The 72,089-nt window shown below is 44.4% G+C and overlaps 4 long non-coding RNA genes across 11 annotated transcripts in view; 1 reads left to right on the top strand and 3 right to left on the bottom strand.

Annotated features, from left to right (window-relative positions):
- LOC120101812 (uncharacterized) overlaps positions 1 to 18,257 on the bottom strand; it is a 27,159-nt gene extending 8,902 nt beyond the window's left edge. The window contains exons 1-2 of the long non-coding RNA XR_005502799.2: positions 17,944 to 18,257; positions 7,000 to 7,165 (exon numbers count right to left, since the gene is read on the bottom strand). This is a non-coding gene — a long non-coding RNA (uncharacterized LOC120101812). The remainder of the gene's footprint in view (positions 1 to 6,999; positions 7,166 to 17,943) is intronic.
- A 3,204-nt stretch (positions 18,258 to 21,461) lies between these two features.
- LOC108350533 (uncharacterized) lies at positions 21,462 to 58,883 on the top strand. Of its 7 annotated transcripts, none has more exons than XR_010065532.1 (6): positions 21,462 to 22,265; positions 23,866 to 23,962; positions 25,041 to 25,329; positions 25,562 to 25,695; positions 34,566 to 34,623; positions 57,056 to 58,883. It is a non-coding gene; the product is annotated as an uncharacterized LOC108350533 (long non-coding RNA). The 7 variants fall into 7 exon arrangements; XR_010065528.1 differs by lacking the exon at positions 25,041 to 25,329 and having other exon boundaries at positions 21,465 to 22,265; positions 57,056 to 57,185; positions 57,823 to 58,883; XR_010065531.1 differs by lacking the exon at positions 25,041 to 25,329 and having other exon boundaries at positions 22,154 to 22,265; positions 23,866 to 24,231; positions 57,056 to 57,185; positions 57,823 to 58,883.
- LOC120101811 (uncharacterized) lies at positions 22,474 to 24,155 on the bottom strand. 2 transcript variants are annotated; one of them, XR_005502798.2, is made up of 3 exons: positions 23,860 to 24,155; positions 23,558 to 23,678; positions 22,474 to 22,627 (listed from the first exon to the last, which is right to left on the bottom strand). It is a non-coding gene; the product is annotated as an uncharacterized LOC120101811 (long non-coding RNA). The 2 variants fall into 2 exon arrangements; XR_005502797.2 differs by having other exon boundaries at positions 22,491 to 22,627; positions 23,864 to 24,149.
- LOC134486497 (uncharacterized) lies at positions 48,407 to 52,608 on the bottom strand. Its single transcript, XR_010065533.1, has 2 exons — positions 50,485 to 52,608; positions 48,407 to 48,717 (listed from the first exon to the last, which is right to left on the bottom strand). It is a non-coding gene; the product is annotated as an uncharacterized LOC134486497 (long non-coding RNA).
- Positions 58,884 to 72,089: the final 13,206 nt, after the last annotated feature.

Raw genomic sequence — 72,089 nt, 5'->3', positions numbered from 1 at the left:
TACGAGGCAGAACGCAGAGAGAAATGAACATAGAGATATTCTTTTGATAGCCCGGATCCCATAAGACGTGAGAAACCATTCACATTTCCCCACCAGCAATGCTGGTCACACAACTGGGTCTGCAGGACGCATTCATCAGTAGCTTGTCAGCACATTGCTTGACGCTTAATGTCACCACTAAAGAATCTGGTTTGGGAAGAAAGGCAATCCCAAATTCTAAAGCATATTTTACGAATTATTTTCAGATATCATCAAAAACACAAAGGCACCCCTGTAGGTTTTTTTCCTGGCACTATTTTATTTTTAATAGACTCCCAGAATTATAAAACCACACCAGATTTGTGAGTTTCCATGTTAGAAGTGCACAGAGCATCTCTCAATGGAACGTTGTTAGCCAACGGAATGGATTTATGAGGAAGCAGGGCAAGTCGTTGGAAGGTCACGCCTATCAATTTAAATTCTTCTGCAAAAGCAGCACATTTCTGTCCACACGTGGTGACACTGGGGCAATTGGGAAAATTTATGTATGTTGTTTCTGAGGGTGTACGTCCCATATGGGCACTGAGTCATATACACCTTCCTTATGTACCTTAGATGACGAGTTGACCATATATGGAAGTTTTGCTCTGCTGCTGCAGACTGAAGGACGCTGATGCTTGGAACTACTTAGGAATACACCTGGACTTTGGCGTGCACATGGGCGGAATCTCAAGTACACTGAGCAAGGGAAGATGCTTCACTCTCACACTGCGTTGGCGCCTTGAGAGAAATGAACTTTGCAACGACTGAAGAGGCTACTCGAAGTGGCAGAGGGTCCTGTGTGCATATAATGGAGGAGACTCGCTAACCTTAACTTCTCCTAGCACTCTACCTTTTGTTTCTGCAGCAAGTCAGATGGATGGACTAGTAAGCAGGTCCAAGGCAACTGACTGAACAGCTTTGGTTTGTGACTCTTTTGTGCACCCACACCTCGTGCTAGGAGCTGAGATTGCTTTGGTCAATAGCCCTGAGGAACCAGCAGCTGATGGCAGCACATCCTTCTGTTTGTTTCTTGCATCTCTGTCACCATAGATTTAAGCCCCGACTCAACCATTCCCCTGTGAAGTGTAGAGACATAAAGAAGGCTGACCCAGACCTGAATATTCCTTAGTATGATAGACTGAGGCACGGGGGGGGGGGGCGGGGGACAAAACACAGACAATAGTAACAATGTCTCAGTTGCCTTTAAGGCGCATTCATGGCGGTGTGTATTGTATAGTTCTAAAAAGCCAATAAATGTGGTTGCGGGTGCATGTGGTCGGTAGGGTGGTGTGGGTGGCCATTCCACCAGTAACTAATTTATACATTTTTAGCTCATAATTGTTTTTATTGATGCTTCCACTTGGGGTCAAGAGAGGAATGTTCTGCTCTGTGGAGGTTGAGGGGACATTCTCCCTTTGAATGGTAAAGCGCCTTTTCATACTTAGCAGACATGGGTCTGAATAGGAGCATCCAGCATCTTCAGGCCTCTGTCCTGAACCGAAAAGAGCAACAACTCTCCAGGAACACTCCAGGCCTTCAGCGCCATTTTTGTACTGCCGTGTCATCCAGCCTATCAGCCTGTCAGCTTCTGAGTTCTCAGCTTCTACACTGAGAAGACGGCTATTGTCTGACTACTCAGCCCCTGTTATATAAGGCAACACAACAAATGCCCCATCACGCAATATATTCATTCCTTCTGAGAACCCCACCTGATAGAGATGGTAAATTTCATACGTGTTTTACAACAGCGTTGATCTCCTTCTTGGATCTGGATGAGTGAAAACCGGGACTGCCTGGTGGTGCAGCCAGATGGTTTCACCCTCATTGCTTTTAAAACTATTGGCAGAAGGTCGCAGGCCGTTGTCCTGTCCATGCTCCAAATTAATTTTGGCACGTACTTGAGGTGCTGCACGCTGACCTCTTGAAGGTTCTCCTGCTCTTCCGGTCCTGCCAGCCAAATAAAGAGTGACGTAACAGGATGGATATTTTATGACTGAGATGCCATAGCCGTGGAACATGAATAGGTACTTGACTTTTACTGTATTGAGCTCTGTAATGCCAGCCCGTGTCACCTTGTTTCAGGTGACAGGTTCAAAGCGGATGTAGTGGATGGCGCTGACTGTCTGGCAGGGAAGGAGAGGATATATTAAAGTCGGAGGCATTTGCAGCAAGGAGGGACGCCAGGGATTGAGTGAAAGCATCGGCAGATAATTAAGAAAAGGCTGTGCCTACCGACTCCTGAAAGGGGATGTGCCTGAGGTCCCAGCCTTAGTTTGTATGACACACTACAGCTTCCATCTAGAGGGAGCCTCCACCTCAGTCAGCAGAAGGGAAGCCATTGCCGGAAGCCAACATTATGTCATCAGGAGGTGTGTCTAGGATTCCTCTTCGTCAATATTTTCTGATTTGGTGCTATGGAAATGCAGAGGCACCCAGGAAGGTCTGCAGATGCATTACGGAACAGTGTTTTACATCTTAATATTTATGAAGTTCATGTGCACAGTATAGAAACAAGGCATGTTGCCCCAGAATGTGGAGATCCAGGATCCACTCAGGTTTTTTTTGGTTCTTTTTTTCGGAGCTGGGGACCGAACCCAGGGCCTTGCGCTTGCTAGGCAAGCGCTCTACCACTGAGCTAAATCCCCAACCCCCAGGATCCACTCTGAATTTCTTCTCTCGTCGAATGGCTTTGGGCAAGTACCTCACAGACTTGGATCCTCTCTCTTCTTACCTGTGTCCTTAGACCAGCCACCGAGCATCACCCAGGGGCTAGTTAGAGGTTGAGAGTCCAGTCACAGCCCCTCAACTGACTGACGGGGCTGGAATTTATACTGTGGTCAGCTCTTCCAATGAACTGAATTTCGAGAAGCATCGATGGCCCTCACATTTCTCTCAGTTGTTAATGACCTTCACGATCTGTTAGATAGACACGTAGAGCTACTCCATCAACTCACTTTAATATGCAGTCATGAGTTGAAAACTAGCCAGAGGTGTTAGATACCAAGTACAGAATATGGAAGCCCCAAATGTACTCTGGGGTAAACTGACCTGTAGGGCTGGCTGTGGTTGGGGTCTCACCGGATGCTGTTAATTGTAACACTTGGGGCTGTGCGTTGCAAGTGTCTGTGGACTTTTTTATGGCACAGCGGCTGAATGCCAAAGGCCAGACTCCTAAGAGGACCAGGTGGATACTGCCCTTTAAACATCCAAAGCCTCACAGGCCACACAGATGCAACCCCGAGGAAATTACAGATTGCAGCACTCCATAGATAGGCAGCAAATTTCACCAGGAACATGCAGACAGGGACGGCTTGGCGGGAGTTGGGGGAGTATCTTCAGAAGACCCGGACTGTACCAACCATTTATAAATTGGTCAACCCCCAGCTAATCAGGTGGTCTCTATCAGACTTGTAGTAAAAACTGAATAATCTCCACAGTCATATTTCTCTCAGTGTGAGATCAACGGAACCAGAGGCTGTGGGAAATGAGATAAATACCCAAGTAGGAAGAGGAGTGAACTCCATTTAATATTCTCTCTAAAGCTCACGTAAGCTCATGCCAGTGATATTAAGGAGAGATTCACCTTAGAAAATACAATTATCCTTCCGTCACCCCACACTCAGGAACTGTGAGAAGCATGGACCCCCCCACTTCGTAAAAGGAACACTGGAACACCACTTTCTAAAGCTGAGCTTCGAATCGGCACAGAATGATGGGCGTGGCATATAACTGTGGGCGTGGTAAGAAGGGTGGGCGTGACACAGAGTGGTGGGCATGGCAAGAAGGGTGGGTGTGGCACAGAGTGGTGGGCGTGGCAAGAAGGATGGGTGCGCTGAAGGAGCTCAGAGAACAGATTTTATGATTCCCCCTCTTGCTATCCAGCCCTTTCTTCCTTGGCTGAACATTCCTGAGGTCTCTCCTTTTCACACCATGTGGGCTCTATCCTTCCTTCTCATGTTCATGTTTTTAGACTGTGTTCATCTCTATGCTCTTTCTTGGTAAAGTTTACCAGTCGTGTGACTTCAAAGGCCAACTTAGCTGTAAGGAACCATCTGCCCTAAACCTTATTTGGGGAGGGGTAGTGAACCTAGCAGACCCTAACAAGGGTTCTGTGTTTTCAGTTTATCTCTAACTGAACCGAAGCTGACTTAGAGCACCCTGGAAAATGGGCCATTTCTGTATCTCTTTCAGGGACCACTTCGCAGCTCCACAGATCATGCGGCTGACAGATACTTGCTATGGAATGCTAATATCCCCACAGTTGAAGACCTAATTAGTCTGCTAGGGAGACACATATCCTGGTTCAATTAAATTATACAGCTTGGCCAAAGAACAATTACTTATTTTGTAATAGGTTCAGAATTATGTCTGCAAAGTATATTAATTGAGGGATGACGTTAAAGACGGGCCAAGCTAGACTGCTCTGTGTGTTGTCTCCTGATGGGTGGTGGGGTTACTGAACATGCTGATGTGATCGAAGACCTCCTCATGTGCCTTTAATGCTGTACACACAATTGGCAAACATTTATAAAGGGAGGGGGGAGATTTATGGTCTCAGTCTGTATAAAGTTGAAACTGGACAAAACCTCAGTTCCCGTAGCTGAGAGAGGACATGGTGACATGGAGCAGCCTAGGTTTACGGCGCTCTTGGAGTGTGTATTTAGCAACTGGGAAGAGGGTTATGTGCAGTAGCTGGGAAGGAGCTGGGGCTTGGGTTGGACAGACTGAGCTCTGTAACGGACGGAGCACTCTGTCGCCAGAGTAAGTGACTTTTCTGACCAAGACTATCTTCCATGTCTTTGAGAAGGAAGTAGACACGTCTGCCTCGTAAGAGTCTCTGAGAGCTTAAGCAATGCCAGTCATTGAAGCTCTGAGTGGCTGGGGAGCTGGCTCAGAGGGTAAGAGGTGCACGAGCATGAGGACTTGAGTCCAGATCTCCAGTGCCCACTTCCAAAGCTGAGTGTGGCTGCATTTGCCTGTAATCTGAGCACTGTGGGGGCGAAGAGAACTAGGGTTGCTGGTTGCTGATCTAGCTCCAGGTTCAGTGAGAGACACTGTTTTTAAAGAAACCAGATGAAGAGTGTTAGAACAAAACGTGCAATATCCTCTTCTGGCCTCTGTGTGCATGCGTCAATGGCTGCACTCCCTTGCAGAAATGCATGCACACACAGATAGGCACACACACAGACACGCAACTCACACAGACAGACACACAGACACATATGGACACATACACACACAGGCATGCACACAGACAGATAAACACAGACACACAAAAACAGACTTGCACACACAAACACATATGCACACATAGACACACAGACACACAGAAACAGACATGCACACTCAGACACAGACATGCACACTTAGCCACATACAGTCACAACACAGACAGACAGATACACACAGACAGACTCTGACACAAACACACATGCAGACAAGGACATAGACACAGACATAGACACACGTACAGACATGCACAGACACAGACACATACAGGCACAGAGAGACACAGATACAGACATGCACACAGACATAGACATGCACTGAAACATACATACACAGACACATATACAGATATGCACACAAACACACAGAAACAGACATGCACAGACACAAACCCAGATGACACACACACACAGAGACACAGATATAGACACATACACACGCAAACACACACACACACACACACACACACACACACACACACACACACACACACACAGAGCCTCCTGAGGAGATATCTGTTTCTCAATCAGATCAGTCCTGGCTGTCTCATTTCTAATGATGAGTAAGAAGTTGCTTCTGACACACGTATGTTGAAGACCTCATTCAAACCCTCTGCAAATCCATCTATTTCTCAGCTAAACCTTGGCTAATGCCAATTGGAAGGCTGTGAGTCCAGTTATGTCATTTCCCCTATACTTTACTTAAACAAATTGGAAGCTTTTGATCTTCTAATCTCTACTCTAAGGAAAGCACGCGCTTTCTAAGATCAGCAGGGAAGCCACACATTAATAAGATAAATGTGACAGGAGGTAGTCCTCTGTGATTTCAGAGCATAAATAGTGGCTCATTTTCTTAAAAATGGCCTGCAGTTGCTTGGCCAAGCTGAAGTGAACTGGGCGCTACAATGTTCAAGCGGCAAATAAATTGGCTGTTTTCAACTCTATTGATTAAGCTCACAAAAGTCATTGTTGGTACCTAAGCTGACTATTTTCTTATAGAGAAACCAAATTTAAATACATTCCTCATTAACCGATAAGCTGTGGAATTATTCTAAACAACGCAGGCTGAGCTTCTGATCGGTTTTTAAGCTGCATTTCTCCAAATACAGACATGCACACAGACCCAGACATGTACTGAAACACACAGACACAGACACAGATACAGACGTGCACGCAGACACACAGACACAGACCTGCACAGACACAAACACAGAAGACACACACAGAGACACAGATATAGACATGCATACACACACACACACTCACTCACACACACACACACACACTCAAAACTCTAACCACTTGCTGACATTTTGAAAAAAATTAATATTGCTAGTTTACTTTTATTCAATGTTTGTCTGTTTGTTTACTATTTTGTCTGTCTTACAGCCAGTGTAAAGAATACCTTTAGTGATTTGTCTAAAACTTTCCATAAAATGGAAGTTAAAAAAAATGGTCACTGGAAACCTAGGTCAGTGGTTAAGGTCTCTCCTTGCTCTTCCTGAGGACCTGGGTGTGATTCCCAGCATCCTCATGGTAAAGTACAACCATCTGAAATTCCAAGGGATCAAATCCCCTCCTCAGGTCTCCACAGATACTGTATTCACGTGCTGTACACATGCATACTCAGGCAAAGCACCAATGCACGCAAAACGAAGGGAAATACATCTTTACAATTTTCAACAAAGCTTTGCAGGTATGGCTTAGCGTGAGCAGGGTTTTTAGCGTGCACGGGGTCGTTAGCACTAACCTTGACGTCTTGAACCACTCTTTACCACTCCTCGCTCTATTACAATGTGGCTGGAGACCTGTCATCTTCAGGGACTGTCCCGTTCAGTGTGACATAGTTATGGACAACTCTGGTGCCTCTACTCAATGCCGTTGGACCTCTTCTCTTGCTTTTGATATCCAAACTTCTGTGTAGAGACCAGAGGAGGTAAAATACCTGTGTCCCATTACCACTAAGTCAGTTATTTTAATATATCTTTAAATGAACTAACAAAGTAGAGTCTAGAGTAGGTAGGGGATAGGCAATCAAAAAGAAAAGAAATATGGAGAAGTCTCATGAAACCCCACCAGCTCCTAAGCTAATTTTGCTTTAAAGGAGAGTTTAGACAGAGATAACCCCTATAGTTGTCCAATGGCATTCCCAAAAAGTCATACGTTATAAAAGAAAAATCTAAGTGCCAGTCACAAGTTAACAACCTAGGAGTCATGGGTCAACAATGCCCTAGAGGCTTGAAAAAATGAAGCATAGCTCCTGGTTGCCGTCTGGCTCTAGATAGTAAGACCCAGCTCCTGAAGATATCACACACTTCAGAACTACGGCTCGCTTCCAGAGTGCTGCGAGGTGCTCTATGGGCTGCTTTGGAGGAAACACATCAGTGGCCTTACCCAGCACTGAAGCTACAGGAACACACACCTGACAGACAAGGTGTGCCCACTGGTGCAACAGCAGCAAGACGGGTTACGGGTAACACATTGTTTTCTTGACTGGCTTCGAGACAAACTCCACAAGAGAGAATGCACGGTGGGTGCCAGAAAGAGGGTCTAAACCTGGGGAAGCCATAGGCTTCAGGGGAAAACCATTGTTGTTTTGTGAATTGGCCATGATATCAAACTACCTTCTGCGTATTTATGTTTATATACACGGATTTGTGCTACTTTCAACCTTGGTCAGAGAAGCTTCTTATTACAGAGGGTAGCTGGGGCATTAAACAATTAAAGAAAAAAAAAAGATGCACCGTCCCTCACTAACTCCGGCTACTCTCTGGCCCCTTGCGGTCTCACTGCCTCCATGGCTATTCTCATGCAGTGACTGCCCATCGCGAGGTTAACAGTCACAGATCCCTGTAACCTGGTAAAATCAAAACTCCAGAGCCTTGTAATTTATCAGTCAGATTTATATCAGTAAACTCTCAACCCACAGAACGCCCAAACAAAGAACTCAGAGCCAATTGATACTGATATAAGCTGCCCACTCTGATAGGACAAATCGTCCTGTAATTATCCATCCTTTATATGATATTCATAGCTACCTGTGGCTATTTAAAGCCACAGAGACCTGGGTCATCCTTCTCTTCCTCCGTCTTCTTTCCTATGTACTCTCTGTCCTGTCTCTAAAATTCTCAGCCCTCCTTTCTTTTTCACTGCCCAGTCACAGGCTCTGGCCTTACCTTGTGCCTGCCCTCACCTGCATACAGACATCGACCCACAGGTAGTAGGTTAGGAAGAGTTTCATAGCTGTTCAAAGTGATTGAATAATTCACTGAGAGAGCTCAGCAGTAGACGGAGGATGTATAGTGACCTTCAGGAGACTTCCGGGAAGAGAGGTCAGGAAGAACATAAGAGCCACAGGAGGAGGAGGAGGAGGAGGAGGAGGAGGAGGAAGAGGAGGAGGAGGGGAGGAGGAAGAGGAGGAGGAGGAGGAGGAGGAGGAGGAGGAGGAGGGGAGGAGGAGGAGGACTGTGCAATGTTGGTCTCTGGATTTGCCTGACTTTGCTGCTGTCCACATGAACACGAAGCAGCTGTGGTTCTCTGCCCATAATCTGCACAAGATCAGGTCAGCTAAAAGTCCATCTCAGAGTGGAGAGGGGGTTCACAGGGCCCGCCTGTAGCTGGGGTGTGGATGGAAGTGAGAGATGCTAAAGAAGTAAGTCGCTTTTCTTGGTGGGGTCATGGCCATTGGCAGTTTGCCCAGCGGACGACTCCCCTCCCATGAGCATGTACACGGTGCTAATTGGACTCAGTAGGTAATAGAATAAAGAAATAAAAAACAATCAATTAACAGGAAGTAAATGAGAGAGAGAGAGAGAGAGAGAGAGAGAGAGAGAGAGAGAGAGGTGTGGGTTCCAGAGGAAGATGGAGGGAGGGAGGGAGTAGGTCTCACCAAGATACATTGCATGCATGAATGAAGTTTTCGACCAATAATATTACAGGGGAAAAAAAAGAAGAAGAAGAAATCTGCAGGCTTTTGTTATCTGATGGATTCCGGGAGGAAAACAGAGTTTAGTACTGGGGATTGCTTCTACTTCATTTTTAAATCTCACTGCCTTTCTCTGTGTCCTCATCTTCACATAGTATGGTCATTTTTTTTGTTGTTGCCGATAATTTAAAATTTCCCATGGATTAAAAAGTTAAAAGCAATAGCATGGTTTATCCGGGCAGGTTTGTCCTTTGCTGAGAAATAGGTGGATAAAATTTATTGATTTTCAATAAAAGTCATACATTTATAAAGTGCCCGGCATTTGAGAAAATGGTCATAAAAATCTGAATCCCAGCCGCAGTACAATGAACAGGTAATAAGGTTTGAGTCCTGTGATAAAAGGGGAGTGAAATACGCTGCTGGAATCTGTATTAGCCATTCGGGCTCCAGAGCCGGTGAGGCCAAAGAGGGAGATGGAAAGACGGTAAAAGCCTACCCGGCCAGTGTAAAAATAATTGTATTCTGTGGCTCGTGTTTCTTTCTATTTAATCCTCTTTCCTCATTGGGACCTGCAGTCAGAGGCCCTCGCGCTTAATGCGCTCCGTGCTTTGACGCGTCCATTCTTCAAGGAATGTGGCAGAGGGCTCTGGCACTTTCTGCTTAGAGTCAGAAACCCAGAAAACAATAAATGTTTATGGAAGGCAGTAAAATTTTAGGGCTCAATTCACAACTAATGTTAAACACATGTAGTCCTTCTGCAACTCAGGAGTAGCTAGAGTCCTGGGCTTGGCTGGGATTTGTGCCTTAAACCAAGCTGAGAAGAAATAGGAATTTCTTCTCTCCGATGACTGACAGCTCCATTGTCAGGTGATTCCTGTTGGAGGAAGCCTCCTGAGCCTGAATGCTTTATAGCACTTCCTAATTTGTGTTTGCCTTAGAAATTCTAGTCAGGGCTTCTGTAGTTTGCCAGCTCTCCTGACGACAACTCCGGCAGTGTTGTCTGAGATCTGAAACTCTCCAAGGAGTTCTAGATTTTGATAGTAAGTTACCTCCTAACGCATCTATGAGGTAATAATTAGGCAGGATGTGCCAGTCCCATACTGGAAAGAACTTGTTTCTTTGTGGTCGTTCTATTACTCAGTTAATACAGGGGACTGGGTCAGGTGGCCTACACCATCTCAGATACTCAGTGACGGAGGCAGGAGAATTGCAAGTTCAAGGTTTGCTTGAGCTACAGAATGAGCTCAAGGTCAAGCAATAGCAACTTAGTGAGAACTTTCCCGGAAGTGAAACGTGAGAGGAGATCTGGTGGCATAGCAGTTGCCTAGGGTGCAGGATCGCAGGATCTGGGTTCAATATCCAAGACCTAAGAAAGAGGATGATGAAGAGGAGGAGGGGGGAGGAGGAGGAAGAGGAAGAGGAGGGAGGGAGATAAAGAGGGGGAGAGGGAGGGTTAGGATGGGGAGTGGGAGGACAGCAAAGAAGAAGAAGGAGGAGGAGGAGGAGGAGGAGAAGGAGAAGGGGAAAGAGAAGAAAAAGAAGAAGAAGAAGAAAAGAGAAAAAGAAGAAGGAGAAGAAGAAAAGAGAAAAAGAAGAAGGAGAAGAAGAAAAGAGAAAAAGAAGAAGAAGAAACAGTATTGGAATCATCATTTATCCCATTCTGACCCTTGATTTTATGTCTCTGACCTGTTCCCTCCCCAGCCATCCTTCCTCCAAGAACTGAGCCAAAGGTCCAGCTGTGTCTCCTCACCCCTCTTGTCGCCTCCCTCCCTGAGGCAACCTCATGTCTCCCAGATGATGCCTGTGCTCTCTGCTCCAACTCCTTCCTTAGACAATACATTATCTCTACAGCATACAATGATCAGTGAGGAACAGACACCCAACAGGATGAGGGCAGACCACAGACAGCCACCACATCGGCTCTTCAGAAGAATCCCATCTTTTCTAGAAGGAAAACCAACTGCTGCTGGGTTCTAAGACTTCCACATTTAGCTTTCTCCCCCAAATTCAATTTCTCAAATTCTCTTCTTGCCTAGTCCTTCTCAGATTCAAACACTTTCTACTTTTCTCGGTGTTGAGGCTTCGGCGCCATCTCAGGGCTTACGTCCGTGTCTGCCTGACATGACCACCGAGAAGAAAGCACCGTGTGGCCTCTCAAACACTCATGTTCTGTCTTCAGAGCACTTTGGAGCAGCTGCCTCTTGTCATCTGTAGGCCTGGACTCTTCTCTAGTCTAATGCCATTTAGACAACTGCCTAAATGTGGAGCTAGGCCTGATGTGCAGCCCAGAACCCCAGTTCTGGGCAGGGGGCTCAATATAGGAGACAGCCTGGATTAGAGAGCAAGTTCAAGGCCAGCCTGGGGGACTTCAGTGATATATGTTTCAGAAAAAGAAATTAAAAATGGTCGAATTTTTGTTAGTGATAGAGTACATGTAATACACACACACACATATATATATACACATGTGTGTATGTATGTATGTATGTGTGTGTATGTGTGTGTATGTGTGTATGTGTGTGTATATGTGTGTGTATGTATGTGTGTGTAGGTGTGTGTATATGTGTGTATGTGTGTGTGAAGGTGTGTGTATGTTGTTATGTATGTGTGTGTATGTGTGTGTGAAGGTGTGTGTATGTTGTTATGTATGTGTGTGTGTATGTGTGTATGTGTGTGTGTGTGTGTGTGTGTGTGTGTGTGTGTGTGTGTGTATACTGCCATGGAGCACTAGATTCATTCCTTGATAAAAGAGGGAGTTGGGGGTAGGGAGAGGAAGAGAAGAGGAGGAAGGGAAAGAGTAGACAAAGGCTATTGTAAACCAGCGAACGGCCAGGGATGTGGCCCAGTTGGTAGAGAGCTGCCCAGCATGCATGAAGCCCTGGTTCTATCCCTAGTGTTACATGAAACATCCCTAGTGTGCATGTCTATGATCTGGTGCGTGACAGGTAGTGGCAAGAAGACCAGAAGTTCAAGGTCATTCTCGATCCTCCCCATACCCCCCCCACACACACATGGACACAAAAGAGGGGAGAAAAGAGAAAGCACGATAGAACTTGGATGTCAGAAAAATTACAGTCTTGACCTTCTGTAGAGTGACTGAGACTGAGGCTACTTCCTCCTCTGGCTGGAGGAGCTCCTCCCTGGAGCCTGCCTCTCATGGTGAGGTTAGTTTTCTATGAAGGAGAAAATCTCCTTCATAAGCCCTTAAAGGTCTTCAAGTGTTTTCCGTTTGATGGTTTGGGCTGAGCTCTAATCACCGAAGTCCCCAGGGCTGGAGGAGTGGAACTGAGCCCCACAGTTGGCCTTCCCCAGTTCAGCACAGCCCTGGAGTGGAGGGAGTTTGCACTTGCAGAGAGGGAGGAGGGCTGCCAAAAAGGCCAGGGCTCCTGGTACTCTGTGGCAACAGGATTCTAGAGTCCGGAAAGCCAACATCTCACTGAGCTTAGGGTCCATTAAAGGACTATAAAGCCAACCACTTCAAAGACCACAATTTTAAGTCAAAATCAAATTCATGAATACAATGGATAACAGTCTTGTGTCTAGGATCCCGGCCTGTGAGGTTTACCATGGTGAGTCTTGTTTCTATTTGGTAAGGGTGACCAGAATTTATGCCATGTGTGGCCAGGCTCTTGGTTTCTTATTCAAGGATGGAATAAAAATGTACACAGATTTAAAGTACCAAGGCATTTTAGTAAGCAAAACAACCTTACAGACCAGAGGGAAACAGTGTCCAGACTGACACAGGCACAGCTATCAGAGGCTCCAGCTACTCCTCCATAGGATTCAGGGGGAGGAGTTTGGTTACTAGGGGCGTAATTTGGACGATTTTCTCTTGTTGACTGGCAGGTTTGACTTAAGGGGAATTTTTCTCACTGCACGTGTCTCTTCCCAAAATGCATCTGGCTTTAATCACATACACACTGTTTAGCATATGAAGAAGAGGGTAAAAAGGAGACATTTCCTAAAAGTTCTCTTGGAGGACACTTTAACTCGTGCATGCCCCCCAAACGCACTCTGGGCCAGTTCGAGTGACTGCTTTTAATTGCTGGGTTGTGTATGCTCAGCCCAAGACAAGTGTAGGTCTTATGCCTGTCTGCCACAGGGACACTCTCTCCATATCGGTCAAGATCAGCATCGTGTAAGACCTTTGATTGTGGCGGAGGTGGGTGGGTGCAGGAATGGGCCATCCCGTGTCTTCTGTGTTGATTGGCAGTATCTTTAGACTCTGTGTACTAGATGCAGGAGCAACTTTCATTCAAGTCACTATAGTGAGAAGTGCTCCAGACATTAACATCTATTCCCTTGGGGAGCAGGATTCCTGTTGTGAAGAAGAACTTCTTTAAACCAGTTCACATTGTTCACAGCAAACAAAAACCCTAAGAAAATTATCACCATTCCCCTATCTTCCTAAGGAGCCCTGTGTTAGAGGCTGGACCAAATTCTCTCTTTTGTGCTTCTGGACAACATCTCCCGGGAGAAAGAAAGGAAACTGGCTACAGCCAGAGTTTTAAATCTTGCAGAGGAAACAACTCAACTTAGCATGCAAAAAGGGTTTTTTTTTAAAGGAAAATGTTTGAATGCTGCCAATTTCCATCAATTACAGTGTAATAGTGTAATTGACCTTCTATTAACTTCCAAGGGAGATAATAACTAGGAGGTAAATTTAGTTTGTTGTGGAAAATTCTCAAAAGACACACTTAACCAAGGTAGTCAACCTAAATGGCTGTATCATTCTTAACATAAAGAGTAAGGTAGAGATTTTCTTGCTATTACTTAATGGCCATGCTGTCCAGTTTCCATGAGTGAGAAAATAGCTCTAGCATTTGCAGAGGGAATCTAGCCGTTCCTTGACTGGGGGTGGGAATGAAATGATACTCTAGCCATAGAATAGACTTCTTTAGATAAAATGGTGACTCAGACTCTGGTGCATCATTTATTCTAAAGAAGTCTAATTCCGTTAGGCAGAATGGTCCATAGAAGGCACCCTGGGAGAGGGTTGTTTACAAGAGTACGGTGACTGGGTGCAGCAAACATACAAAGCAAACCTGGATTTTCTGAGTGGGCGCATTCATACGTAATAGACATAAGGGTAGGGGATGGTATGTGCAGAAGACTGAGGTTCTCTTGAAGGAAGAAAGAAGCAAATCTTGGGGATAAGCAGATCTCTGCCATGACCTTGGCCCTAATGATCTTGGCAGTTCGGACCTAATGATTGAAGGACTTCAGGAAGGTTCGGAGGATGTGTTCAGAGGCAGCAGGTCAGAAATAGAAGACTCTGGGTCAAGGAGACAAGAGCGCACATGTCCATGCTGGGCTCTAGCTTAGAAGCCGGAAGTGGAACCTGCTAGGCTAGAGTCTGGTTCTGCCCTGCTTCCCTTTGTCCTGAGGCTGAGTCCTCATGCCCCGGCCACTGGTTGGTGTGGGAAGTGGCAGGACCTCCTCCCCGTTCCCCTTCTCTGCTCCCTGACCAGGAGCTGAGGTGTGTCTTCAGCGATGATGGACTCACCTTGTTGGACTGCCGCACAGGGGCCCTGCAACATTGGGTCTACTGACCAGGACCTCCAGAACACGGGACAATGTTAGACTCATCATTTTCAGTTATTGTCTTGAGGTGACACTTCTCGAGTGCATAATATCGTCCCTTTTAGTTTTTGAGATTATAACTGCATAATTTCTCCCTTCTCTTTCCTCCCTCCAAATACTTCTGTGTACCCCTCTCTGATCTCTCAATGATCCAGGTCCTCTTTAGCCATCAATTGTTATATATATGTGTGTGTGTGAGTGTGTGTGTGTGTGTATAATTGTTATATATATGTATGTATATGTATTCCTAAATATAACCTGCTTAATCTATATAATGTTACTTGTATGTATGTTTTGAGGGAGGGTCATTTGGTATTAGAGGGAGGAAAGGGAAATGAGAAATGATGTTACTGTATTATAATTTAAAAATAATTAAGAAAATAAAAGAAGTAGTTACAAATCGTTACTTTTTATTTTTTTAGTTTTATGGATATGCCTGTGTTTCTGCGTTGGGGGGCTGGGTCTGTGCATGCCAGCGCAGCGCCTGTGAAAACCCACAGAGCTGGAGTTACTGGTGGCTCAGGTGCTCCAGGAAACAAACTTGGGTTCTCACCAAGAGCAGAGTCTCTTCACCTTGAGTCCTCTCCCCAACTCCTGCTTCCTGTCTACGATGGTGGTGTCATGGTAAGGACAGTAGCTCCAGGTTGTCCGAGGGAGTTTCAAACTCTTCTTTTATTCTAATTCTTTCTTTTTTAGTTCTTGGAAGCCACTCTACAAAATGTCTCGTCCAAGCAACCCCCTCGCAATACCTCGGCAAAAGGTGGTGTCCTGTGGTATCATCTTGACATGTGGTTTGTCCAAATCTTACTGAGTCTTCTCTTAAAAGACTCATTTACAGATATGTCTTATTATTTTTAATTATGTGTACGTCTGCGTTGGGTCATACGCACATGGGTGTGGTTGCCCAAAAGAATGCAGAACAGGGCATAGGATCCCTGGGACTGAGTAACACTCTGAGCCCTTGAATGTGGGTGCCGCGAACAAAACTCAGGTCCTCTGGAAGTTCAGCAAGGTGCTCATAAGTGCCGAGACATCTCTACCCCATTAATGGTTATTAATATATTAGAAGTGACATAAACTTCATTAATTTCTTCTATTTGGTAATTAAATTATTCAGGTGGTCCCTTGTGTTTAAATGATTTCAGTGTCAACCTTCAAGCTTCACATGAACTCATGAATTTTAGCTGACTACCGTACACACCTAAGATTTTAAAAATATATATATATTATTGAAGAAAGAAGCGAACATGCTAGAATCCAAGTTTTGCCTAACTGAGAGAATTTCCATCTTCACAAAAGCGTCACATTTTCTTTTCATAGGCAAATCACACACAGGATGCAAGTGGCTCCGTCATTGTCGGCTTAAAATAACTGACAGTACAAAAGCCCGAACGTGCATGGTTGGTTTGCGCTTTCTGAGCTGACAGGCCTTACTGCTCTTGGAGACCAGGGCTGTCTCTGCTTGGTGCTTGTCACGTTCTCCAACGCCAGTCAGCTCTTTTTTATGCATAGTAGGTATTATTGATTTATGTCAATAACTTTCCCAGAAAACGTTGTGTAAATACTTTTGACATTGATTCTGAGTACCAGGTCAGCGCTGCCGGCCGGCATCCAGGACAAAGGAAGAGGAAATCCACTCGGAGAGCCTTTGGCCTCTATGGTGTGGGCGAACCGTCTCTCTGGGTGGGATTTCCCAGTCCCAGATCTCCATTCCTCTATCCCTCATGACTTCACGACAAGTCTAGACCAGTGTGGACGCCGGTTGGGCTAGCCATAGGTTAGTAACGCTCAAGTCTCAGAAACACACATAAAAGTGATGTATCCAGCCCGAGGCTGTGGGTTGGGTTTGGTAACTTCCTAGAGTACTGTTCTGGGTGTGATCCGATGTAGACGGCTTCTTGCACCTCGTTCATTCCTCACTGTAAGAAGAGTTCCTAGCATGCAGTCTGCTTGGATCTCCCAGGCTGGGTGGTGCTAACAGGCCAGGGATGCAACCCTCCATGCTTTTACCCCAGAGAACGTTGGAGTTGCCCTGCTGTGGCTCCATTCTTTCTAATTCTTCCAATTGTTTTCCCCTGGAGAAACCTCAAAACTTCTTACCTTCTGATGCTTTTGTTAAGTTTCCATTCTCTGAAGGGTCTTTCCTACATCGGCTTCCTAAGTTACTTTTAATTACCTAGATTAATTTTACATATTGGGGGATACCCATGCGGGCCTTCCCCTTCTCAGAGGAGAAGAGGAGGGGTGAATGGGGGGAGGACCCATGTGAAGGGGTGTAGGGAGGAGAGGGGTGGTGCTAAATAATAAAAAGACAAAAAATTTAAAAAAATTATATCCTAATTTTTTTATGTATTAGTATGGGGGCTGTGGGAGATGCCTGAATGCTTGCAAACAGTGTGTGCGGATCACACGCAGTGCCGTCAGCCCCCATCTCCCTCTCCTGTCCCTTCTCCTTCCGGGTGTGCACTTTAGGCACTCAGTAGAGAAGTACGGGCTCCTGCTTTCACTCCAGCTGTTTCCCAGCACCCCCTAAAGAACACCTAAATACATCTCTCCAGACATTCCTTTCCAGATCAGTTATGAATTGATGGAGTTGTAGTTTTTTCTGACTTTTTTGTCCTTGTCCCTAATTCTCAAAGTCTGTGTCTTCTATCTGGTTGAGTGGGGCAGGTTTGGTCTCCTGTCTCCCGTGCTTTTCCTGGGGACTCCAACTTGCCTTTGAACTCCCTCGATCACACAAAGTTGCCTAAGCCTTTGTGCCTCCCCCTTCTCGATCTATCCGCAGGGCGCCTATAGACATTCAAATAAGACTTCTGAAGATCCGCATCAGATGAAAAATGCTCTTTCACTGGAGGATTACAAATCGCTAACCCCTTGCCATCCATCGATTCAATTTGGAAGGTGGAATAAAGAGTGGGGGCTCATCAAGAATAAAATGAAGACCGAGTGCCCAATCCGCTCTTGTGACTTCCACTTTGCGCCTTCCGTTTTACCGGAAGCTCAACTTCACAAGAGTCGAAGATGGAAGAAAAAAACGTAGGAATTGATCTTGAGTGCGGAAATCAGACAAGTATCTAGAGACTTTCTGTGACAGTGGCGTGTGGCCTGTAACAAGCTCCCGCTTTTCATGCCCCTAAATGCAGGCTAGAGGGGACAATTCCTGCTTATTTGCCTTAAAACACTGACCTGGGGTTGCGAGGCTGACGGCCATGTTGGAAGCGCAGCCTGTGGTCCAGCTTTGAAAAGGAAGTGGCAGTGTGCAGAGTAACGGCAAAGCAGGCTGTTGGCAGGCATGGAAAAGGTCGAAGGTGTTTCAAGGAGTGTCTGTGAAGTACAGTAGAGGCTGGCCACAAGGAGAGGGGGAAGGCAACCTGGAGCAGAGGAGTTCTACTGCCTGTGGAAAAGCAGTTACCTATTTAGCGGGAAGAGAGTAAGGTGCCCCGCCCGCGGGGTTTGGCAAGCTAGCCTGCTCTAGAAAACCCAAAGTGGTGTGTTAAGTCAGAGCATCGCCACGTACATACAGAAGCAAAGACCGCTAACGGACGTCCAGCTTCGAAGACATTTATTTTAAATTGAGCTTAATTGGTAACAATGAATGGTTCACAGCCTGTATGGCTGGGGTGTATTCTGACCTCCTTACACCCAGAACTCTCCAGGCATTTTCCTTCCTCGGCTTGGCAGTGTCCCCGAACTCACCCCAAGGTGGCCCTAACTCTCTGCTGCCTCCCTTGTGACAGTTGTCCAAGGCACACCCTTATTAGTGACGTTTTCTGTCTCTGTCCTCTCTTGGGATGGCCAACCAGAGCTTGCTTTTATTCCATGTCTTGTTGGGTTTTTGTTTGTTTGTTGTTTTACTGTGTGTGTGTGTGTGTGTGTGTGTGTGTGTGTGTATTGCACGAGTATGTGGACGTGTTCTCGTATGTGAGCGTAATTACATGCATGTTATAGCTCACTCATGGAGGTCTGAGGACAATCTGTGTGTCTGTCATAGCTTTCTGCTGACTTTGAAGCAAGGTCTCTTTTTTAGTGGTGTGAAAGCCAGTCTTCAGTGTCCCAAGTCCTGTCTTCTATCTTTCTATCAGGAGGTACTGTGCTGGGAGGTGTGAGGGGTTAGTAGGGCGAGCTCACCAATCCAGTGTCTGAGTGACGTTCAGCTGTGCAGAAGCCACACTGAGTTGTTTGTTTTGTAACTACATTTCTTGAAGGTGATTTTTCACTTAAAATCATTTTTTCTCATGAAGGAAAATAGTTTATTTTTTCTTCCATGTACTTGTGTGCATGTATGTTTCTGTGTGTATGTGTGTTTGTGTATGTGTGCACGTGTGCACGTGTGTGGGCATGCATGTGAATATGCAGGTTCCCATGAAAGTCAGAGGTTCATGTATAAATCTTCCTTCTGTTTTCTGCCCCCTCACTCCTTTCAGACAGTGTTTCTTAAGCCCAGAGTTCTTGGACACAGCTAGTTTGGCAAATGAGCCCCACCAAGACTAGAAATTTCTGACAGGCAGCCATGCCCATTGGCATCTGTGAGTGTTCATAAGATCTGAACTCCGGTCCCTGTGCTTGAACAGCAAGCATCTCAACCGATGAGCCGTCTCCCCAGCCCCCACATATTTAAAATCAACAACTCCCTTCTTCTGCCACAACTGCGTTATCCGCTGTGGGTTGTGGTGCCTGCCCCCTACCTCATGCTGCATTACCGAGGCCTAAGAGCAGAACTAGCTTTCTCTTCCCGATATTTGAGATAATTCAGAGTGACAGCACATACAGTCTGACCAGAAATGACAATTTGCAAAACACAGTGAGCGGCTCCAGGAGGCAGGAGGGAAACAAGAGGGCAGAAGACATATAGAGGCACTGGAGAGGAACCAGGCATCCCTAGAGTGCAATCCCCCTGAAATAAACCCGTCTCCTGCAGATCTGATGTGGTTTCCATGGCTCTGAGACACACGACCCTCTGTGACCATGCAATGCTCACTCTACTGCTCTCATTAATCATATTAATTGAGTAATCGCCGAGTTCTGGGTCCGCAGACCTATAAGCCTGAGTATTCTGATCCAACCGCACCCATAATTCAGCTAATAAAATCACGGAGTGAAGAGAAATGTCTCTCTAATTTGTCTCCGTGAGCTCTGGGCCTTGGCTTCAATTTGCATCCTATTGAGCAGTGGTTTTCAAATGCGAGTACACTTCCTCTGGGGGTTATGTGGAGAGAAAATGAGAAGCCAGAGGATAAACACGGCATATTAATTACTTAAATCTTTCATTCATTCAACAAACATTTATCAAGTATTTACCCTGTGGCAGGTACTGATGAGGCCCTGGGGACTAGCAATGAAGTCATGAGTCACGGAGCCGGTCCCCTTGTGGCTTGTGGCTTGTAGAAGAGTGTTTGGAAGCTCTAGTCACACAGGGTCAGCCTCAGCAAGGAGATTTACTTGAAAGTATGGGTGGTGAGTAGAGTACTTGCTGGGTAAGCATGAAGACCGGTGTTCAGGTCTACAACGTTCACATAACAGGCTGGGGAGGTGCGTATGCATTTGACCTGTTGACAAGGTGATTATGTGCTCATTCACTGGGCTTGAAAGATCCCCGAAGAGAGACCCTTTCTAAAGTCACGGGAAATCGCGGACCCCAGACACAGAGAGACCATTTTGGATGTAATAAGCAAAGGCGAGGTTTATTATGGAGATCTATTACCGGGATCTCCGGGTCGACACGTATCCTGCGCAGGAGCCAGAGGTGTCGACCCCGAAGCTCAAAAGTCAGGGGTTTATATAGGGAAGGCTAAGGGGTTTGGCGCAGTTACACACAATTGGCTAATTTCTGGCGCGGCTATAAGTGATTGGCTCATTTAAACATGGCAGTGAGATTACAGCACAGTAGGAGAGTACGTATTGACTGGAGCATACAGGATTTTAGGAGCTAGGGGCGTATCAGGGTTTGAAGGACATCTGGTTAAGGTGTGACTCTGAGTAAGCTGGGGGAGGTGCCCTTCTGCCAGATGGTTTGGGTCAGTCCTGATAACTCGGGCTGGTTCCTGCATTCCTTTTCTTTATCTTTATGGTCTGTTAGTCCTAGTGGCAGGACGGGGCTGCCTGGACTTGCTTTTCACAGTGTTTAGCCCTGAGTCTGAATTTTGAAACTTATTCTTTTAATTTCATGTTTTTAAACCTTAAATCTGTATAATTTTCCTTTCAGGCTCACTGGGTAGCTGAACTGGTGAACACTAGATTCTGTGCCAGAAAGTTAAAGTGGAGAACATTTGAGGAGACCTGACACCAATCTTTGACTTATGTCACAGACTTATGCGCGCGCGCACACACACACACACACACACACACACACACACACACATCCATATTTGAACATGAAACACACACACAGGTGCACACATATATCCATACATGGGCATCAAAAACACACACACACACACACACACACACACACACTTCAGAGTTTAGTGTGAAATTCAGTGAGAATAAACCCAAATGACTATTCTTTCACTACACATTATATTAAAGTGAGTACACATAACTGTATTAAACCAAAACTAAAATGGAAATTGCTTCTTCATCCATTTGGGAGTAGGAATTTTCTTTCCAATGTTCTAGATTTTTTTAATGAAAACGGCTACACTTTGAAAGACACAGAGGTAGAGTGTTTATGGGAAAAGGTACATTAAGATTGGCATTGGTAACACTGTCCTGGTCCACCATTGTGTGTGATGACAGTCCAAGTGTCTTGACAATGAACTGCCCATCACCACTTCTTTGAATATCGTAATTGGCAGCTGCTGCTTCTGGGAATCGTACCTGATAGTCTCTCCAAAAGCACCTTGGAGACTCCAGTGTTGGCCAATCTAGATGGTTAACTGGATGGATGTCCTGGCTAGTGTTAGTGCCAATTTGACCCAAGCTAGCGTCATATGAAAGGAGGGAGGCTCAACTGAGGAAATGCTTCTGCAATCTAGTGATAGAGCATTTTCTTGATTAGTTGATAGAGGAGGGCCCAGTCCATTATGGGCTGTACTACCCCTGGGATCTATAAAGAAGCGGGCTGAGCAAGCCAGGATGAGCAAAACTGCACATCTCCCTTCTGAGACTCTGCACGACTCCTCCATGATGTCTGCACCACACCACCATGGTCTCTACATCAGCTCTTGCTTCCAGGTTCCTGCCCTGTTTGAGTTCCTGACCTGACTTCCTTCCATGGTGACTAGAGATTTGCAAGAATAACCCAGATCAACCCTTTCCTCTCCTAGCTTGCTGTGGTTATGGTGCTACATCACAGTAGTAGTAACCCCCACCAGCACAATGGGATTCAGAGTTACCATGGAAACAGACCCAGTGCCTGCCTCAGAGTGTTATCACTGGGTTAATGGAATTTGGAAGACCCACTGTCAATGCGGTGGCATCCCTGAACAGGGCAACGTATTATGTGGACCCAGACCATGTAACACAAGACCCCTCCCCATCCAATCGTTGGCATCTCATACCTGCTCAAGGTTAGGATTCAGTGTTGTACTGGCCCAGGTCTGCAGTAGGTTTTTGCTTATTTAACACCAGTCTGGATGGTGTTTGATGGAGGATACTCACTGTTAGAGAGAGTGTATCACTCAGCATCCGATTAAGATGCGCTGAATATCAGAATCTCAACTCGTGAACCAAAAGAAACGCTATGCATGAGGAAATTCAACATCGACTCAATGGCTGAAGAATTATCTCTGTTTATTGGCCCAATCATTCTCCTGGAACAGCAGAGGCATTGCCAACAGGTGGCTTATCAGAATGCACAGGCCCATCTCTTTTATCTCACCGAGGTTGTTTGCAATCGCAGAGCACAGTGGAGCTCCCAGCACTGGAGAGGCTTCAGAGACACACAGGAGCCAGAAAGCAACAGACTTAATGTGCATTCCTTTTTTATATTACATACACAAATGCTAACTCTACCACAATGTTATCTCTACATTCTCCTGAGCCTGGGGTAAATAGGAATAGAAAGAATAAAACATTATTTGTCTATGGGTATAAACTATCATTCTTTTGTGTCTGCCTTTATATTTTATGCCTAGTGAGAAAATTACCAGCCGGTTCCTAGCGTTGAAATGGTACCCGTTTCTGCAAGAAAATTGTCTCAAATAGAGAATTTCCTTAAATAATGACTTTCATTTTATTTCATAACTATAACCACCCTGATATCGTATTAAAATTTATTGAATGTGGCTAAACCCAGATCAACAGGTATTAAATGGTATTATTAGTCATATAAAGATAAATGTATTTTGATACTAGAATATTCATGCTCTTCTAAATTATATTTAAGCAATAATTCTATTACTAATAGGATAGTGTTCTAGTACAGCGTGTGTTCAGTTTCTTCAAGCCCAAGACCTAGACTCTGTAAATTATGTATATGTCCACATCTTTCCCCACCAAATCTCTATTATTTGATTTACCAGAGAGGAAATAAGAGTGCATATGGTGACGGCTCCCCGGGTCAGCGAACTAGCATGTGTGATCCCTAAATCTGAAAGCCCTTCTGTTAGACATCAGAACCATCTTATCTCCAGTATCAATAGGAGATACCTCACCCATCCATTACCTATGCTATTCATATTCTTTAATTCAATTTGTTTACGTTGTCTGTTGGGGGGGTTGAATTAAAGGGTATGGGTGAGTATGTCCTGATCCTTGTGTGGAGATCAGAGGATTATAACCCATGGGAATTGTTTCTCCTTTGCCAAGTCATGGTTATACACTCAGGTCATTACCCTAGGAAGCTAGCACACTTACTTACCCCCTGAGCTCTCTCTGTTGCTATATCCAACGTGTGCTTTAGTGAGTGTGTGAACCAGTTCTTGCTCCAGAGAAGGGGTGAGGAGTGCAGGCTGAGGCTCCGATGAAAAGCCAGCATAGCCCTTTCAGGTAATAGACAAAATGAGTTATGTTCATACACCCAGAGCATATCTCTCTCTCTTCTGAGGAAAGGAAGCTTGCTCCTTTGGAAGACACTTCTTCCCGTCCCCTCCCACCCCCACCTTTTGCTTCCCTCTCACTCTGTATGAATCTGAAAGAGTAATTCAGTGTTCCATTCTGCACCTACAGCTAGCAGTTCAAGGAGGAGACAGCAACCCAAGCTGAAATGATGGTGACCATCGGTCTTGCTGAATGGATTAGCCGTGAAGCTCCACCCGGTTGGCTGGTAAGAAGATAGCATGAAAGTCTGGAATCATCAGTGAGCCTTCTGTCATATGTGGAAATGAGGGAACTGGTCCAACAGTGCAGAGAGGATCGCTTATAAGCATCACATGCCAATAAAAAAGCTTTGACCAATGAGCTGAGTGAGGCAGGAAATAGGAGGTGGGACATCCGGTAGGGAGAGAATTCTGGGAAACAGTCAACAAGAGGGGAGATTCGCCCCAGAACGCTAAGGAAGTGGATGTAAGAAGACAAGGAGAGGAAATTGGCCACGTAGGTGAACTCAGGGTAGATAAAGAGGAATAATAAATTAAGAATTAGTCAGATAAAAGCTGAGGCTTATGGCCTAAGCATTTATTAATAAATGACTAGTCTCATAGTTGCTATTTCTGGGAATAAATGGTCGGGAAGAAAAGCTTCAAGTAATACAACATGGATGAAAACTCTGTAAGACAGGGAATATAAAATATCTTCTGAACTGACCATCTAGATCTAGCTTTACTTGAAGTAAGACTTACCCACATCATCCAGCTTAATTCAACACGTTTATACTCAGAATCATTAGAATTTAATTTTCCCACTTGTAGATTGTGAACCCGTGGAGACTACATTTTTATTTAGTTTAGCATTGAAAGGGCTAGATCCCCACTCCCTTACTTGGGAAAAGTGAGTCAGGTATGTGATAAAGTCTAAGTTGTGACAACTGGGGTCATGACCTGAAGCAATCAGGTTGAAATAGCACATAGTTATACTAAGAGCTTAAAATCCGACTTTTAAAATTTATCACAAAAGATGTGTTCAAAAAACTTAAATACAAGCATTTAAAAAAAATACTTAAGGATGGGGCTGGGGAGATGGCTCTGTGGTTAAAAGCACTTGCCACTTTCCCAGGGAGCCCATGTTTTGTGGTTATTAACTCCACTCATGAAAACACACACACACACACACACACACACACACACACACACACACCCCACATCACAACTAAAACTTTAAAAACCTATTGTAAATGTTTCGGTTATGTGGGGCAAGGACATCAAGTGATGGTTTCTGTGACGGATAATCATTTCCCTGTGTTTTAGCTCCATGTCCACTTGCTTACATTATCCTAAGGAAGAGCAACCTAAAATGCAAATCTGTCCGTTCACACGGGGAAGTTCTGCTGCAGACAGTGCATTATTCATTTTGCTGGCCTGGGTGTGTTCCTCAAAGGTGATTTTAACAGTGGCTTCAAACGGAAAACAATGGATTCTATCTCCAGCCTCCTAGAGAGGCTGATTCATGTATCCTGCCATGTTGGGAGATTAATACATCTGAGAACAATTTATCCAGAATATCCACACGCACCCGCTGGATTAAAAAAAAGAAAAGGTAATTCCCCGAGTTGTTCCTTGGGTCTTGCTGTGGTTATGAAAATTACATTCCAAGGAAAAGAAAACATGATGGAGAATTTGCATGCAAGGGGATGAGCGACACCGACACACAAAAACATAAATAAAACATGTCCCGAGGTAATTTACCTATCAGAGATGCACCAGAAATGTGAACTCTGAATTTTGAAGCCTTTGTAACTCTGTATTGCTGACTGTCTGTCATCCTTCAGGTCTGCCACCCTCATCACACCGATAAAGACAGCTCACCGGCTGGGACTCCTAAGATCTACCCCAGGCCAGGGAAGGGAGGCAGGAAAGGAAAGACCACACTGCACATTTGCGAGATTTAGATTTCTAATCTTAGGTAAGAATTTATATATTCACTGACAGACCAACACTGACAGTCTTGAAGAGACGGCATTCAGCTTTAACATTGGCTGAGAAGGCAGCCCGTGTTAACGAAGCTGATCAGGTGTCTAGTGTGTGGTCCTCAGATCCAATAGCTTCTGTATACCCCACTTACGTTGGGTTATGAAGTTACCGTGGAGAGCACTGATTCGTTTAAACGGAACACCGGTCAGTATTGGTGATTTTATATTTGAGATCGGGCCACGCTATGATATTTAAAATACTGAAATATTCAAAAGTTGGAAATGACGCAGACCTCGGCCACTCTGGCATTTGATGGTGTCTCCAGAAGGTCTGACCTCTGTTCACCTCCCTGGATCTCTTTTTTTTCAGAGGCCTCAATTTTTTGCTTTTTAATTCTGGCCCTAATCTCCCATCCTGCCCTTTTCTGACTTAGGGCTTTCATGTGATTTCCTTGGAGTCATGACCCTGGTTTTCCTTTATCCTTCTGCTGTTTATCTAAGGTGGGAGGTCCCATTGCATAGCTCAGGTGCCACAGAGCCTGTTTTCTGTTCTGCAAAATGGCTCAAGCCCAGTTGTCTACAAAGGTGTGTCCCACATTGAGCTCATTTCATAGCAAATGGCTAGATCCTCTCTGGAGCTTCTATGGTGAGTAAGAGAGTTAGCTAGGCTTACATTTAAGCCGCACACCGACACTATAAAAATTGCCTTATATTTATTGTTCCTAGACACTAGTGTTTCTGGTCTCTTTTGATGATTCTACTGAGATAAAATGATGAAGACTGAAATTTTTTAAATAAAAGCCAGACAAAAGGGCTGGTTTTATTTATTGTTTTGAAGATTCAAAGTTGCTAATGGATATGAAAAAAAATACCTTATTTTTTTGTGTAGCAAGACCAACTGGTGCCTGCAGAGCCTTGAGTCCTTACAACCATTACAGAAAGACAAATGTAATTCCAATTTGGTATTCATCCCAGCATCTTGCAGTGGTTTCCAAGGAAAACTTTGTGTGGTTTATTTAATTTTTTTCCATAGAGGGAATTGGAGTGAGGCTCTAGGCAGAGTAAAACATGAAAAAGGAGTTGCATGAAATAAAGTAATATGCATAAACACAGTTACACACCCACATACACACACAGCTCCACATGCACACACACATGCACACATATACATATTCATACACACATACAAAGCTACATATCCACAGACTCAGCTACACACACAGACACACACACACAGCTCCACACGCACACACACATACACACACACACAGAGCTCCATATGCACACACACATGCACACACACACATTCACACACACATGCACATGTACATATACATACACACAGACACAGCTACACATGTACACACATGCAAACATACCTGCACACACACATGCACACACACATGCATACATACACATATACATATACACATTCACACACACATGCACATGTACATATACATACACACAGACACAGCTACATACATACAGCTACACATGTATACACACATGCAAACATAAAAGCACACACACATGCATACACACATGCACACACACATGCATACATACACATATACATACACACACATACAGCTCAACACTCACAGACACAGCTCCACAAACACACACACACACATACACACACACACACACACAGCTCCAGGGGAGATGGCTTATTAGAGATGAGCTGTAGGTGTGGGACTGGGCTCTTTCAGATGAATGTGAGGACCGTGTGTCACTAAGGTAGCCAGGACTGCTGTCAGGCAGGGTCATCACATAGGAGCATGAGGGAGAAGGAAACAGGTGAATGGAATCCCAAGAAGAAAGAAGATGAATGGTAGAAAAGATTCCTCCAGTCAGGGCCAAGAAACCTCGGGAGGAGAAAATGCCAGAAAACGTAGGAAGAGAACCAGCCCAAACTAGCAAGGGTCCCCTTTAGAAGTTCTTTGCCCTTGACGAAAACAGAATTCACTGGAGAGATACCTTAGTCATAAGCACACATTACTCTTGTGAAGGACTTCAGTTGGGTTTCCAGGACTGAGGTCGGACAACTCACAGCCACCTGCAGCTCCATTCTAGAGGATCCGATGATGTCCATGGTTACCTGCATAGCAAGCCGTACCCACACCACCCACCAAGATCACATTCATGGCCATAATTAAAAGCACTTTCCCTTGACCATGATGACCTTGATAAGGGAGGGGCACCTAGGCAGTTGGAGAAGTTAAATCAATCTTTATGTTCATCATATAACCCCAGGGGTGTGTGTGTGGGGGGGAAGGGAGGGAGGGAGGGAGAGGGAAGGTATGAGGGAGAGAGAGAGAGAGAGAGAGAGAGAGAGAGAGAGAGAGAGAGAGAGAGAGAGTTAGTTTAGCGATTAGGAATGAAAAGCCAGTTGCTTCAGGGACATATAGGTTTTATAAAGTTCTATATGTGAATTTTTAAATACAAACTAGCAAATCATGGTTTTGTATATGTTTGTATGACATTTAAGGGCGACTAGGATTCTTCACACTGTGTCCAAGCCGGGTAAAATGGGAAAAGAAAGGAAGGAGGGGAATATTGAGAACCAGTGTCACAATGGAATCCTCTACCCTGTGTGCCAAGGGGAAATGGAGCCCTTCAGAGGAGGGAAGGAGACATCCTAAACAGCCGTTTTGTCGTGTTCTCTTGTCTGTCTGGTCTGCGCTTTCTACTGAGTGCCAGGAGCACAGGGAAGAGCAAAGAAAAGTACAGCCCTTGGAATTCTGTCTGGAGAAGTCCAGAGAAGCTGAGACTCGGCAACAGGGTCACCGCTGTGGCTGGGCACAGGGTCACCACTGTGGCTGGGCACAGGGTCACTGCTGGGGCTGGGCTGGAAGGAGCTGTAGAACAGAGTCAGAAGCAGGTCTAGGACTTCACAGTGTTGGTATGCCACAGGAGGCCGGCTGAGGGAGGCTACATGCTTTCTAGGAGTATGTGAAAACCAGGGGAAAGGTGCAGGGCCTGGAGGAGGACCAGGATGAGGAAATGCCAAATTAGGCTGATGGTTTTGCTGATGTGAAAACCAGACACTTCCTTGACCAGGATGGTGTTGGAGATGGTCCCTCACTGCCACTCATTCTTCTCTTTTATTGGGTATTTTCTTTATTTACATTTCAAATGTTATCCCCTTTTATGTTTTCCCCTCCAAAACCCCCTATCCCATTCCCCAACCCCTGCCTCCATGAGGGTACTCCCTACCCACCTATCCACTCCATTCCACCTCCCCACACTGGCATTCCCCTATACTGGGTCATCAAGCCTTCACAGGATCAAGGGCATCTCCTCCCATTGATGCCCAACAAGGCCATCCTCTGCTACATATGCAGCTGGAGCCTTGGGTCTGTCCATGTGTACTCGTTAGTTGGTGGTTTAGTCCCTGGGAGCTCTGGGGGGGTATGGTTGGTATTGTTGTTCTTCCTATGGGGTTGCAAACCCCCTCAGTTACCTCAGTTCTTTCTCTAACTCCTCCGTTGGGGACCCCATTCTCAGTCCAATGGTTGGTTGTGAGCATCTGCCTCTGTATTTGTCAGGCTCTGGCAGAGGCTCTCAGGAAATAGCTATATCAGGCTCCTGTCAGCATGCACCTCTTGGCATCTGTAATACTGCCTGGGTTTTGTGACTGCATGTAGCATGGATCCCCATACCTCTCACTCTTTATTAACCCTTTCCATCCCACCATCTCACTGCTTCAGTGAGAATTCAAAGTTCCTAAGGAGCTGTTCTCTGGAGCATGGGCAATGCTGTGTTATTTGTGGAACAGGAGGGTACAGGTGGTGTAGCCACTGTGGAAGGAGTCTCTCCCAGCAGGTGTTCCCTGCCTATAGATCCTCAGGGGGTAGTGTGGGGCTTCATGAGCTCTTTCCCTCTGGATGGTGGGATGCTCACAAGCCCAGTCCTATGTATGTGATCACATATGCTGTGAATTCAATGGCCATGCTGTCCCTGGGAAGGACTACTCTACAACAATCCATACTTTCCCCTCCCACTCTCACATTCTTTCTATTCTGGATTCTGCAATATCCCCTGTGCATTGGAAGAGGTGATAAAGAGATGCTATTTAGAACTGGGCATTCAACCATCTAGGCTCTTGCAAATAACTCTACCCATGACCTTATAATTAACAACCTTGAATAAACTCTGTTGGTTCATTTAAAACAGTAAAAGAAATGATCAAAGACAGACAGAGAGAAGGAAGGAGAGGGGAGGGAGGGAGAGAAAGAAGGAAGAAAGGAAGGAAGGAGAGGGGAGGGAGGGAGGGAGTAAGGGAAGGAGAGAAGGAAGGAGAGGGGAGGGAGGGAAGGAGGGAGGGAAGGAGGGAGGGAAGGAGGGAGGGAAGGAGAGAAGGAAGGAGAGGGGAGGGAGGGAGAGAAAGAAGGAAGAAAGGAAGGAGAGGGGAGGGAGGGAGGGAGGGAAGGAGAGAAGGAAGGAGAGGGGAGGGAGGGAGAGAAAGAAGGAAGAAAGGAAGGAGAGGGGAGGGAGGGAGGGAGGGAAGGAGAGAAGGAAGGAGAGGGGAGGGAGGGAGAGAAGGAAGAAAGGAAGGAAGGGAGGAAGGAAAGAGGGAAGGAAGGAAAAGAGTGATCATTTGGGGAAAAACAAGAAATCAGTAGGTGTAAAAGGGACAAGAGAGGTTAATAGGAACTATTGTGACCAATGATTGTATATGTGTATGAATTGTCATAATGAAACCCGTTATCGTTTGTGATTAATACATGGTAATGAAAAACTAAAACAGAGAAGAGAGAGGAAGCAGGGCGCTGATGTCCTGTGCTTTCCCCCTGTAGGCTGGGACAGGCAGGATTGACTTCCCTCATGATTAGTGCCTTTATCCAGGCAAGTGTCCCTCATAGGAACTTCCAGAGATCTTCTACCCTCCTACCCACTATTCTCCTCTACTCTCTGGCTATTGTTAACTCCCGGGGGCTTGCAATTTCCAGTGGATTCTCTAAGTTTATTGAGCATGCTGGCACTGCCTGAAAGCTTCCTTGTATCAATGTGCTATGGGAAAGAGGAAAGACCAACATTAATTGTTTTAGACTCTACAGCCTGGAGGAAGAAGAATTCATACTTTCTCTAGTTCATTGGACGATATATGCGCTGGTGGAGACCTTGTCTACGGGCACCTGAGACATTCAGATCCGAATTGTAACAAAGCAGAGTATGAAGAGACATGAGCAGCAAGCAGCTGCCGTCCTCCACACAGGAGTTTTACAACAGCTTGTGGCTGGGCCTCCAATCCCAGAAGCAGAGCCCTGAGACGTCAGCCCATAGGTCACCTTGGCTGGTGCCAGGTGCCATTCCTGCCAATGCTCCCTTCTGTAGGCAGAGGAAGAGACCATTAACTTCCAAAAGGGAACAGGGACAAACACCAAACAGCACAGTGGTTCCGTAAGGTTCTCGACGTGGGGAACTTGTGTTCTGACATGGCTTTCATAGGGAGACCATAAGATCTGAATTCCTGTGAATGATTACAGTCAAGTAGAAATTATGGGATGGTGAAAGAGGTCCTAGCAATAGAGCCACAAGAAGGAAACACTGTGATGGTTTGAAATTTAAGAATGAGCTGTCAGGGAGGACCCCACATTCCTTGAGTATATCTTCATACATGTGGCCTCTGCATTTCCAGGCATATTTAAATAAATACACATATGCATGCTCTTTTTTTCCTAAAAAAGTCATACATTTATTCATTTGTTTAATTATTTATTGATCATCAATTCTGTATGAAGTATCCTGCTCCACTTACTGGCATAAACAAGACAGGCACCCTTCCGGTCTGCACCAGCTGCTTAGTAAACAGCACTTTCTTTTATGCCTCATTTGCATCTTACCCATGCAACTTTGCGGCAGTATGTTGACCTCAGGGAAAACTTCAGGCCTCCATGACATCATCTTTCTTCCTGATCTTCTCATCCATTCAACTGTGTGGGGGTCTGGTTGAGAGAAAATAAGACAAGGGCAGAGTGGGAAAGGACATCGATCATAGTCCTCTGCCTCAGTGCTCAGGGATGGGTGTGTTCTCTGCTGCAGGGATAGTACAGGCTACCCCGGGCTAACTTACAGAATGCCCAGGCCAAGCACTGAGCTAAGGACTGTACGCAGCATGACAGAACAACCATTTACCTTGTGTTGTCTGATATTAAAAACAAAAAAGAAAGCTGAATTATCTCTTTTCTACCTTGTCTAGTCTTCAGTACCACCCCTACCCCCAATCCATGTACATAAGCTTCTTGGAGGGATGTTTAATAGGAATTTTTTTATTCAGTACAACTTCAAGTGACTGACAGTCCCTAAATGTCAGAACTGTATTGAACATAGCATGTCTGAAGAGTTGTGAGGCTAATTAATGCTCCAGTCTCCATGTGCTCTGAGGGAAGGCACAGGAGGTCTCAATAAGAAATGAGGATAGCTCTAGAAATTATTACCGTGGAACACAGAGAATGATTCTTACCGATCCCTGCTTTAAATAAGGTAGAATTCAAGGCTCACAAACCAGAGCATTTCTCTGCTTGGGAGAAGGCGGCCACATGCAATTCAGTGTCTCTTGACCAGCAATTTTGTTATAACCAGACAGTCACACAGGCCACATGCAGCTCCTAGGTGTGGGGTGGCCAAGGACCTTCTCACCATTGTGGAGGATTTCCCACTTCAAGAACTTCCTCTAAATCCCAGTGAAAGTCAGAAAGTCGTCATTGTTTGAAGAGGATGAGATCTCTGAGGAAGACCCCGGGGGAAAAATCAGCAAAGGAGCCCTCTTTGTCCTCTAAGGCTGTTGGGGGAAACATCTGAAGCAAGAGAAATAAATGTGCCTGGTCTTTTATATAAGTCAGCATTCTCTGGGGAAACAGAACTGGTAGAATAAGTGCATATATAATTGACATTTATTACAATGGCATAGGCTATGTGGGTTACGGTCCAACTATTCAATGGTCCAACAATGCTGCCTCCTGATGGAAAGTCTACAAGATCAATAGATGTTCAGTCCATGAGCCTTGATGTCTCAGCTGGTCTTCAGTATATGCTGGAATCCCAAAGAAGTAGGCTCTAATGCCAGTGAAGGAACAGACTTGCCAATGAAATCAAGCAGACAAAGAGAAAGCACTTCCTTCTGTGTCCTTTATATAAGGTGTGGTCCTGCTGTAGGTAGGTCTTCCCACCTCAATACATCTAGATTTAGTGTGCGTTCCCCCCTCCTCAAATGATTCAATCAAGAAAAATCTCTAACAAAAGTACCCAGCCATTTGGGTCTTAGTTAATTCCAGATGCAGGCAAGTTGACAACCAAGAACAGCCCTCATACCTCTCTTTCAGAGAGGCTGTCTGTCAACTGGATGAACAGACGTCAGGATGCAAGGCCTTGCTACACGCCTTACTGTCTCAGTGCATCCCGTTACTCAACATTCAAGTGTGAAACTTGTTCCTCTGAATTAGTTTCATTTTAGTTCACTGAAAGAAAAGGCGGTTCTGTCATGTCAGGGCCAAGGGAAAGGACTGAGTAAGCCAGTTACAGCGTTACAGTTGGTGATCGATGAACACACACCAGCCTTGTGCTTGTGTCTGTGAGTTGTAAGAGATTTGGGCAAATTCAGCCACCATAGCAGTGCCTTTAGTTGTATGTGTGGAGTGACCTTCCTCCCTCTGGGACCCTGGGCTGTGAGTTGGGGAGACACAGAATGTCCCTGATGCCATGGTGATATCTGGGAAGCTGGCACTGGCCTCTCTGTCTGTGATCTAGGACAAGCAATTCTGAAGCCGCAATCTTCAAAAAAATACTAAATAAATAGATAGTTATATCATTGAGAAATCTTTAAATAAAAATGATTATCAGGTGTATGTGAATTTGGGGGAGGCATTTTCTTCATTACCTAACAGGGCAGGAATCTAGTTTATAAAAGAAATTTCCAGTAACCCAAGAGAAAATGAGTGAAGCCTCTCCAGGCTTGCCATTCCAGCCTCACTCCTTCCCTCGCCGTGTCCCCTCAGGCTGCTCCCTTTTATATCGTATCTGCGTCTGGCACAACACAGATCATCAGCCTGCTGAGGTTGGGAGTTATTGTCAGAGTAGCATCCATTACCACATGAAAGCCAAGCCCTTGTTAGGCACATGAGTGGTTGTGTGTCGAAGCATGTAGAATTAAGTATCTATTCCAATAGTATCTTGTGTTCTCGACCACAGGGTTTGAAATTGGGAAATACATTTCAGTTTTGCTCTAGTTTTCAAAAATGTCTAAAGTCAATGCTGTTGTTTAAAGTTTAAGGTTTGCTCCGTATATGGGAATGTTATCATTGACCAATAAATAAATGATTCTGTTTATTATGGACAGTGTTGTCACTTGAGTCCTTTGTACTAATATTGAACTTACGCCTGGTGTGGAGGAGATGGGTCAAGTGTTGAGAGTATTTGCTGTTCTTGTGGATTACTGAACAGTGCTTCCAACAGCCAAGGTGGGTAATTCAAGTCTACCTTGAACGCCAGCTCTGGGGATCTGACATCATCTTCTGGCCTTTAAGGTCATCTGCATGTAAATACACATATAGATACATAGACACCCAGAGATATACATACATAAAAAGAAACATGTCTTCTCTATTGACTTGTTCATCAAATTTCTACTTCCTTGTTCCTTTACTCAGAACGTCTTGGAATCACTTTATCACCTTTTGTAAAGATCGTGCAGTAGATATATTATATTAAACATATTTTATATTTGTAAACAAGTTTGCTCATGTTTTTGTTATGTAGAACTATGCTAACATTAGTTGTTTAACTTTACATTTTCTTTCTTTGCATTTATGTATTTATTTTATGTGCGACTGGGTGTATGCACGTCTACCAAATGCAGGAGCACACAGAGGTCAGAGAACAGCACATATCCCCCGGAACTGAAGTGATGAGGAGTTGTAAGTAGCCAAAGAAACCATGCCTGGGTCCTCTGCAATGGTAGGGTATGCTTCTAGCTCACGAGCCATCTCTCCAACCCCTAGTTTTCTATTTTCCTTCTGTCTCCTTTCCTCCATTTTCTACGTGTGAATCATTGTTGATTGTTTATAATGGATAGATTTATCCCGAGTATGCATTGATTCTTTACTTGACTCTGCGATTAAATATCTGACAAGAATGAACTGATGGGGAGCAGAGTTTATTTTGTCCTGTAGATAAGAAAGGATGTGGTCCATCATGGTGGGAAAGGCTCAACAGCGGGAGCCTGAGAGAGCAAGAGTTGATATTGTCTCTGCAGTCGGGATGAAGGGAGGGATGAATGCTGGTGCTCAGTTCTATTTCTCCTTTCCATTCAGTCTGGAGCTAGAGTAAGTCTACAGAAGTGCTTCTTCCTTCATTCCTATGGGTCTTCTCAGAAGAATTAACCTAGTGTAGAAACTCCCAACCCATGTGCAGTCATTTGGCTTCTGGAGAACTCTAGGTCCTATCAAGCTGACAACATTAACCACCATACTGCACACATTTTCACTATCCACTCTGTCACAGGTAATAGCAAGTCTGTAGTACTTGCTATACTAGGTTGGGCCTTTGAGTCAAAGGGTTTATGACATAATTGTCTCCTTTGGGCACACACTATTCTTAGCATGGACTGTTAGCTCCTGTTTTCTCCAGTTCCATACGTCCTCACCATGCCTCAACCTTCAAGGTCTGTGTTGATCTATGCCCTTAGTCCTGAGTCCTGATTGATAAAGTTGTGAAGTCTCAATGCTATGTGTGAGTGGCTTCTGGGTTTGCCTGTAATCATTTTACATTGCCACCCTCTGGTTCAAGGCCCCTAAGTTTGCACCATTCCTCACTAAGTGAGGTGTGTGCTCACTATTAACATTTCCCTTGATTGCTGAAAATCACCCTCGCGTGTGAGTACTGACTGGACATGCTCTGTTCTAACCCTTAGGTTAAGGGCACATCCCTTCAAACTCTGCAGACTGCTCTGATGCAGAGCTCCTCTGAGTACAGTAGTCATTCTAAGGCCACCTGCACTATCTAAGTTTTTTTTTTTTCCTTTTTTTTTCCGGAGCTGGGGACCGAACCCAGGGCCTTGCGCTCGCTAGGCAAGTGTTCTACCGCTGAGCTAAATCCCCAACTCCACTATCTAAGTTTTATTAACTGTTTCTTTCCCTCATTAGAAGTCCCTCTATTCTGCCTCCTTTATATAATTTAAACATTATGGAATCTGTACCTTGTCATGATTCTCTGTTCTCTAATAGTTTATGAACACACAATATACTCACTGACCTCGTAACTGCATATTCTGCTAAAGTGAGAAGACACTGCTGCCACACAGGGCAGAGGGACGCCTCTGCCTTCTCTGTAGGCTGATGAGAGTGTCTATGCTTGGGCAAGCTCTTCTCTGGTTCCCATAAGAACTCTGTGTCTGCTTCCTCCACCACCGTGGAGCCCAGAAACCCTTTTGTTTCCTACACCTCTTGAGGACACGTATCAAATTTTGGCCTTTTCACCAAGGGGTGTGATGGCCTGCAGGTAGGTCTTGGTTTCAAACCCAGTGTGGATTTTAATTCTGACTTCCCAGTTGTGATTTCTCAAACTACCCCTGATCTTGTAGTCTTCGAACACAAATGAGCTCTTCCACAACAAGCTTCTCCATCTTGCTTTACTGGGTAACCTTTTTTTCCCTGTTGGAGTTTTTCAATGACTTTCTGTCTCTGCTTTTAGAGAGTGTGTTTTTGAATTTTTTGCGGGGGGAGAATAAATGATTTCATGTAAATTTATGCGGTTGCCACGCAAATAATTTGTAGAGACCCAGGCTTTCTTTGGCACTTCACAACCATTTCCTCTCTTTGGAGTTTATACCGGTTACTTTTCCTAGACAACAGTTGGCTAATTTTTCCCACTTTATCCAATTTCAATGAGTTAAGATCTCTCAGAAATAACAGAATCCTCTCAGCAGCTCTCTGGGACCCTCAGAACAGTTTCAACAAGGTTGTTGAGAGGTCATTAGAGAGCCAGACCACTTTCATATTTCAGAAGTCTTTTGGACTTGAAAATGGGGCATCTCTGTATGATATTACAGATATTGCATATGCAGATGCTTAAATTTAATAAGACTCTATTCTTTGATATACACATAAATAACTCCATGTGAAGCCTTAATTAGAAAAATTTCTAAATGTGTGGCTTTTGCAGAATCTTACACGACTGTCTTCTTCACATCTTTCCATGATCATTTCTTAGGCCAGACTCTCCCAGGTGCACAGCTTGAGGTTAATACACGTAGCTTTCCACCTAGCATATTTCTTCTTGGCGCTCATCACCTCAGTGTATTTTGTACCCTTTGAAATACAAAATTATCAGCCTTCTTTCTTGTTCAAATTCTGAACCATCTGAGGAAGGGGCGTGTGTGGCCATTGGCTCTGCTGTTGGCCTCTCCCAAAAGTGTTTTACAAATAGGAAAACAGGAGGAAGTGATCCTCCTTGAACATAAGATCTTCCTCTCCTCATGGGTTAAAATTTCTGATTATCTCTGTGAAGAAAACTCTTAAGGAAGAACAGACTCAGAAACAGTGCCAACCCACAAAAGAGGTGGCACATCCAATAGCTGTGAGTGTTTTCTGTTATTAATACATTCCCATTGGGAAGTCATCATCCTTTTAGGCATCAGCAAGTTGGAGAGTCTTATCTGAGACATGTGTGAACACACACACACACACACACACACACACACACACACACATCCTTCCAAGTGTTTTCTACAAATTCTGTCTCTCAAAAGGAATGGAGGTGGGGAAGCTATAAAATTCCTTATTTTGCATGCATGGCCTTAAGGCAGGACTCCAAAATTATATATATCCTAGCTAGCTGATACAATGTATTCCACTACATATACAATAAATTATATATGATATAATTTATATATAATATATAAATAATATATATAATTTATTGTAATCTCTCTATAAATATACATATCTTTCATTTTACTTATTTATTTCATTTATTCAGTGGCAATGTACAGAGCATGTCATAGTGTGCACGTGGGCAGAGGACAACTTTTAGAAGTTGGTTATGTCCTTCGTCACCTGAATTTCTGGAATCAAACATAGGTTGTAAGGTTTGTGTGTAAGCGCATTTACCTGCTGGGCCATTTTGTCTGCTGCTCATAGGTATGCTGCTGGAGACAAGGTTAACTGAGATAATTTTGAGGAAAACTTAAGAGATGGTGAAAGGCCATTTAAAAATATGTTGCGTGGGTGTTACTTTCTACTTTGGGGGTACATAGCCTTCACAGTTCTTTGAGGGGGCTCACATATAAAAGACCACAGTCCTCCAAATCTCTGCAATTTCTTTTGTTTGGAGAAAGGCCTTTAGTTTAGGTTGTATATGTTCTTCCACCTCCAGGTTTCAGAAACCAAATGACTAGAATCCAGCAGCTTCCTACACTCATCACAGCTCATTAGGTGGGTGGATCATTGATTGCAATTTGGAAGCAAGCCCACACACAGAAGCACTCGCATGGCTGTGGCTTCCTTCATTCTGGGACATCGAGGGCAAGGTCAGAGCACACAGCTGTCATCTGCAGAGCAGGCCTCACTGGCACCATTGCCATATTTCATCAGCGAATTGGAGATGCGCTATTCTAGATATCAGGCTCATCCTGCCCAATATCAACAGGAGAACCAAACAGGTCCCGAGACAATTAGGCAGTTGTTTGTTGAAGCTCTAGTTTTAGCAATAAGATAATACTAGAAGCTGGAGAATGATTTAGTCCATAAAGTATGAGAGCTTGAGTCTGGACCGCAGATCCATGCAAGAAGCTGGCACGGTGGCCCAGGACTACAATGTTGGCACTGGGGAGATGGCGAGAGACAGATCCAGAGCTGCCAGGTGGCAGTCTAGCCAATGAGTATGCTCAGGATCCATGAGCATATTTCAGACAATAAGTTGGAAGGGCAAGCCACTAAGATACTCAGTGTTTATTTCTGAACTTCATGTGAACACAACCACACAACCGTGGTTATGTGCATACACACGTGCACATACAGACTTACGCACATGTGCCTTGCACTTAAATGTACCTCTACCACAGTAGTTACGGTGACATGTCTAATTAGCACTTCTTAATAATCCGAATAAGGCAGTCCATTGAAGATTAGCAGGTTTGAGTCTACATTTCTGCCAAGATGCCAGGAGAAACTCACAGTACCTGTTCACAATCTGGTTTTGGAAAGCCATGGGCTAAACTATCCCCTTTTCTGTGTGTCTAAGTGTGTGTGCACATCCTACATGCATACACACATGTAAATGTGACTTGAAAAGGCCTTGGGTAGAAACCCATCTTCAGTAACCTTCTCCTTCAGTGTGTTGGAAACTATACCATGCCAGCGTATTTAAAGGATTTAATCAATAGCATTATGTAGATTTATAAAAGACAATGACCCTTTCCGCAGTAATAATGGTATTAAAAATGTCCAACACAAGAAAAAGTTACCAACGTGTAAAACTCTGTAGGAGACAAGGGTGATAAATGACTGCCTCATGAAGAAGCAATAACTTAGAAAGCCAACTGGGACACTAAAGGAACTACCATGTTCGAACCCCCATCAATCACGCCCTAAACTCTAGCTTTAGTTTTCCCCTGAAAAAAGAGGAAAAAATTGGACAACACACCTAAGAAAAAGAACTCAGCCGTGAGTCAGAACGTCTTGTTTATTGTAAGTGAAACAAATCCAATATATTGATGGCCTGCCACAAAAAAGGAGCCATAACTGGATGGGCTCAGTATACGTATATATGTGCATATGTATGTGCATACGTATATGTATGTGTGTTTATATATATATGCATATATACATATATAAAATCCCATATGTATATCCAAATATATATACATGTATTCCTATATACAAAGGAAATATGTGTGTGTGTATATATATACATATACATGATATATAATATATATTATATATAAATATATATTTTATATGTAAATTATATATATATAATCAGTGAATCTGTGGGTAGCCTCTTCTTTGTTCCTTATAAATTGTCTTCTCCCCTGGCCTCTGTCCCCAAGATCAAGTTAAGTGGAACTGCTCAGTTCTCTGAGGAAGGGGAGTTGGGGAACTTCCTAGCAAAAGTGATGTTCAATGGAACTGATAAGAAAGACACCAGGCATTGTGGAAGAAGCCATCTCTCCTAAAAGCTGCCCCAGTTTGCTCAGTGACTCAGAGAGCAAGGGGGGAGCAACACGGCTGGTTGTCCTGCTACAGAATGCATCCACAACCATGGGAACTTAACTTTGAAGTTTGATTGGATTAGAGCTTTCTGGGATTTGTAAGGAGCCAGATGAGATCTTATTCACGCTACGGAGCAAGTAGGAAAAGCAACTCCCTGAAATAAAGCACAACATCCATTTAAAGGTGTGAAATTAGACGAGAGGGCTGGGGAGATGGCTTGGTCTGTACAATGCTTCTCACTCGAGCATGGCACTTCAGCTCTCCCTCTAGAACCCACATAAGGAAGCTAGGTGTGTTCATGCTTCTGCATGGACCATGGACATCCACAGAGCCTTTGGTGGTAACGTGGGCCACAGACATCAACGCAGATGATTGCAGTAGGATCACAGACCCTTGGTAGCAGCCATGTTGATGTGCTTGACCTACATGACCACTGAGGGCTGTGGCAGTGCCAATTGTTCGTTCAGTGGCAGAGGGCCATGTTGATACCCCTCCATCTATACTGCCACCAGAGACCATGCTGCGGTCCGTGGCACATGCTGACACCAGAGACCACGTGGAGGTCTGTGGCCCATGCTGTTGACAGAATCTGTGTTTAAGTCTATGATCTCTGCTCCCAGGGCAAGGAAGATACTTTTCTGTGGTATTGATGACTACAGACTCACAGCTGAGAAAGAGGGACATAGAAGGCTTCTGTGACAACCCCTACCCACAATTCACCCCCTAAAACAGTAACAGCCTAGACAGAAAGCCATCGAGCAGAACCCTTAAAACTTGTGATACCAATGCTGGACTGTAGCTCTCCACAACTGATGGCTTCTGGCAGAGGTGTAAGTGGGGAGGACTGAGTTTTCTTTTAAGGGCTGGCCTCTGCGAATTTGCCCGTGCTCCATGAGTGCATGAGGAGCACAAATTGGACTTGTTTTCTTTTTTAGCCTTTTGGTGGCGCATAAACCCAAGGGTTGTGGGGCAAACCTATGAGGGTTGAGGAGTGAGGATGCCTGGGTTCAAGATATGAAATTCCTAGATAATGAATAAAATATTGTGGAAAAAGAAAGATAGAAAGATACATAGATGATAGATAGATAGATAGATAGATAGATAGATAGATAGATAGATAGATAGATTGATTGATTATGGCTGGATGATGATGATAGATATGTAGATAGATAATATTGGGTAGGTAATGGATAAATAGATGATAGATTATAGTAGATGATAGATAGGTAGGCAGACAGACAGACAGATGATGATGATAGGTAGATGATAGATAGATAGATAGATAGATAGATAGATAGATAGATAGATAGATAGATGGATAGACAGACAGACAGATAGATTATGGCTGGATGATGATGATAGATATGTAGATAGATAATATTGGGTAGGTAATGGATAAATAGATGATAGATTATAGTAGATGATAGATAGGTAGGCAGACAGATTTTGATAGGTAGATGATAGATAGATAGATAGATAGATAGATAGGTAGAAAGAGAGAAAGAAAGAAAGAAAGAAAGAAAGAAAGAAAGAAAGAGAGAAAGAAAGAAAGGCTGTTGAACAAATCACAAAGTGGCTGAGACCATTTTATTACATATTTACTTGCTAAAATGTAATCACGTCAACTCCTCTTCCATTTTTCCTTCTAACTCCTCCCAGGTGCGCTCTCTCTAACTTCTTCTTTGCCCCTCACTTTCTCCCGGATACTGGCTTCTTTTTCTTTATAATTGTTTCATATATATGAAACATGATATATAAAATGCATACATATATACACACAACCTGCCTAGCCTGTTTTGCGTTGTCTATGTGAGCATGGATGTAGGCTTGACGACTTTGTATCGGGTAAGCAGTAGGCGCTATATTTCTGGGAGAGCCTAGTTTTCCCTCTTGAAAAGTCATTAGCTGCAGTTCTTCATCTGGGGTGGGGCCCTGTGAGACTTCCCTCTTTCTGTTAGCTCAAGTAACTGTAGTAGCTTTGCCTCTAAGGTCCCTGACCTCACTAGCAACACGTAGTTACCCAGCTTTCTAGCACCACACATGAATTCTCTCCTGTTACATTGGCCTTAAGTCCAGTTAGAGAGTTGTTTGTTACTGCCATTGTGAGTGTCACTACTGCAACTTTAGGGACATCTTGGCACGCTGGTCATTGCTCTGGTTTATATACAGCACAGTTGGCTAGAACTATTGTCCGTGTCCTCTCTTGGTAGCTTACAAAGTACTTTCTGGCAGTATGGGAGTGAGAGAATAGGAGATGGCTGTCAGGTAAGACCAGCTTCTGTCTTCTGAGTTCTGTGCCCAAAGTGTGAGTTATCGTCAGCCACAGGAACTTAGTTTAAACTCCGAGAGGCAACCAACAGCAATAGCAACACCTACATCGTTTGGGGAGTCCTTTGAACTACCCTGATCAGAAATTTAGTTTTCTCATGCCTGGCATAACTTTAAACACACACACACGTGTGTGTGTGTGTGTGTGTGTGTGTGTGTGTGTGTGTGTTGCAAGTATGCTCTATCTGTGCATGTTGCATTCAGTTTTCTTGGGAGAGCGTGGAGAGATTTTGTCAGAATCTTCTGCAGGGTGGGGAACCCTGAAACTCCTGTGAGTGCAGGTGTAATCATACAAGCAAATATTCTTTGAATCCTTCACTTCCCCAGTGAATGCGTGATACGGAGTGCATGGAAATATTTCAGGGAAGGAAGAAGGTGTCATTTTAATTATAGCGGCTCTGTATTTGTTTTAATCTGTCAGAAAAAAAAGATTTACTAGCATTTACTAGGATGTCTGATAACTTTTTCTTAGGATGAGGCTTTAATGCAAGATTGACTTAGCCTGAAGCTAATTACAAATGCAAGATGGTGGATTAGAGAGATGGTCCAGCGGGTGGACAGCTTGGTGTGCCAGCATCAGGACGTGAATTTTGACTACCAGCATCCACAGAAAACTTCAGACATTCGTCTGATGTCCCAATGCTAGGACACAGAGTCCAGAAGGTCCCTGGGGTTCACCGGTCCATCGCTCTAGCCTGTCAGTGAGTTCCATGTTCATTAGGATGCCCTGTCTCAGTAAATAGCACATGGTGGGGATCGTCACTCAACATTGACCTTTGACCTCCCTACAATCATGCACATAAGTACACACTCACGAATATGTACACACTCAAGTTTTAAGGTGCATGTTACTTTAGCATGTGAAAATGGCGAAATTCTTTCAAGTACACTCTCAATGGTTTAATGAGTAGAGGACAAGGGTCCCCAGGGTTGAAGTGATGAAATCATCAAATCGATTGCTAGCAGTGCAATGGATTCATGAACCCACATTTATTGACATCTGCATATTTAACTCTTCCATAAATTTTGTCTTTTTCACTTCCGGAAGACTCTAACCCTTAAAGACACACTACTAATGATAACCTCTCCTTTATTTGAATGTTACTGTGGCCTGCTCATGCCAGGTAAAGAATTGACCACTGGACCACTGGGCCACTGGACCAGTGAGCGATACCCCCAGCCATGTTTTAATTAGAGCTCATAGAATCTGCAGTCTTCACTATTTGATGAATGAATTACAACAGCCTCATGGACAGTGCATAGCAGTTAGTCATTTTTATCCTGTGCCCCACTATTCAGGCAGCTCCCAGATCCATATCAGTGGCGTCAGTTTGGGTCAGTGAAGATTCAGAATCTCACGCCAGTGGTCAGCCTCCTGAGGCAAGAAACCTGCTCTTACAGAAGCTGCAGGGTGGGCAGGTGTGTAAACAAATGGAAACAGAGAGTCAAGAGTTACACAGTGAGAGCAGGGACATAAGTCCAGAAGTAGAAAGAAGAGCTCTGTGTACCATGGAAGGACTAGCCAAGAACCTGTGGCATAAAGCGCAAGGTCAAGTGGATGAGAATTCAGTTTCAGTCACCAAGGCGAGCCACACGTGACTTACCTAGGGCATGCCGTTTTGCAGGGCACTTTACATCTGCGAATTCCTTGTTTTCCAGACAGGCTTTACCGTCTAGCCATGGCTAGAACCAATGAGAGGTTCTCCAGCATCAGCACCTTGAATGTTGAGATTACTGGCAGGCATCGTCATCCTGGGCACCTGACTCTCTTCCGAGGGCGGAGTTCAGCTTCTGTGTTCATCCTATGTGCAGCAGGGCTGACTCCCCAGGGATGGGACAAGTACCATCGGGTCCTGTGTGGCTCAGCACTGATAATCTGGGATGAGGACATTAATATGTCACACTGAGAACACAGATAGTATCATGGACTGGACAGATTGAGTAATCGAGAAGTTCCCTGCCGATGACCTGCCCTGGGGAAGGTCAGGAAGTCAGGAGCCTGAGGTGAGAATTCTGCATGTTCTGCTCCTTTGACTGGCGAGACGTGGGCCTCCCTGCCTGTGAAGTAGTTTGAATCTCCAGGGACGACACCAGAAGAGTAATACAATAATGATTCTGGGGAGCTATGCTTTCTTGGATAAACTCCTGTGGTTATGGGTGAGTCGACTTGATTGTTCTCATTTTTCAATAGTTTTGAAAGTTTTCATTCATCTTTGCAAGGATGACATCATCTCTGGGCAGTTACATAAAAGCAGGACATCTTTTAGTTGACTGTGCTTTCTTGGATAAACTCCTGCGGTTATGGGTGAGTCGACTCGATTGTTCTCATTTTTCAATAGTTTTGAAAGTTTTCATTCATCTTTGCAAGGATGACATCATCTCTGGGCAGTTACATAAAAGCAGGTAGACATCTTTTAATTGACCATAAATATTAAAATCCGATCATTATCAGCAAATCTTCGGCTTGCTTGGTCAAGCTATTAAGTGCTGGGTGATTTGCAAACACTAGTAACTCATTTAATCTTAGACAATGAGACAGACCACGTTTAACATCAAAACGATGATGTATTGCGGCGTGGAATTATCCAGTAGCCTGTTCAAGGTTATGCACATTCTAGTGGGAGACGTAAGATCTTAAATCACTCCACAAAAGCTGCTCCTAGAATGTGAGCACACTGTCTTCTCCTGTCCAGCTTTTTGGATATGTGTGAACAGGTAGATGAGTCATTGACCCATGCCGGTCATGGGCCTCTTCTCTGGCTGCTGGGACAGGTCACTTTTCTCTGGTTTTCATCAGCTTGGCTCTGATGCCCACACACTATTTCATATCTGCTCATTTCTCTATGTGGCTAAGTTCATGAGCTAAGTTTTCTTTCTGGACTTGGGAAAGACTTACGTCTCCTCTCTTTTCTGTGTTCTTGCGTTTGATTTGGGGGTCTGTTGGTTTTCTTCCCCTGTTAGAAATTCCAATTACATAGAAGTTAGAAGTTCTGATTTTTTCTTACAGGTTTTGAAGACTATTTTTTTAGGGCTCATTTTTTCCCCAGTATCAATTGTGTTTGAAAATGTTACTGACTTAACATTCAAACTCAGGGAGATGTTTTCTCCTCTGTCAAGTTTCTTAAGCCTGTGCTGTCCATAGCTGTACACTAGACACTCATTTCAGACGATTAATTTTCAGGTTTTATAACTTGATTTTTTGATGATGCTCAGCTGATTGAGATTCCCATTGTTTTCATTTGGCTGAGTGTTCTTTCCTTAATTTTTAGCCTGGTTATTACAAACACTCCTAATCTTTCTCTGCTCCTCACAACTGCAGGCTGATTTCATGTATTTCGTCTTCTCTTGAGGGTGGCAGGTACAATTCTTGAAATACAGAACAATTAAGAAAATACTGTAAAAAGTATGCTGTATCAGCTATTCTCTACGACTCTAAGAAGAGAATCGCTTTTTACGAGTATGTAGTTAGGCTAGCTCAATTCACACCACAGAGCTCTGTCGTCCAGCTCTGAGTGGTAGCTCACACTTCCATCCGGTCTTCTGGGCTGTAACTACGGGGACACCCTTCCACTCACGTGCATTTATGGGTTCAGTCAGTGATTTGGGAGGAGTGGATAGAATTCAGTCTTCCCTTCTCCACCTTTTGCTTTCCCACCATTTCTTCTATGACCTCATTCCCTGTCCTCTGATTTTTACAGCTGGACTGTCTGCAGATTTACAACCCAGCTTTTTGTTTGTTTGTTTGGAGACAGCATCTCGCCCTATATTATGGCTGTTCTGGAACTCACTGTCTAGACAAGGCTGACCTCCAACTCCCAGAGATGGAGCTGTCTCTTGCTCCCCAGTACTGGGATGAAAGGCATGAACCACGGAGTCTGCTTAAAACTGTTTTCAACTGCCTGCCTACGGCAGACAGCCTGCTGTAAAACTGACAGCCATTGAGTGATGAGATGCTCACCCACGGCTCCTGGGTGACCTCCAACTCCAGCCCAATTCTTTACTCTCCTGGATTTTTAGATCGTTCTGATATTTTCCAGAACATGTGGTTATGTGAAGAAGAGAACACCAAAATGAGAATCTGAGTGATGGTGGAAGGAGGACTCTGGCACCCAACTCTTAGTTACTTCTCTCCGAGTGCTCTGAAAATTAACCCATCTGGGAGACTGAAAAGCAGGCTTCCTAACACTCTTATAGATGCTCTCCCTGGGTCCTTTGGTTAAAAGTTGGGGTGGGTTTATCTTGTCAGTTTGATACGTCCATCAGTTGTTGCTGTGCATTGAGCTCTGAACCCTATGTAGCACAACAGGAAGGAATCAACTGTATGTATGTATGTATGTATGTATGTATGCATATATGTATGTATGCATGTATGTATGTATGCTTATATGTATGTATGTATGACTTTTCCATGTCACCTTTTGTCTCTTCTTACCATGATCCAGGTTTTGTGTTTACATTTCCTAGTCAGGGAAGCACACTCTGGTCTGACCTCTGATTAATGAAAACTCAACCTCTGGGGATGTCCCTCCACGGTGTGACTATGTTCCAGGTCCTCAAGATGGTGTCTTGGGTGGGTTATAGCCACCAGGCATGAGTAACAGGATTAGACAACAGGGGCTTCAGTGGGAAATTTCCCTCTAAGGGACTCAGGGGGTTGAAACTGTAGCCAGTGCACCCACTTTTGTTTTTATAAATAAAGTTTTATTGGTCATTCACTTACATGATAATGCTTGATTTTGCGCTACTGCATTTTAACCTGAAGCCCTCAAGTCTTTACTATCTGATGCTTAAAGGAAAAGTTTCCCAATACTGCTCTGAGAGCAGTCACTATGGGGATTGTTAAGGATTATCTGAACATTTAAGTTAAACAAACAAAAACAGAAGAAAAAAAACCCACGCACTTTTAACCATTCAATGGATATTAATATTTTGCATTTTCAATTTAATATGGGAAGCGTTGATAATTTTAGTAGGCTGACAGGTAGACATACACATGCCCTAGATTTATCCTTTTGTCAGGATGTTTAGTAAATTTTGACTTTTGTGTGAAGAAAAGAAAGTGATGTATTTACCTATGTGTTCTAAACAGCGCGTTTCTGTACAAACACAAGCGTAGATGTTTTTAAAGCCATGGTGTTATTAGTTTCTGTTCTTTTATCAAACAACATAGAGAAGAGGTGTGTTGCATGGCTCATGGAATAGTGTGTGAGCGGTCATCACATAGCTTCAGACCGAGGCGAGCAAGGATCATTATGACATCATTCCGTAATGTGTGGACCCCCAAAGAGGTCCTTAGATTAGTTACAGCAGAAGCAAATGCAGAATTCTCTACCGACAAGCTACAAGTCCTACGCCATACTTCGCACATAAAGATCCAGAATTGTTTGTGTTTGTTTGTTTGTTTTGATCTGTTCATTTTGTTGTTTTGTTTTGAGGCATGGTTTCTCTGTGTAGCCTTGGCTGTCCTGAAACTCACTATGTAGATCAAGTTGCTCTGCCTCCTGGGTGCTGGGACTAAAGGTGTGTGCCACCATACCTGGCTTCAGAAATGTCTTAATAAGACAGGTATTTCTGATACGTGTACACACATTGAGAATGAGTCAGTCTCTCTCTCTCTCTCTCTCTCTCTCTCTCTCTCTCTGTGTGTGTGTGTGTGTGTGTGTGTGTGTGTGTGTACACTCGTGCACACATGCACACACGTGGGTGTCCCTCCTCTTTGGTGAGACAGACAGGGCCTCTCACTGGGACCTGTTACTTGATGATTAGACCACGCTGGCCAGCCAGCAGATACCACAACACTTTGCCCTCTCTCTGTCTCCCCAGTGCTGGGATGGCAATCTGCCTTTTTATGAGGGTTCTGGGGATTAATCACCCCTCATGCAAGTCCTGTATTTACTCTCTCTTGAGCCCACACTCTTTCATTAACAAAATTAGGTACCCAATAACTACTTCTAATTATCTCTTTGAAATGCTTAATTGCTATACAACCGTATTTCAGTTTTAAAGGAAAACCCCACCCTAACCACATTTTCTAGTTTGTTCCACATTTTTTTAACCATTAAGTAGAAAGAAAAAAGAAACCTCCCAAGTTCAATAAAATGCCAGTACTACAGCAACAAACCAAGAAACCAAACCTGTGTGCAAGAAATGTTGACAAGAATTTGTTTGTGTCTCACCATTCAGTTTCAATTCTCTTCTCTCTGATTACCAGATGCCATAATTGCAAAATTATTAGGTTTTAAAGTTAATCGTGAATGAAAATGTTAGCTAAGCAGCAGCCCGATCAAAGAAAAACTTGGGAAGATGTAATTGTGAATGGAGCTTCTCAGACTTGGTGTTCATTGTATGGACAGCAGAAAAGCCCTTGTTGAGAATCTGTGGATGACGGACGGGTTAGGAAGAAGTCTCCACCGACTGACTCTGTTCTTGCCCAGTCTCTTCCTGTCTCCTCTCCTTCAGCGTCTGTCTACACTAGGGTTAAGACATCGGGTTGATTTTACTTAAACAAGGACAAAATGGAGCAAAAGACACAAAAGGGAATAGAAAGCTAAACAAACCGAAGCCAGTAATTTGGCACTGTGTAGAACAGGATAATAGCAAGCTGATTGCTTTGGTCATTTTTAAACTGTCACAATATTGTGTGCCTTGAGTCAGCCATCTGAAAAGGCAGCTCCGATTTGCACTTCAATGCCCATGTGTGTTGAAGCACATCTCATGTGTCTGCTGGCTACTTTGGCGTGTTCGGAGAACCATCTTCACAGTCTCTTTCATTTTGAAATTGCTTGCTTTTTCCGGCTATTGATCTGTGTGAATTCTTAAGATGTTTTTCATATTAACCTTTTAGTAGATGTATAGTTTAGAAATATTTTCTCCCATCCTTTGAGTTTCTCCTACACTCTATTATCTTGTATCTCTGGTTTATTTTTCTATCTAGGAAATTTTAGTCAGATACTGTCCCACTTGTCTATTTAAACCTTTGTCCTCTTTCCCTCTAGTGTTGGGGCCAAGAAGTCATGGCCAAGGTCAAGAGCATGAAGCTGTCCCCTATTTAAATCAAGAGTTTTGTTCTTATGGTTTGAGGTGTGACATTTGTGTCTAATGTATTTAGAGTTGAGTGTGTATGTGTGTGTGTGTGTGTGTGTGTGTGTGTGTGTGTGTAAGGTGCATGATGAAGGCTGGAATTAATTAATTAAAAGTAATCTAATTAATTGATTGCTTGGTGATTGAAGGATTCTGCGTGTGGATCTCTAGTTTTCGCAGCACACTTGCTGATCATTCCCAAGTTGTGCGTGTCTGCATTACTTGCGTGTTTGTGACTTCTCTGTCGTTGGTCTGTCCGTCTGCCTCTACATGAGTACCATCTTACGTACACTGTGCATTAGGCACGCTTCATTTTAAATACATTTACATAGAAGGAGATGTAATGTATTCAGTTCTGTTCCTTTTCTCAAGATCGTTCTGGCCTTTCTGGATATTTTGTTGTTCCATATACATTTAGTATTGCTTTCCATTTTTAATAAAAATGCCAGCATAATATTAATGAAACAGCCTTGATCCCACAGATCTCTCTAGGCAGTGTAGGCTTGGTGAGGATATTAATACTTTCGACATGCAGACATGAGAGATCTTTCTATTTGGATCTCGGTAGCTGTTAGAGCCCGAGGCTTTTACATGTTTGATTAAGTTTATTCCTGAGTATTTTATTCTTGTTTTGTCTATGTGTGTTGTTTATTTTTCTGCTCGACTCCCCCTGAAGCGAGGGTTTCTTCTAATCTATTGGTGTGTACTCATTGTACATGAAGCAGGGTCACATCAGGGTGCTTCATACCAGCGTGGACTATGTTTCCACCATATTCCCACCCACATCTCCATCCCTTTTCTTCTCTCCACGCCTGCCCCTCCTCAGTCCCAGGTACCCATCCTGCACATTCAATAGGTGTTCCCAGCCCACACTCTAAATACACACACCAGAGAGCATGTTGCAAGTTTTGAGGGTGTGTGGTCTGAGTGTGGGTCTGAAAGCGAGGGACTTCCCATCAAACCAACCATTTGTGTCACACAAATCACCTCAGCCACTTTCTGGAAACCCTGATGGGAAGCTGTGTTCTTCCTACACTTGCCTCCTCCCCCACCTTCCTCTCCTTTTAAAAGCTGTGCTGGTATATTAAAGCTAGCAGTATGGATCGTGTCAAACTAGCAAGGAAGCATGTTATCAGCCTGCCCAGATGTTCCACACACCTCCGCGGGGCTCTGCCTCTCAGTGGGTCGGAATCTCCCACAAGCCTTGTGCTATTTCTGCTCCTCTTCTGATCATTTTAAATTCTAGAATTTTCCTCTGTTACCTCACTCAAAGCAATAGTCTTAGTTCTGCGGGTAATGTACTCAATACAAAGAGATAGTAATAATCCCACAGATGGTTTCTGGAGTTAAAGCATTTCTTCTATGGTCTGCTCTGCTTTGCACTGGCTTGGAGGCTTATGGCCATGATGGCATCTTGTAGGCTGAGACGCAGAACTGCACGGGCTATGGCTCTTTTTTGTGGCTCTGCCTTGAACGCCTTCTCTAGCCACTTCCAATATCTTGCAATGGGATGGAATGAAGAAGGGAGTGTCTTGTCCAGGTCCGCTGAAGGAGTTCGGCTACACGTACACCACAGGATTATGTGCTGAGAGGTTGATGAGAGAAACCGTTCTTGCAGTGATCGGCAGTGACTGGAGAGATTCATCATTGGTTAAAGTACAGAGAACAAATGTTGAACTCTCGGCTGTAAATCCATATCGTTCAACCCAAGGCTCAGAGAACATCACGAAATGGAATGAATGGAAGAAGAGGAGTGGGGGTGGGTAGTGAGGAATGGCGTCTTCCAAGAATGACTTGGCTGTCATTCACTCAAACTCACAGCAGCTAGGATAGCCTGCTTAATTGACATCTCTACAACACTGAGCTTGTCAACACCATGTCATAGAAGCAGAAGGGGCTCAAGGGGTCCCAGTCCTTCTGTACACAGGTAAAGTTTGATGGAGAAGGGGGAGATCTTCCTTAGTTATGGTCATTGTTGAGGTGCCTAGGTCCTCTAAAAAGAGGATAAGAAAGCAGAAGGAAGGTGAGACGGGGTGAGGAATTTGACTAATGGGAGGCGAAAAGGGGGAGAGGGGGGAGGGAGAGAGAGATATCCAGGGGAGGTATGAACAAGATATAGTATGTAAATGTATGAAAATGTCATAATGAAACCTATTATGTATAATTATCACCAACATATGCTAATAAAACATGAGCAGACAGAACTCGATTATACTACTATTGTCTTTGGGATTACAGAGTCGGGGAAATCTCTTCCTCCTATGTGGAATTGAGTGTATCACTTTATCCATGACCATCTCAGGATGTCTTCCTCAGCTTCTAGACATCCATCCTTTCTCTCAGTGATAATCATCTCCTCCCATGAGAAAATAAGGCAGCCAATGCATGGTCCATCTCTGCTCTGGGAAGATGCTGTGTTGACCATGAAAAAAAAATCCCTGTATCACTTGCTGTCACCCAGGGACCAGTGTTTCTTCTCTCCCAGCAAGCTTCTCCCTTAGACCATGTGGCCAACTCCACACAGACACAATCCTTTTCCCTTCATGTCATGCAGTTAAACTCCTTTATCCACTTGCCTTGGAAGACACATGGTACCCCTGTTTCACTAGCAATAGGATGACAGCCCTGGGTAGAGGACACACGTAACTCCTGAGTGTCTGAAAGTTTTCTGCCTTACATACTCAGCTCCTCATTATGACTGACCATGTTGTGTAGCCATCAGTCATGAAAGCAGACCTTGACCCTCGCCCTTCCATGTTTGAATTTGGAATTTCAGGTTAGGTTCTCTATGGTCTTTCTGTTTCTACCCAGGTAGAGGTGGCAAGAAACTGGTTTCGATTGTATTGTTCTTGGGTTTTTGTTTTTATTTTCTATTTTTCTCTTCTTTTTATTCTTTGACAAATAGGTATAGGTATCCCAGGCTGGCCTTTAACTCTTGGTCATCCTGCCTCAATGTCCCCCATGCTGACATTATAGATGTACAGACCCCTACTCAACACAATGTTTTCATAAATAGAAAAAAAATGTTTTTTTTTCCTGAACAGTTCTTAGTTTGATTTTCTTCAGGAGCTCTTCTCCCTCTACTTACCTGAGGCCTCTCACTAAACTCACCTCCTTAGCAGACAAGTTTTCTTAAGAAAGATAGTGTCTTCCTTCGGAACTCAGCACTGCACTGTAAGGAATAGCTGCCTCCCTTGATGCCTCTCCATCCTCCTTCAGAGGCCTGGGTATTTCCTTAACCTCTGCAAGCTTCCCTTTCCTCTTTAAGCAACCACCAGTGATGGCTGCTTGGGAACGTTTTGACGAGTGGTCCTGGAAGATTTCCATAGGCAAGCCAATGCCAGGTCTGATTGCAGAAGCTTTCATCCCTTTTAGGAAATATTTACTTATTTACTGATACACACACACACTGGAGTTTGAACCTTGGAACTCGTGCATACCAGGCAATGATTTTGCCAAGGTTTTTCTTTTAAATGTTTATTTTGCGACAAGGCCTTGAACTTGCCCCATAGCTCAGGAAAGCCCTGAACCTGTGACCCTTCTCCCTTGCAGCCACCCTCCCTGAAGGCAGCTGAGTTTACATGTTGAGTGTTGAGGAATGCTTTTATAGTCTTCTTCTGCTTTGATTATCTCTCGACTTCTTTCCTACTGGTACTGGGCCTGAATAATTCTTGGCTGGGAGGATGTCCTGTTCAGTGTGAGGTGTTTAATGCCCCTACATCCTGCCATCTAGATGTCAACTGAACCTCTCCCCAATAGCCATGACAATCCAAATTATCTTCGTTGGGGAGAAACCCATTCTGAATGATATTCACTGCTCTAATTCTCTTGCACACACTTGCGTGTGCACTTGTGCACTCACAGTCAAGTAGGCAGTGACTTGAGGATTTGTTTCTCAAATTCCCTTTAATAAATATAACAAGACCCCAGCTCGTAGTCTCTCTGTTTAAATGCGTTCTTGAAAACGTTTTTGTACGTGTGTGACTACGGATCCATGCCACAGCGTGTAAGTGGAATTCAGAAAACAAAGTCTGGTTTTGGTTCTCAGCTTTTACCTTGCTTGAGAAAGAATCTCTTTCTCTTTTTAAAAAAGATTTATTTATTATATATAAGTACACTGTAGCTGTCTTCAGACACACCAGAAGAGGGCATCGGATCCCATTACAAATGGTTGTGAGCCACCATGTGGTTGCTGGGATTTGAACGCAGGACCTCTGGAAGAGCAGTCAGTGCCCTTAACTGCTGAGCCATCTCTCTAGCTTGAGAAAGGATCTCTCGTTTGTGCCACCACCCACACCCAGACAGCCAGAGCCCCGGTATTGGGGGTTCTTCTGTCTTACTGTAAGAATATTGCATTCACAGACTTGAGCTATCGTGTCCCTCTTTAGATGGGTTTTGGGTATTTTAACTCAGGTCCTCACAACTTATTCACAGAGCGTATTCCACATTCCAGTGGAAGGTGGATGAACATTGAGGGCTTCTTACCCTCAGATGGTGCTACAGAGACACTAATAGCGAGCCTCCCCTTCACCAAAAGGCGCCATCTTTCAAGCAGGCTCTCTTCCCACTATGGAGATGGCTCTGTTCGCTCATCTGCTCTTGATTTCCAACATTAGAAGCAGATGATGGGGCAGAGACGTCTTCAGGGTGATTTAAATAAGACTTTGCAGGATCTAGATTGTTCCCACCCTTCAATGCATCCATCATCTAAAAGTCATTTTAATCAGGAGGAAAATTGGACACGTCTCAAATCCTGCAATCCACGACCATATGGTGGACCTCTAAAGTGCTTCCCAATTCTAAAATTCTGAGCTTTTATGATTTCAGTATTTACATTTATTATGAAAACATCCCCATCCATTCTGCCCTCCCTTAGCACTTTCCTTTTGGACCCCAGAATACCCAAGTATCTGCAGATTGACTCTGTATCCAGCAGGTATAAACAATGATTGATAATGATCAATGAGGCAGGGGTTCTTAGCTGGACGTCAGCTATTTCTATTTGGATAACAACGTTCTGTGCATCTGCTTCCAAACAGTATGATTCCCTTGAATGCCTTAAGTCACTTTTTTTCCTGCTTTCTAGGATAGATGTCTCCCTGACCTTCCCTTTCCTTTCCTCCCTTCCCCTTTCCTCCCTTCCCCCTTTCCTTCCCTCTCCTTTCCCCCTTCCCCTTCCCATTTTCCCCTCCCCTTCCCCTTTTCCCCTCCCCCTTTCCTCCCCTCCCCTTTTCTCCTTTCCCCCTTCCTCCTCTCCCCCCTTTCCCCCTCCCCTTTCCCCTTCCCCTCTCCTCCCCTCCCCTCCCCCTTCCCCCCTCCCCTCCCCTTCCCCTCTCCTTCCCTCCCCCTTCCTCCCCTCCCCCTTCCCCCCTCCCCTCCCCTTCCCCTCTGCTCCCCTTCCCCTCTCCTCCCCTCCCCTTTTCTCCTTTCCCCCTTCCTCCCCTCCCCCTTCCCCCTCCCCCTCTCCTCCCCTCCCCCTTCCCCCCTCCCCTCCCCTCCCCCTTCCCTCCCCTCCCCCTTCCCTCCCCTCCCCCTCCCCCCTCCCCTCCCCTTCTCCTCTGCTCCCCTCCCCCTTTCCTCCTTGCCACCCTGTTCTTCACTTCTTTCTTTTCTTCTTCACCCCCTTTCTCTCATAAAGTCCAAGCTGGATTCATAAGCGTCCTCCCGCCATTTGCCCGGTAACCTAAGGCAAGCACTGGAAGCTCTGCCACCAAATTAAATGTGCTGCTGCAGATGTTGGAGCTTATGAGATTTAGGGCGATCATTTATCTTTTCCTCCCCCCTGGTGTAGTCACTGCTGCCCTCCAACTTTCTACCTTTCAAAACTCCGGGCCCAGAGGAGGAGCATCTGCTCTTCCTGCCACTCTGAATAATTCATGCCACTCAGCCCCAGCCTGGCCATATCACTGACTCCAGCCTTGCAGAATTTCCCAAGCATAGATTTAAAGGGAGTGATATTTTTAAGATCCTAGATTGAGCAATTGGTGTTTTTTTCCTCCCCCAAATCGAATTCAATTCGATTCAAAATGCTTCCTGGAAGTGGAATTAACTGAGCACCTTACTTCCATAGAGTTTGGAAGTTGTGTTATCTACGTGCATTCCGGGGTGCGTGGTGCGGTGGGATCAGTGGGGCTCCGGGCAGGTAGAAAAGACACAAAGGAATCCTATCCACAAGCCACAAGACGCTTTGCTCATGAGGCAGGAGAAAGCTTATATCAAAGTGCCACTCCATACCAACTGAAAAGGCTCTCTACGAGTCCCCTGGGACCACACTGAAAATGCTCATAAGCGGCTAAGCTTCGGTCTTAGTAACTTCCTGTTGCTGGGATACCATTCTCCGACAAAGGCAATTTAAATGCGGTGTGCGCTGTGCGCATGCTCCTGGATATATGGTCTTCCACTGGAGTGTAGTCGACTTCCGTGAGGCCAAACTTCCGGTACCCGAGGAGTAGTGTGCAAGAATGGGTGGATCTGGGGGAGCTGGGAGAGGAAGATGGATACCCTCAGAACACATTGTAGGAAATTCTCAAAAAAATATTATTAAAAAGCAAAACGAGAAAGACCGTTTAAGGGGAAGAGGGTTTATTTTGGCTCCCAGCTCAAGGGATCAACTATGGCAGGGGAGTCAAGGTAGCAGGAGTTTGAGGTAGCTGGTCACAATCAATGCAACATGAGGAAGTAGAAAGTGGTGAGTGTACGCTGTTGGTAGGCTCCATTTCCTGTTTTATGCAGTCCAAGATCCCAGCCAGGAAATGGTTCCTGCCCAGTGCTCACAGGGGTCTTAGCATCAATTTACATAATCAAGACAATCCCCCACAGGACCACGCAACACACGGGAGCCCATCTTCTAGGTCATCTAGGATTCTGTCGTCAAGTTGACAGCACTGACCATCACAGCCTCCCCAGACATCACTAGGTGCTGAGGATCAAGAGCGAAGACATTGTCTTTACAGATGCTGCACAGCCAAAGCCAGGGCTCTAGACACGAGCAGCCACTCGCATGTTTGTAAAATCATCCCCTGTAATGAGGACAGGTTTCCTGTGGCTGCTGTAGGCCTTGAGTGTGTTCATCTATTCAAGCATTCACCGAGCAGCGTGTATTCAGGTACCTCCCTCTGCTCCACTCTTGGATCTCCTGATCTGAGAAGCCTGTTCTGTTCCCAGCCTCTAAGAACTACATTCCACGAGGAGGAGAAATTAAAATGCAGTGGTGACCCTTCTACTCTTATAACTGTGGTGAGTTCTGGGTGAAAGTTACAAGCAGGCAGTGACTTAGGCCCTTTCCTTGAGATAATCACCTGCAGTGACTTACTGGTACATCGTTAATCTCCTCTTCCTCAAGCAAGGCATGAGCTTGGATGCTTGAGACACCACAGACACTGTTGGACTGAATTGTGCATCAGCAGGTACATACACAGCTTCCCCACACTGAGGATCAAGCTCGCACCACCCTCGCCCCAACCATTCACCTGGAATGAGTCACTGTGTTAAGAATCTGGCAAAAGGAGGGAGAGAGGGAGGGCTGGCTGGCCAGGCATATGAGTGAAGACTGGCTGCAAAGGCCTGTTTTTGATGTTAAATTGGCTCCTTGACCTACATAATGCTGTGCTGTATAAAGCTGATTCAGCTTCAAAAGCCCACAGAGCTTAATTGGAGTTTACTGCTGCTTAATGTATTTTTTCCTATTTGTGTCCTTTGCTTAGATTTTCTCATTTTATCTCTGCTCTAGCAACACAGCCTACTGAACAGCTGCCAGATGTGGCTCCCGGCTTTGGCCAGATTTCTCTCTAAGAAGTGTGGATACCGCAAATAGAGGAGCCAGAAGCTGGGACTTCCTGTCTTTCCAAGAACATCTAGAAGTAGGATTTTATTTTTTATTTTTGCCACCATGACGTGAAAGATGGTAGACGTATTTATTCCTTGCTTTGCCAGGTTCATAAACCATTTACTTGGTTAACCAGAGTTGAGTTTTCACTGTGCAAAAGTGGAAACCAAATGGTATGCTTTCAGACCAGATGTGCCAATGGCACCTTGTTGGCGAAAGGATCCATGGCTAGGACATGTGGCATCTTGGTATAATGATGATTCTAGAGGGTCCTTGGGAATCATGTGAGGCTAGAAAAGACTTGTGATGCCAAGTCTGGATGGGATTTGAATTAATACCTCTGGCCACGTCTGCAAGGCAATGCCCAGATTCAATCAACTTAGGTAGGAGCACCCATGCTAAATGACAGCGACATCATGGACATCATGTTGTGAGCGGGGATAAATAGGAGGGAGTGAGCTGAGTGCCAGCCCTTACACCTCTCTGGTTCTTGAACGTGGATACAGTGTCTCCAGCTGCCCCAAGCTCCTGCCCCTTTACTCACCAGGACGGACTGTACCCTTGAACTATGAGCCAAAATAAACCTTCCTTCCTTAAGTTAAGTCTGTCAGATATTTTGTCTCAGCAACAACTGACTGATGAAACTCTCCTCTCTCATTTGTTGACTAAAGACCAGATCCACATTTTCCTTCCATCTCTTTCCTGTTCTTTGTTCACTGAAGATTTCACTCCACGGCCGTCAAGTGACTCGGCCGGTAAAGGCGTTGCCATCTATCCGAGAGCCACTCTCATCTTTCCAGAAATCATCTACGTCCCTGTGACAGCCGTGTCCCCCATTCCTGTTCTACCATTAGACGGACAGGAAGAGCGGGCTAAGTTCTTACGTATGATGGAATCAAGTCATGTGCCTTCTGCCCCGTGCATCTGCCTATTGTCAGTTCATTTCTAGTGACTCAAATGATTGACCGTTCAGCAGAAGGAGAGCAGTTCCCTACAAGGAGGAGACAAAGATGGGCTTCTTTCAGCCCCTTCTCAATGCCCAACATGGCTGAAACTCCCTAAGTACGGGGATATCTTGGTCTGGAGCTTCATAAACAATTTCCCCCACCGGATCCGCTTCCCCTCCAGCACTCTTTCTCCAAAGGCTCTATTAGAGTATTTGATGGTAATGTTTCTTGGCTGCCTCACATCATTCCTATCAGAGCAGCTGATACAAAACACAATTAGGATCGGGAGTCAGCAGATCATCTGAAGACCACTGTGACCGCCTTACCGAATTGCTGCCTGGGACACGGCTTGCAGTTTAGATGTCTCTCTGGTGCCTTTGTATCTGTGGCATTCATGAACTTATGACAGCTGTGCTGCGATGACCACCTGCACGACGCCTGCACAGAATCAAATCGGCAGCAATGAGGCAAGGCTAGGGGGAGGGCTCATGAAGTCCCACTCCTATCAGAAGAGCTATTTATTGACATTCAAAGGCTGCTGATGGAGCGGGAGTAAATGTCTTCAGGGATGGCATCCTAGAGGCTCTATGCATGCTCAAGTGGACGAGGCTACATCCATGACCATAAGAGGCAGCACCAAGTGCACTCAGTAGGTTTAAAAATAAATCCCATGAAGACAGGAGGGAAAACTGGTGAGAGACAGAGGAGAGGCTGGGTAGGAAGACTTGATCAAAATACAAACATGTCTGAGACTTTCAAAAATAAATTTTTAAAATGTGTCTGTATATTGTGTATGACTACAGTTTTGTTCATTAGACTTTTTTTTTCTTTTTTTTTTTTTTTCGGAACTGGGGACCGAACCCAGGGCCTTGCACTTGCTAGGCAAGTGCTCTACCACTGAGCTAAATCCCCAACCCCTAGACTTTTAAATAGTAATACAAAAGTTCCTTAAAAGTTGTCATTGGTTTATGGAGGAGAAAAAAACTTACGTGGACAACTAAAACCCTGTAAGATTACAAATGTTTGGGATTTTAAATGAATAAATTCTTACATTATTAAAAAAATTATCATAAGACAGATAAAACTTAAAAGCCCATTAAATCTTGGTTGTTTTTCACATTATTGGTTCTTTGAGAATTTCCCATGGTGTCTTTTGATCATATTCTCCCACACACTCTTTCTCTTATCCCCTCCCAGATCCACCCTCGGTCTCTGTCACCTCTCACTTCTTGACTTCCTCTTTCAATGTTGATATTGCTGCTGCTGCTGCTGCTGCTGCTGCTGCTGCTGCTGCTGCTGCTGCTGCTGCTGCTGCTGCTGCTGCTGCTGCTGCTGCTGCTGTTGTAGTCCGTTTGTGCTGCCCATACACTTTTGAATGTAGGATCATCCATAAACCTGTGTTCAGTCTTAGGAGGAGCCACACCCTTAAAGCAAACCAACTCTCCCCACGAGCTGTCTGTCAACTGTCAGTAGCAACGCAGCTACGAATGAGGGGTAGTCAGCCCTCCCCACCCCACGCTAGAAGGTTGGCTTGATCTTATACAGGTCTTATCCAGGAAACCACAACTGCTCTGAGCTCACAAGTACAGTGGTCCATTGGTCAGAAAAGACACCATTTGCTCTAGTCCTTCTGACCCTTGGCTCTTGCCTTCTTTCTGACCCTTCTGCAAGGGTGAGTTACGTTGGTGTGGTTGTTTGCAGTGCACTTTTTGGACAGTGTAGCTCTCCTTTTAAGTTTTCCAAAGTGCCCAATTATAAACATGGAACTAGGGACTCCTGCTTAGCCTCAGTTCTATTTCTACTACCACCCATCTGTAGGGCTTTGGAAGATTATTTAATAATTTGTGCCTCAGTTTCCCAATGGGTAAAATGAGGTCAGACTCATAAGCCAATCCAAAGTTTCTGTGACGGTGTAATGAGAGCTGTCTCAGCATCACTACTGCTGTGGTGAAACACCATGACCAACAGCGAGCTGGGGCAAGGGGTTCATTTGGTTCTGAACGCTTTCTGAATCACAGACCATTGAGAGTAGCCAGAGAAGGAGGTAAAACCCAAAGGGAATCTGGAGGCAGGAGCTTGTGCAGCAGGTCCTACTTACAGACTTGCTCCCCATGGTTTACTCAGCTTTCGTTCTTGTAGAACCCAGGATCACCAGCTCAAGGGTGGCCCCACCCACAATGAGCACAGCCCTTGCACAACAATTGCTAATTAAGAAATTGCCCTACAAGCTTGCCTACAGCTTAATTTTGATGGAAGAATTCCTCAGTTAAGGTTCTCCCTTCTCAGATGACTCCAGCCTGTGTCAAGCCACCATAAAACTAGCTAGCATACCTGGGCAGTTCTCAGAGAAATACTTAACATAACACAAACATTTAATGAGGTCGTCTGCCTGTGTGGTACGGTAGCACAGCATCGCAGCAAGATGCACTGTGATGTTGCTTTCGATGTTTGTTTAACTTAACACAAAGCCTTTGCAGTCATTGGCCAATTTGGAACTGAAATCATTTTGTAGAGTATGGGAGAAGACATTGCTTGGTGTAGATGAGGGGCTTGCACATGAGCATTAAGGCCCTGTAGGACTCGTGCTATTGCAGCCAGATATGTTAAATGCCTAAATACACAGGTACTAAAAATGTTCTATTAAGTATGGTGGGTGTCTTAGGCAGGGTTTTACTGCTGTGAACAGATACCATGACCAAGACAACTCTTATCAGGACAACATTTAATTGGGGCTGGCTTACAGGTTCAGAGGTTCAGTCCATTATCATCAAGGAGGGAACATGGCAGCATCCAGGCAGGCATGGTGCAGGAGGAGCTGAGAGCTCTACATCCTCATCTGAAGGCTGCTAGGAGAAGACTGGCTTCCAGGCAGCTAGGATGAAGGTCTTAAGCCCATGCCCACAGTGACACACCTACTCCCAACAAGGCCACACCTCCAAATAGTGCCACTCCCTGGGCTAAGTGTATCCAAACCATCACAGTGGGGTTTCTCTGTATCAGTCAGATGAACATGTTTTCCTATTTGGTAAGAAACACACCTGTGTGAAATCAATCTTTGCCTCAGTTGATTTGTGATCTAGGCACACGCTAATGTTTGGGCACAAGGGGAGACTGACTCATCTTTCTGTCATTTACACTATCTACCAATGGAACAGAAAATTCTTTGGGGTGAAGAGCTATGTAAACACACTGTAACATACAGTGTCTCAGTACATTCTTTAGTGTAAGAATGTGACTGGCATGTGGCCAGATAACTTTTTAATTTATTCACTTATAATTTATTAATTAATATCCTGGTCATTGTACCTGCCTCCTGGTCACCCCTTCCCACAATCTGTCCCTCCATCTCTCCATCCCTTTCTCTGAGAGAGTGCCCCCTGCCCTGGCTATGTACTCACCCTGGTACATCAAGTCTCTGCAGGGCTAGGTGAGTCCTCTCCCACTGAGATCAGACAAGGCAGCCCAGCTAGAAGAACTTCTCTCACAGCTTTAGGGACAGCCTCTGCTCCAGTTGTTCGGGATGTACATGAAGACCAAGCTGCACATCTGCTATATGTTTGGGGGTGCCGAGGTCCAGCCTGTGTACGTGGCCAGATAATTTTAATGGAATCTAAATATGAAGGTTACTGTGCCATCTCCCTAGATCAGTTAATGCAAGAGATACGACGGATTTGAAGTAATATACAAGCTTGCTGCCTCTGGATGAAATGGTAACAGAGGTTGTCTATCCCTCTTGAAATAATCCAAATAATGAGACACATGCAATCTTTAAAATAACACTACAAATTGGGCTGCGGAACCCACTGATGGCAGACAAACAGCCCCGGGACAACGGGGATATCAAAGATAACCCAGAGAAAAGTGATAAGCATGGTGTCTTTGAAATGAAAAGTTCTCTCTCAGAAGACACTATAAAAAGAGAAAAGGAAGAAAGAAACACTTTAACAGTATGCATGGCTATTAATGTTCCTGTATCCAGAGTATGTAAAGATAGCTGGAGACCCAATAATAAGGAAATGGTAACACAACAGCGACAGGTAATTGACTTAATCAGCCTCACCAAAGAAGGACCACAGATGGCGAATTAACACAACAAAAGTGCTCAGATTTTTAGCTCACCAGGGAAATAGGGAGGAAAGCTCATAGGGAAACACCTCTGTGGCTTACAGTTGACTGTAAAAAAAAGGCCAGAGGATGCTATTAGAAGAAATTACAGCACCAACAAAGTGATGGCTGGAAGTTCACGGCCATACCACCTGGGACACATGATTTCATAGCTTCTTGATGCCACAGAGATGCATGCTTGCTGTGCATCCCACCATCTCCAAGGCTTCTACATTTACCTGGGGGAGAGGACTGTGTAGGTTCCTGTGAGGGCTTAGAGACATGTACTCACCAGCTTTCCAGCCAATAGGAAGTTGATGTAATACAAACACCCTCCAAGTATGGCAAACACACCCACATGGTATAACTCCACGTAGGAAAAGGTTAGTGTCTGTGTGCTGGTTACTTTTTAATTGTTGACTTGATACAACCTAGAGTGACCTAGAAAGAAGGCAACACGGTTGAAGAATTGATTGGGTCTAGTTGGCTTACAGTCCTGTCTTTGAGAGATTGTCTTGGCCGGTGATTGATGTTGGACTGCAGCCCACTGTGGGCGGCACCATTCCTATGCAGGTGGGCCTGGGACATATAGGAAAGCTAGCTGAGCACTAAGCATGAACCAAAGAGAAAGCCAGAGCGTGAGGCACAGAGCAGCATTCTTCTGTAGTTCTTCCCCCAGGCTCTGGCTTTGACTTCCCTCAGTGGCAGACTGTGATCAAGGATAAGCCACAGAAATCCTCTTTTCTCCAAGTTGCTTTTGATCATTGTTTTATTATAGCAACAAATATCAAACTGGGACAACCTGCCGCAGCAAGGAAGTGTTCAGATCCCTACATTCTGTGAAAGACGATGAAGGTGCTGTTTGCTGTGATCAATTTTCTATACAACTCCAGAGAATTCCAATTAATCCATAACGGCAGGAAGCAGGGTGGGTGTTCATGTGGAAGTGGAACAGAGAAGGCCAAGGGAAAGGGTGCACAGCATGTAAATGGGGATGTGTAGGGAAAGAGAGGGTATACTGTGGGATGGGGCTTCATCGGGACAGAGACTGTGTACTGTGAGCGTGGGGGCACATGGGGAGAAAGAGGGTATAGAGTGGGAATGGGGATATCTGGGGGAGAGGGAGATTTATTCACTGTCTTGATAGTGGGTAGCTGTGATATGCAGGCATGCACATATAATTCTGTCAAACTGTACTAAAAACATGTCTATCATCAAATATATGTATGTATACTGTGTGATGATGATGATGGGTGTGTGTGATATGTGTATGTGGTCTACACTTGTATGTGGTGTTTACCTGCAGAAGACAAACAAGGACTTTTTAGTGCCCCACTCTACTACCCTTTCTGCATGATTACCTTGAGACAGGGTCTCTCATGGAACCCAGAACTCCATTCTCTGGCTGGACAGCTAAACGAAGCAATTGTTTATCCCAGCAGTGGGATTACAGAGGCACAGGCCATGCTGGCATGGGTCCTGGGGATGTGCACTGAAGTCCTCACTCTTCTGCAGCAAATGCTCTTGCCCACTGAGTCAGCTGCCCAGGCTGAGTATTAATTGTACTTCAATAAAATGGCAGGAAGTGAAGAATACCAAGAGGATTGAAAACAAACACAGAACAACAGAAACATAGTAACTCGTGTTTGCAATCTCTGACCTCTGTGTGTGTGTGTGTGTGTATATGTGTGTGTGTGTGTGAGAGAGGGGGGGGAGAGGGAGAGGGAGAGAGAGGGAGAGAGAGGGAGAGAGAGGGAGAGAGAGGGAGAAAGACAGAGACAGAGAGACAGAGACAGAGAGAGAGAGAGAGAGAGAGAGAGAGAGAGAGAGAGAAACTTGTTTTATAGAAAACACACACAGATCACAAATACCTCAATGGAGATATAAGAACCCCCCCTGGATAACAGGAGTACCATTTCGAACATTTTTAACAGCCCAAGCCCTAGCTCCTCTCTCTGGGTTACTTGATGCCTCTTTTCAAGCGTCATGATTAAAGTCCTGGAACTCTTAATAGCAGATGATAGCATGCAAAGTGGAGCTACCATTCCTTTTGATGTTCACACATAATTCCTAGTCAGAATGCCAGGAGTTACGGCTTTAATGGTCTCTGCCCCCTGCCTCTGAGGCTCTTTCCCTGACATGACTTCTTCTAGATGAGAAGCCAGAGACAGGCTGCCATTGTTCACTAGATGAGCACAGAGGAGTCCTCCTGGACACATTCAAGATGCTGTAAAGAAATTAAGGTTTGCTCAACACCTTCCACAAAATTTAAATCGGCATTAAGTAAGTTTACCGGAAGTGTTAATGCAGAACCTATGGGCTCACACAGGCTGGACTTCGCAGAATGAGAACAAAATGTAATTGTATTCTTTCCTTCCCTGCTCCTTCAAACCCTCCTTTCTATGCCGGATAATGTCTTTCATATGTGTTTCTGTGGCCTTTCAAGCTGGAGAAAACTCATTTTGGCGACTCAAAGCTCTGTCTGTGCTCTATAAATGCTCAGTCCTTCAACGATGAAATCCAAGGCTTTGTCTCCACTCTTTGCAGATTGCGATGTTCTGTGTTCCTCTCTGTGTCCTGTTCTCCTCACAGATGTTGCGAAAGATTGCTTTAGGGTTGCATCCAGTGAGGGAGAGGGATCTCAAGGAGGAAAGCACTTTCAGACTGGACCTCAGTGTAGGGCAGGATACCTTTTGAGCTTTTGTCTCCCAGGAATCATCCAGAGTCCCTCAGGGGGCTTTGTTGAAGTGTCAACTATATTCTCTTGACAACAGGGGTGCCTTCTCTCACAGTAACTGGACTTGCAGCAGCCCGATTCTCTGTGGTAATTCGCGGACATGAGTCTTCTGTAATTGGGTCTCTGTCACACAGGCCTGGGACAGTTCCCTTCTTCTCCTTGCTTTTCTGGGTTCTGTCCACATTTTTTTGTTTTCTTTTTTTTTCTAATAAAGTTATTGAAATGAACTCAAAAGCAAAAACATAACACAGCCAGACCAAGGTAGCTATTCAAACAAACACTTGCCCAGTCCCAAGTTCCATGCAACTCCGTGAACTTTGGTACAATGAGAATGGCCACTCTGAAGCCTTAATGTTACTCCGGATGCCTATACCTTTGAAGTCAATCATATTTAACAGATATACCCACCACAGGAAAGAAAGAAAGCTTTAAAGTCTCCCTTGCAACTATAGCTTTACTCCACAGACCATACTCATGCTTCTCAAACCCAGGAGGGTGTGCAGTTCAGTTCGCCAGTTGGTCCACCTCTCACTTGAGTGAAGGTAAGAAACAAGCCTTTTGCTTCAGCTCATGGTTGTGTGTGGTCATGAGACCCAGAACACAACTGATGCTGACAACAAGTGTCCCTGTCTCCAATGTAACCTCTCCTGCAGTAGGACATGCCATCCCTGTCATCCCTTCAAGCAGAGACCCATCCAGAACTCCTGGGTGGTGAGTCCCCACGGCTGGTCCAGCCTGCAGGGCACAGTGTCCACAGCAGTTCCTATCTGGGAACTGAAGCTCCAGAAGAGGCCACACCTATGTTGAAGATTGACTCGTGCTGAAGGTTGGACAGACAAACTGACTCATGACTCTTGTGCTGAAGGTTGGACAGACAAACTGACTTGTGGAATGAGTGGAAAAGCAGGGCACATAGCATTGAAAAGAAACCTCAAGGAGGAAGACACTTTTAGGCCAGGCAGATTGAGAGCCCGTCTTAGCTTGATATCCTGGCTTAGCTTGAATTACCCGACTCTTATTATCTGCCTCTGCCTCTGTCCGAGCATCTCAGTGACTGTTAGGCAAAACAATGGGATTGATTATTGTCACAGACCAATTTGTTTCCACCAATGCAGAAACTAAGAAAGCCATCAGATTATGTCTGAAACTTCTAACAGAGGATGGTCCACCCATCCAGCATCCTCACCAGTGTACATTTGGTGAACACACTGCCTTGTAACCTTCTGTTGCTCTGTGGCTATACAAGCTTATGCAATCTCTTCTGCAGTGGGGCATTTCATCCCTTAGAACCCAAGCTTGGGTTCCCAAGCCCAAACCACTAACGTTTGGCTCAGAAGTCATATTACTCCTCTTGGAATCAGAGAGATGTCTCGGTGGCTAAGAGCTAATACTGCTCTTGTAGAAGACCCAGATGGTTTTCAACACCTGTATCCCAGGGCTCACAACCACTTGTAACTGTGGCTCTGGGGGACCTGGCACACTGTTCTGGTCTCCAAGGGCACCTGCATTCACATTGCGTATTCTCATTCATTCATGTAAACATTTGAAAAGTCATCATGGCTGGGTAGATCATAGGCCCTAGAAGAGAGCATTTGCTATCATTGGGCTAAATGGCAACCTGCATAGTACAACCTGCATAGATTGCGGCATGAAAATGGCATGATCAACTCTAAGTGGGACATTATATAACCTGTGAAAGCAGTGGGAAGATCGTAAGAGCCGGAGGGAACACCCTCGGTGAAACAGCATGACAGTGCACTTGCACACGCGAGCTCACAGTGGCCGCCACTGCACACACAAGACGTACGTAAGATCAAATCACAAAATCCAAGAATGGATGGGGAGGGACTCAGGATGTTCCAGCCCTGCCCGAGGGGCTATTGACAATTGATGGATGCCGTGAGGAGCCATGCTTCCTCAAGGATGTTGGCCTCACAAGGCAGCCCATGATCCAGTAGATGGTGCCACACACATCACTCAGTCAACACTGAGTGGACTCAGTTCGTATTGAATTAGAGAAAGGGAGTAAAGGGGTGGGTCATGAAGTTGGGGGATGGGGCAGGAATTGGAAGGAGAATGGAGGTTGGATTGTATTGAAGCAAGTAATATATATATAATCTTTTAGTTAGGAACTGTGTTGTGTGTTGACAAACCCCAGCTAAGACAAGAGAAAACTTACCTTCCCTTGGCTTTTTGGGTTTTGGAAACACATAGAGAACAGTAAAAAATGTGGCATTTATCCAAATGAGTTTCTATAGGGAGAGAAATAGTCTCCCTGATGAATACTTCAGTTAGAAGTACCCCACACCTTTGAATTTCCACTCTCTAACCATCCAGTATCACATGATATTCTGGCTTTTTGCTTAGCATTCATTCTATGAAAGTCTACTCGGGGTGATTCATGAGTACTTCCTCACATTAACATCAGTTCCTACAAGTAGGATGTCATAGTCTGGGTCAGCTCAAACTTAGGATTTCGATGCATGGAATCTTGTTTAAATGTGTCCTCAGAATGCGGGTCTAGCATTTAAGCCTTTTAGAATTATCTTTGCTTAAACACCCAAAGGCTTATGGGAGGGATGGGCTCTGTTGACATCGGGTTGTTTTTATTTTTATTTTATCTGAACAATAACTGGGCATATTTTATTTTTTGTAACCTCAGGTACTGTGAGTTTAATTTTTACTGGCACTTGATTGCACATAAGTTCAGATAATGTGAAAACAGAACAAAGCGTGCTAAGCTGCTGTTTCCTGTTATGACTTCATGGTCATATCTCTGTTCTTTTTCCATGACATCATACGGGCTCTATATGAAGCAAAACCATGAGGACGAAAGAAAATGGTTCCCTATGTCAATCCTCAGCTGGTTTAAATGCTAGTAACCCTGGGGGGAACTCAAACAAAGAAGAATTGGATGGATTACAGCCACACCTGTCCATGTCCACCACACACACACACACACACACACACACACACACACACACACACACGGTGGACTGGGTGGAGAGACACTGTGGGTATTTAAACATGCATGTATCTATACAAATCACATTCAGTGGTAGAGGCATGGGGACAATCAGAAGCACACTCAGAGACTGTCTCATAACTCCACATTTAAACAGACCTCTGCACTTAGCTTTCTGTGTTTTAAAGTGGTTCTCCTTTTATTCCAGGAGCTTCTGTAAATTATAGCTGTGGCTCCAGGTTTCAGAGTGTAGCTCAGGGGCATAGCCCTTGTCCATCATGCATTTGTCTCTGTGTTAAATCTAAAACACATACACCTGAGTACACATACACACCAGACATATACACATACACTTGCATGTAGACACATTAAACACATGACATGGCCCCCTTTTGAATAGATGTGTCTATTCATACTCCTTTTCATATAGACAATAGAAATTGTATTTATCAGGTTCGTTTATTTAACCATTCTGTTCTTGCTGGTTTGGGTCATTTTTTCCACGTTTATACAAATTTTGCAATAACTATGAGCACTGGGATTGAAAACACTGCGTGTGTCATTTTCTCATTTAGGGCTCCATTGCTCTTTTAGTTCATTGTTCTAAACCATGAAAAGTCTATGAAACAGGCAGCACCATTTTTGCATCTGCAAAGACTCTGGTATTATTAGTCCTTCGAGGCAGCCAGTGTGAGAGCCAGCTGCCTGTTGAACTCTGTTGACCATTAGTGCTGGGATTGCTCACAGAACACATTTTCCATATTGACCTGCTTAGAAAAAGTGATTAAAAAAATAAATCTGTTCTTTGAGGAAGGACTTTGTAACTTGGATTTTTTCTTTGTTCTTCTGTTTACGTAAAAATTATTTGATACTGTGTTAATTAACTTGTAAACTGCCTTGCTATACATAAAGTATGTTTTTTTATTTAAAAAAGGAAACTGATATCTTAAGAGTCGTAACAAATTAAACCAAATAAAGGGACTCTGTGGACGGGAGAGATTTTCCATTTTCTTTGGTTAGGATCAGATAGTGGAACAGAATTACTTCAGCTGCAGCCCTCTCCCACTGGGGTGGTACATCTGCCCTTTGCTCAGCCTTATCTGTAGACATTGTGTTGTTAATACCAGATGGTCTATGATGTTTCGGATTTAGTTTATGATTTTCAAAGGTTAGGAGGAATCAGACACACAGTCTGTTTCTCTGCTGGACAAGAAGGATGTTGTAAACTGTCCATGGTTCAATGCAGGCCAGATGATCTTTGGTCCCCCTGAAAGTCCTACAGGGATTCATTTCGTCCTTGGGAGAGAGAGAGAGAGAGAGAGAGCGAGAGAGAGACTCATACTCTCATTTTGGAAGACAGACTTTTTTAATCCAGACACAGCGCTGAGGCAAACGGAATGAGCCAAAAGGGATCACCAGCTTGATTATAATAAGAATCTTCTGTGTATATAGACGAGATAAAAGGAATTATATTATGTGTGTACATTAAGGGCTTATTTTTCATGCAAATAGTCCAATTTAATAAGTAATGGTACCACATAGTCCATTATGTTTTGTGTTTAATATATTCCCTCCTCCTTGTGAATCTTGTTTAAAGAAAAACATTTGGTTGGGTAATGTGCATGGTGTACCTTGGGGTAGCAATTTATGCCCGTCTCTTATCAGAAATTGCTTCCAAATGCCTCATATCCTCACTTGAAATTCTGCAGGAGATGATTTTCCTAAGTCTCACACATGCATCTTCATGGAAGACGACTTTAGTAAACTCTACGGAGCATCAGGTAAAGAACGCGTGTGAAAAAGATGGAGAAAACCAAGAGAGACAATAATGAAGCTGTACGTTTTACGATGTAGCTCATTATATCAAATTAGAAATTTTAACTAAGCTGTTCTAAGTCACATCTATTTTATTAGTATTGTAATCTCTGGAGTGTAAGATAGATTCATCATTTGTAATTTAATTTAAGCACACACGGTATATGGATGCTTCGAGATGTTTTATTCTTCCCTTCTTGAGTCTAATACATTCATTTTACATGGCTGGGTTTGGCTCGAGTTTTGACTTTTAGACAATTTTGCTTCCTCATACCATGAAGACAGTTCTTAGTCAATTGGCAAATTTTTAATGTGATTATATTTTAAGACTGTAGTTTTGAATCCATGCTAAATGTCCTCAATATATCATGCTACGATGATGCTCATACTGGAATTGAATTTGGGATGTGTGTGCTAAAAAGCTTATTTGGAATTAAACTTTTGTGATGCCTGTAGCCCCCTGCCATGCACAACATGTGTGTGTGTGTGTATCTGTGTGTGTGTGTGTGTGTGTGTGCTGTGTGTATGTGAGTGTGGTGTGTATGTGTTGTATATGTGTGTGTTGTGTGTGTGTTGTATGTGTGTGTATGTCTGTGTGAGTGTACAAATGTATGTGGATGTGTGAGTGTGTTGATTTTCATTCCACCAGGTGCACTCCAGGATTGAATTCACATCGTCAGGCATTTTTGACAAGCGCCTTCACTCGTTAAGCCATCTCACCAGCACAACATCTATAACTGTTCACCGAGCCTTTACAACACTGGACGGAACTATACAATCCAAGGGCAGTGTTAGCACTGATTAAGCAAAGTGGAGGCCAGGAACTGTTTGCAAAGTTTTTATAGATTTGTCATTTTCACAAAAGAAGAAGGGACCATGGAGACAGAAACAAGCTTTTGGGAGTGAAGAGAATTAGGTCACGTATTCTGATCATGGATATAGAGAGGTCAAGGTAGAAGGCTTTCAAGTGGAAATAGGGAGATAGGATTGAGCATAGAGCTTCAAACTAAACTGAATGTGCATTAAAAAATACCACAGGGAAGCAAATCCTACTATGTACGTTAACTACAACTTTAGAACAAAAGTACTTTCTCAAAGGATTTCCCTTTGTGGAGGGTCCCACCCACCTTGTCTAGCGTCTCCCGTGGTACCTTATTCACTTACTTCACCGAGCCTTACCCATACTGCCCTTGTGTTCACTCAAGATTTTATCAGCTGTTGCTTCTGGTATAATACAAGTGCAGTGCATGGTCGAATGAGAAGTGGCCCCCACGGGCTCACACGTTTGCGCAGTTGGCCCCACGCTGTTATTTCTAGGAGTGTATAGAAGCCTTCAGTCGAGTGACCTACCTGCTGAAGAGAGGCAATGATGACTACTCAGCCCCATTTCCACCCAGGCTTCCTTGTTCCCTGATCCACCAAGATGTGAACAAGCTGTATCAGAAGCTCTTGAGGCCATGGAAGAAGTGATTCCCGCCACTATCCTCTGCCTGTCTTGATGAATGGCACCCTCTGAAACTGAGACAAAGTAAATCTCTCCCTTCAGTTGTTTCTGTCAGGCATTTCTCATCATATTAATGAGAAAACTAATCAACCTACAGGGTCTTAAATAGAATACACTACTTCCTGCTAGTTTAAAGAAGGTGCAGGGGGAACACTGCTTGAAAATCTGTTTTGAATAGATTTAACTTTTATTTTTATTCATGTGTCCGTGGGTCTGTGTGTGACTATGTGATGTACTTATGGGTGCCTGTGGAATCCAGAAGAGAGCACCCGGTTCTCTGGAGCTGAAGCTAATTGTCAGCCACCAATGTGGGTGCTGGGGACAAAAGTCATGTCTTCTGCAAGAGCAGGAAGCATTTTGTTTAACTTTTATCTAAGCCATCTCTCCAGCCTCAGAAACAATTCATGAAGTCCATGGAAAACCACTTGTACCACTCAACCATTTTTGTCATTTTCTGTTTTGCTTTTGCCCCTCCTTCCTTCCTGCCTTCCTGCCTTCCTTCCTGCCTTCCTTCCTTCCCTCCCTCCTCCCTTTCCTCCTTCCTGCTTCCTCTCTGTCTTTGTTTCTTTGTTTCCTTACTTCCTCCCTCCTTTTCTCCTTCCCTCCCTCCTTTACTTCTCTCTTCCCGCTTGGATCTAGTTTGATGGACCATGGATGACTCAATCCTGGGACCCTCCTTCCTCAAACTCCCCAAAAGTTAAGACACCACGACTGGAACAATATCTAAGCTTAAACAACATTTAAGTTTTTGCACTCAAAATAATATCTACATTCTCAGGAAATGATTACACCAGTGCTCACACACACAATATTTAGTGACCACAACTCTTTACTGCTAACCCTATGCCCATGACCAGACCATGGCA

This window comes from Rattus norvegicus, chromosome 3, assembly GCF_036323735.1.
Source record: "Rattus norvegicus strain BN/NHsdMcwi chromosome 3, GRCr8, whole genome shotgun sequence".
NCBI lineage: Eukaryota > Metazoa > Chordata > Mammalia > Rodentia > Muridae > Rattus > Rattus norvegicus.
This window is presented reverse-complemented; position numbering and strand designations above follow the sequence as displayed.